At 42.0% G+C, this 71395-nt stretch overlaps 4 protein-coding genes and 1 long non-coding RNA gene across 12 annotated transcripts; all 5 read right to left on the reverse strand.

The window, feature by feature from the left end:
- Positions 1-998: 998 nt before the first annotated feature.
- On the reverse strand, positions 999-9527 carry LOC115177213 (protein OSCP1-like). Of its 2 annotated transcripts, XM_029737799.1 has the most exons (11): positions 9216-9527; positions 9021-9050; positions 7574-7728; positions 6716-6883; positions 6544-6624; positions 5902-6005; positions 5168-5296; positions 4847-4916; positions 4365-4504; positions 2033-2096; positions 999-1662 (listed from the first exon to the last, which is right to left on the reverse strand). In XM_029737799.1, exons 1-11 carry the CDS (start codon positions 9325-9327, stop codon positions 1537-1539), a joined length of 1179 nt encoding a protein of 392 aa, XP_029593659.1. In that variant the 5' UTR covers positions 9328-9527; the 3' UTR covers positions 999-1536. The 2 variants fall into 2 exon arrangements, with proteins under 2 accessions (XP_029593659.1, XP_029593660.1); XM_029737800.1 differs by lacking the exon at positions 9021-9050.
- A 97-nt stretch (positions 9528-9624) lies between these two features.
- Positions 9625-11297, reverse strand: LOC115177215 (PLAC8-like protein 1). Its single transcript, XM_029737802.1, has 4 exons — positions 11175-11297; positions 10479-10619; positions 10188-10324; positions 9625-9938 (listed from the first exon to the last, which is right to left on the reverse strand). Exons 2-4 carry the CDS (start codon positions 10588-10590, stop codon positions 9840-9842), a joined length of 348 nt encoding a protein of 115 aa, XP_029593662.1. The 5' UTR covers positions 10591-10619; positions 11175-11297; the 3' UTR covers positions 9625-9839.
- Positions 11298-11694: 397 nt separating this feature from the next.
- mrps15 (mitochondrial ribosomal protein S15) lies at positions 11695-16123 on the reverse strand. Its single transcript, XM_029737801.1, has 8 exons — positions 15822-16123; positions 14495-14560; positions 14339-14414; positions 14055-14103; positions 13775-13859; positions 13609-13667; positions 12715-12906; positions 11695-12221 (listed from the first exon to the last, which is right to left on the reverse strand). Exons 1-8 carry the CDS (start codon positions 15994-15996, stop codon positions 12111-12113), a joined length of 813 nt encoding a protein of 270 aa, XP_029593661.1. The 5' UTR covers positions 15997-16123; the 3' UTR covers positions 11695-12110.
- A 9711-nt stretch (positions 16124-25834) lies between these two features.
- csf3r (colony stimulating factor 3 receptor) lies at positions 25835-42547 on the reverse strand. Of its 7 annotated transcripts, XM_029737812.1 has the most exons (18): positions 42399-42547; positions 40788-41061; positions 38947-39081; positions 38566-38644; positions 37885-38271; positions 36900-37029; positions 30988-31154; positions 30568-30731; positions 30203-30353; positions 29810-29892; positions 29488-29695; positions 28766-28954; positions 28333-28434; positions 27808-27954; positions 27254-27394; positions 26967-27063; positions 26797-26878; positions 26132-26638 (listed from the first exon to the last, which is right to left on the reverse strand). In XM_029737812.1, the coding sequence occupies exons 4-18, from the start codon at positions 38630-38632 to the stop codon at positions 26132-26134; spliced, it is 2622 nt and encodes an 873-aa protein (XP_029593672.1). In that variant the 5' UTR covers positions 38633-38644; positions 38947-39081; positions 40788-41061; positions 42399-42547. The 7 variants fall into 7 exon arrangements, with proteins under 7 accessions (XP_029593671.1, XP_029593668.1, XP_029593672.1 ...); XM_029737811.1 differs by having other exon boundaries at positions 25835-26638; positions 27820-27954; positions 38566-39081; XM_029737808.1 differs by having other exon boundaries at positions 25835-26638; positions 38566-39081; positions 42399-42546.
- An 8898-nt stretch (positions 42548-51445) lies between these two features.
- Positions 51446-52113, reverse strand: LOC115177221 (uncharacterized). The gene is made up of 3 exons (XR_003872371.1): positions 51970-52113; positions 51837-51895; positions 51446-51739 (listed from the first exon to the last, which is right to left on the reverse strand). It is a non-coding gene; the product is annotated as an uncharacterized LOC115177221 (long non-coding RNA).
- Between the last annotated feature and the right edge of the window lie 19282 nt (positions 52114-71395).

A 71395-nucleotide genomic window follows, 5' to 3' on the forward strand; every position in this document is an offset into this window, starting at 1 on the left:
TACCCAGTCAGAGTAAATCAGATTAGGAAAGCCAGCAAAAATGTAAATACTGTATTACAGCAGATGTGTGAGAGAAAACATCATGCCGTGATAAAAAATGAAAGAGGAACTTACTTTTCCTTCCAGATAAATAGTAACAAGAAATATTGTTTAAAATGTGACATCCATGGAATGTCAACTTTAAATACATTGATTGAAGCGGGATCAGCAGAGCAGAAATCATTGATTGAAGTGGAACAAATGTCCCAACGACTCCATTTGACGTTTCAGTGTGACCAACTAGTACAGAACTGTTGTATCTGTAACTTTTAAAAACTCTTGAGATTACCACCATAATAGCACAAAATACAACCAACGGCCAGTTTATTAGGTACACCACCCTGTTCACAAAAACGGATCGCTCTTACAGACAGTGAGTCATTTGGCCTGCTATATAAAGCAGACAGACAGGCTTCAAGGCATTGAGTTACTGTTCGATTGAATGTTAGAATGGGCAAAATGAGTGACCTAAGTGACTTTGAGCGTGGTATGATCATCGGTGCCAAGTGCGCTGTATCCAGTATCTCAGAAACGGCCTCCCTCCTGGGCTTTTCATGCACGACAGTGTCTAGAGATTACCGAGAATGGTGCAACAAACTAAAAACACCAGTCCTGTAGGTGAAAAACAGCTCGTTGATGAGAGGGGGTCGAAGGAGAATGGCAAGAATTGTGCAAGGTAACATGCGGGCGGCAAACAGACAATTAACAGAGCAGTACAACAATGATGTGCCGAACGGCATCTCTGTGCACAACGCATATCTCGTCAATCCTTGTCACGGATGGGCTATTGCAGCAGACGATAACACCGGGTTCCACTCCTATCAGCTAAAAACAAAAAGAAGCGGCTCCAATGGGCACGCGATCACCAACACTGGACAATTGAGGAGTGGAAAAACATTATCTGGTCCGACGAATCCCGGATCCTATTGCGTCATGCTGATGGCAGTCAGGATTTGACATAAGCAGCATGAGTCCATGGCCCCATCCTGCCTGGTGTCAACCGTACAGGGTGGTGGCGGTGGTGTAATGGTGTTGGGAATATTTTCCTGGCACTGGTTAGGTCCCTTGATACCAGTTGATCAACGTTTGAATGCCACAGCGCAACTAAACATAGTTGCTGACCAGGTGCATCTCTTCATGGCTACTGGGGGGTCCAACCCAGCACAAGATGAGTGTACCTAATAAACTGGCCCCTGAGTGTATATTCAAGCTTATGAAGATTCCCCACTCTTTCTTTTGCAAAATGCACAGTCGATCCTTGCTGAACAAATTAATTGACCTGCTCACGTCACATCAGCGTCGAAAAGCTCGACAGACAAACAAAGATGAGGTTGGTGTTGTGTGTGCTTTTGTTAGACAGCTGCCATGTTTGCAGAGTGAGACAGACGGCACAGCAGAGCAGAGCAGACAAGACACTGTCCTACAGTAGAACACACCGTTGCTAACCAACTCAGCCTTGAGCCCAGCCCTCGGATTCTGGTCACCATGGTAACACTGTCACAGCCCATCCATCATGGCCAGAAGGTCATCCCCTTTACTGTTGGCACTCGATGAGCACGGCTCACTAGCCTCCTCCGTGAAGTCCCCCATGATCTTAGCCAGCTCCGCATTGGCTTGCTGGTTCTGAAAAAGAAGTCAAGCCACCAATGGCAGATCTGAAAAGTCTCGATTGGGGAGGGGCTTACGTTTGATTACGGTACATCTTGTTAGACTGGCCCATCCTGATCGTAGTGCATCTCAGATAACCTAGACTGTCAATTACAGAAGCTATTCTGTAAATGCTAAGAGATGACTGCACAGGTGGAGTAAGTCTCCTGTGACAGGTTTTCATGGGGGACCTGGTTACGGTTACACCACAGCATGTACAGTAGGACAGTCTCAATCTATGAAATGCGTCCATATCATCCCTTCAAGTTACATAAAAGCATGTTATATGGTTGAATATTTATCTAGCCTCTGTGACAGTAATAATATAGGTTAGAATTAACTTTACCTTAGTCGCTTGGATTTTTATGACGTCATATGAAAACTCGTCTGGTCTCGATATCAAGGCCTCCCTGAGAGGAAGACAAATCCACATTATTGTTAAAGGCCCAGTGCAGTGAAAAACTATATTATTCTGTGTTTTACACACTATGTGACCAAACATACGTGGACACCTGCTCATCTAACAACTCATTCCAAAATCATGGGCATTAATATAGAGTTTGTCCCCCGTTTGCTGCTATAACAGTCTTGTGGGAAGGCTTTCCACTAGATGTTGGAACATTGCAGCAGGGCACTGAAGTCGGGCACCGATGTTGGGCGATTAGTCCTGGCTCGCAGCCGGCGTTCCAATTCATCACAAAGGTGTTCGATGGGGTTGACATCAGGACTCTGTGCAGACCAGTGAAGTTCTTCCACACCAATCTCGACAAACAATTTCTGAATGAACCTCGCTTTGTGCAAGGGGGCATTGTCATGCTGAAACAGGAAAGGGCTTCCCTAAACTGTTGCCACAAAGTTGGAAGCACAGAAGCATCTAGAAAGTCATTGTATGCTGTAGCGTTAAGATTTCCCTTCACTGGTACTAAGGGGTCAAGCCCAAATGAAAAACAGCCCCAGACTATTATTCCTCCTCCACCAAACTTTACAGTTGGCACTATGCATTGGGGCAGCTAGCGTTTTACTCCTAGCCAAATCCAAATTCGTCCGTCAGACTGCCAGATTGTGAAGCGTGACTCATCACGGCAAGGAACGCGTTTCCACTACTCCAGAGTCCATTGGCGGCGATCTTAACACCACTCCAGCTGACGCTTGGCATTGTGCATGGTGATCTTAGGCTTGTGTGCAGCTGCTCGGCCAAGGAACCCCATTTCATGAAGCTCCCGAAGAATAGTTCTTGTGCTGACGTTGCTTCCAGAAGCAGTTTCGATCTCGGTAATGAGAGTTGTGACCGAAGACATATGATTTTTACGCGCTACACGCTTCTGAACTTGGCGGTCCCATTCTGTGAGGTTCTGTGGCTGATTACTTCGTGGCTGAATCGTTGTTGCTCCTAGACGTTTCCACTTCACAGTGTCAGCACTTGCAGTTGACCGGGGCAGCTCTAGCAGGGCAGAAATTAGACTAACTGACTTGTTGGAAATGTGGCATCCTATGACGGTGCCACATTAAAAGTCACTGAGCTCTTCAGTAAGGCCAGTCTACTGCCAATGTTTGTCTATGGAGATTGCATGGATGTGTGCTCAATTTTGTACACCTGTCAGCAACGGGGGTGGCCGAAATAGCCGAATCCACTAATTTTAAGGGCGTCCACATACATTAGTATATATTTCCACACAATGAGGTTGGAATAATACTGTGAAAATTACGATAATGCCCTTTTAGTGTAAGAGCCATTTTAAAAGACTGCCTGAAATATCAGCCTGTTTTGGTGGGATGGAGTTTTGGCTTGCCTGGTGACATCAAGCAGTAAATTAGTTAATAGACCACTAAGAAAGCCAATTCAAAACCTCTCTGTCAATAATAGCCAGTTTTCCGTTTCCCCTCCCCACTCAGACCACTCCCAGACAGTCCTAGCAAAATTCTTGGTTGAGAATTTGCTCTGCTTAGAAGCTACTTTTGTTTCTTTCTGACCATTTTTATTGGAAACAATCACATTAAGATACTTAATAGTAAGCCAGAAACTATTTGATAATGAGATGAAAACGGCTACACTGGACCTTTAACGCTGATACTGATTCTTAACACTGACAGTGATTTTTAACACTAGTTTAACTTAACATAATTCAAAAATCAGGTTCAGTTCGTTTCATCATGTTGTGAGGAGTACCAATTTTGTGATATCCAATTGGTAGGTACAGTCTTGTCCCATCACTGCAACTCCTTTATGGACTCGGGAGAGGCGAAGGTTGAGAGCCATGCGTCCTCCGAAAACACGACCCGCCAAGCCGCAATGCTTCTTGACACACTACTCGCTTAACCTGGAAGCCAGCCGCACCAATGTGTCGGAGGAAACACTGTACACCTAGCGACCGTGTCATCGTGCGTGTACAAGGCCCACCACAGGAGTCGCTAGAGCGCGATGGGACAAGAACAACCCGGACTGTCAAAGCCTCTCTTAACCCGGACGACGCTGGGACAATGGGTCTCCCGGTCGTAGCCAGCTGCGACATAACCCGGTATCGAACCCGGATTTGTAGTGATGCCGCTAGCACTGCGATGCAGTGCCTGAGACCACTGCGTCACTTGGGAGGCCCGGTACTGTTGTAATTCCATATTTAATTTATCTACAATGACACAAAGATACGACAAAACAATGCTCATAACATAAGAGGACTTACTCTTCTTCCTCATCTGTGGCAAAGAGGTTGACTCGGAAGCCACTGTCTGCATTTCCTGGTTTCTGGACTTCCATACCCCCCATTAACCTGGCCAACATGTTCAGCTCCTCTTTTGCCAGGGGGTTTGGAGCTGTGTTGACCTGTATACACAGTGAAGGTGTGCATAATCATTAACACAACGCATGAATTGCATGATTTAGCTGTTTAGGGCATTTTCCATTAAATTTAAGGCTGGTTCCCATTACATTTAAGGCTTAATTACAGATGAAGCTTAGTCTGACTTGGACAGATTGTCCTTACTATAGCCTAATCAATGATGAAATAAGACAGATATCAATACTATTTCCACCCTCTGTCAAAAATATTATATTGTAGGACATACTGTAAAATGACATTTATGAGCAAAAATGCAAGGCCTTGCAGGATACATGCCTGTAAGAAAAAAAAATACAGCGTAGTGGTTAAGCATAATTTAAACTCACCGACTTTTTCTGTGCAGAGTTTTTGGACGTCCCTGACATGTGTGTTTCTACCGGACGGCTTACACTGTACCTGTGGGTAAACAGAAGCCAAGCACTTGACAAGCTGAAATACAATGTAACATCACGGGGGGGGGGCAAATAAACCTGTCACTGTGTAAATTACTTAACAATTTGCAGTGACTTTTAGCTACCATATTGATTTAGGCCTACAGTATATGACCATTGACCACAGTAGAGGAAATAGTAGAGAATTTAGTAGTTTCAGTGGGGGTAAGTCCAGGAAGGCCAATGGTTGTCAATACAGTGTGGAGCAGCACATACATGTTGGTGCCCAGCTTGATGACCCTCTCTCCAAACATCTCAAAGGAACCCTCGCGGAGAACACCGGTGTAGTTCCCACCGTTGCGAAACTGCAGTCTCTTCACCTCTTCGCCATTGCAGCTGAACATTCTGATGGTAACAAAAAATACACACACACAAAATATTCAGCAAAAACACTTTTAACATCATATCAGGCAACCAATCATTTCCTAAAGATAATTTGCAACTTCTCCTGTTTCCCAGAAGACACTTCTAACAATGCAAAGACGTTTAGCTAAACGGTTGCAATGTACTTGTAACAGAGTGGTCACTAGTCTGATATCATCTGTCTACACTTTCACATTGAACAATCTCAAGTTCGCCACGTGAGCTTAAGTTCCTAAGACACAATAAATTAGTTTTAAGCACGGCTGCACTCAATCCCTTGGCAAATACAGCTGTGCTAAAAGTAAGCTTTTCTAAATTTAGACAGCTGCTCGTTCAACAACCTCAGTAATGCAATTAGCTGCAGATATGTTGGTCTAAATTAAGCCGACAGCATCAGTGAAAGGAAAGCAAATAGATGTCATCAAAGAGCACAAAACAGCAAAAAAATATATATAAAAAAAGAATGGCTACAGCCATATTCAATGCATGTAATAAAATTTAGATTTTGCTCTATTGCAACAAACTTGGCTTGGTTGGATTCGTGAGATTCCATGTTATTTGGGCATGGACAATTATAGCGGTGGTACCTGATAAGTCCTGGGATGTGTGTTCCGTGGGGCACAGGACCCGAGATCGGGAGGACAAAACGTCCGTTGGAATTCTGCACTTTGTCTTTGAGGAAGATGGACACCTGCAAATACAGATGAGCAAAACGTTGTGATAATTGTGTAACCCTTTGTATAATCTCTCGTGGACAGACGACTAAAACATAAATGATACTGTAGATCTGTCCTGATACAACGGGATGCGTGAGATAACGAGCAGCATTAGTTCCGGTGCTTTGGACAAATCAAGATTTTACCGGTGTTAGCATCTGACCAATTACGCAAGACTTTAGTTCTGGGTTAACCGAGATTACACTGTGTATAATTCATTATGATGGGGTTATAATGCATTGTAAAGGGATAGTTCACCCAAATTACAAAATTAAATACTGGCTTCCTTACTTTGTAAGCAGTCTACAGACAAGTTATGACAGCAATTCATGCTTTGGTTTAGCTTCCCTGGCACGGTTTTCAAATGCTAATGTTTTAGCATTTGACAAAGTCATGGTACTGTTAACATTTTTAATCACTGAAACCCATCAAAAGATGCCACACTCCCCCTTCCCAACACACTCATCATCTGTTGAAAAAGTTAGACAAACTTCTGCGAGTTCATGAACTCACCCTTATGTGCATGTCTTGAAAAAAGATGAGGAGCGTTTGCCGGATGAGCTGAAATTCACCACTAGACAAGGGTGTGTACATCTATAAATAAAAGCACAAAACATGCAATGAATAAGAGATCATACTGAACACTTAGCTGAGGTTTGGGCAATTGAAGGTAAGTTTATTGTACCTCTATGAGCTGTTTGTATGTCTCGTCAACCTGGCTGAGAACGCTTGGGGTGTCCTTCACAAAATCCTTGATGGCATCCATATGGTTGAAGGACACAAGGAGGATATCTTTGGCCCGCGGGCAGAGGAGCACCTGGTACTTGAAGGCCATGGTCATCAAGTCATACAGCTGTGGGCATTAACAACAGTCATATGGATGATGATGGGTTATTGTTACGCTCAAAAAGAGCTGCTGCCAGTTCATAACGTACACCAGATGGAGCCGTCAGCATATTTAAACGAACTAGGATCATGCTCTGCAGGTGGATTTATACAACATTTAGACTTATAATCAGGATTAATACTTCAAAATGCTGAAGATATTCTGTTTGATAGCCTATATAAAACCACTTTTTAAACACAACAGATAGAACTCTTCAATAAATGATGAAAGCTTTGAAAATATAGGTCTACATGGGGTTTTAAGTGACTTGGGCAATTTCCCCAAGTACCTAGAATTAAGAGTATTAAGGGGTCACTGTGTAAAGAGGATGTGATTCTGAGAATGTGATGATAAAAGTGGTAATGTTGTCATGACAGCTTCTCAGCTGACTCCAAAATGAGGTGAATGATAGTTAGATAGAAGTTGTTAGATAAATCCCTTTCTCAGAAAGGGGATAACAACTCGATGGCCTTTCACTTCCAATAAAGGGTATTTTAATCAGGGATGAAACGGAAGAAAACAGACTGAAACACAGAGGGATTACACATCCTTGTCCAATAAGGAACACCTATTTTTGTTTTCTGTTGCAAAACCTTTTGAAATGTTTTGGTACAGCGTGTCCTGAACATGAACCAGGTGACAAGATTCCATCCATACCTTGTCCATGCTGGCCTGGTTGAGTCTCATGATGGAGGCATGGGCCAGTCGGTCAAACACAGTCCTGAGGGCCTTCTTGGAGTACAGCTCCTGTGGCTTGAACAGCTCCTCCAAAAACTTTTTATTGAACATGGTGGTGATGATGTCATTCATAACTGGCAGAGTGAGGGCACAGGACACAAGGTTGAGGTCAGCTCACAAGTAGGGGACTGGAATAATGATGGTCTGTAAAGTTAAACTCATCAAGATGACATCATCAACATAAACATTGGGAGGTCTTTCCAACTTAAAAGATATGTGATTTGTTTGTTTCACAAACAACTACATCTGCTAAAACTGTCATTATTGGCTCTTTCTAATGTAGGCATGCAAATTGGAAAGAGCCCATGATATAACGCAGACTTGATAGAACTGGGCCCATATTCAACAAGTGTCTCAGTAAGAGTACTGATCTAGGATCAGGTCCCCTTGTCCACTAATTATAATATAAAAGGCAAAACTGATCCTAGATCAGCACTCCTACTCAGAAGTATTATGAATTCGAGCCCTGGATTTAACTGTTGATGTTTGTAGATGTGAAGTCGCCCCCTTGTTTATGATTATTACAACTGGGGTGTATTCATTACGGAAACCGTTAAAGATCCAAACAGAAACAAACTGAGCAATCAGAACGAAATGGGGAGGGACCTACCTGAATTTGTCCAATAGAAACTGGTTGGGTGTAATTTGTGTAACGTTCCAACAGGAATCTGTTCCAAAAACTTCGTAAAGTACAAGGATGCCAACAAAATAGCATGATCAGTTCAACTAGCTAACTAGTTGCCGAAAAACGTAATTTAATAGCCCACTTCCTACCCGGTATCCTATTCTGCCGCTATACAACTTTGTATGCATTGTTTGTTGGCAACCGTGTTATTTACGAAGTTTTTGTAACAGATTCCTGTTGGAACGTTACACAAATTATACCCACTCATAGAAACTCTCGTTTGCGTTTTCAGTTAGGAGTAAACGGTTTCTGTTGCATAATGTTTTGCAACAGACGAAATGTTTTGCAACAGAATCGGCGTAATGATTACACCCCTGGCAAAGTCTACCTTTAAAAATCAAGAAGTTCCGTTCTCAAAGGAGTCTACCTTTAAGCAAGCAGATATGCATTCTATAGGCAAGGCTTAACGTCCACCTATTCCCAATTGCCCTAAGAAAGCAACAGCCTTTTAAACCATCAGCAGCACTATCAGCTTGCAAAGTTATTTGAAACCGGATGTCTCTTCTTAATGAAGCCCATGACTGAAATCTCTACAATCTTGGAGGCAGAGTGAATGAATATCTCTGGGCAAAGATTTCATCCAGAGTATTGCATTTGTAGAACACTCTGTTGGTTTCCTTGAAGGCCTCAAAGCAGAGCACGTAGGCCTAGTGATGCATTGCATGAAAAATATCAAAATACCTCTCCTTCTGTCATCCTCTATCCAATCAGCTACAAGTACAATGAAGAATTTGCAGGTTAAAACACAGGCAAATGAAGGTTCTCCAATTTATGGCAACCAGTTTGTGGACATGACAAGGTCAGTGATTCACCTGTAGCTAGTGGAATTCTAGCCTAATACAACCAGACAGTTATGCTAGCTAACTATAATGTTACCTTTCTTGGCTTTGTCAGCGGGAATATTCTGAGCTCTTAGGCGTTGATCCAAGATGTACAGCATTTCTCCACCGAGATTAATAAAAAGCAGGGGTAGCGTCCTCGAGGACATATTTGTCGTATTGTGCTGGATAACTAACGTTAGCTAGCGAAACGTCCCTTCTGCCTTGTTTAAGCGTATGTAAGCTTCCACTTGGTTGCCAGGTCACAAAGAAAAAGGACCAATCAGGTAGCACGTAAGCTAACGTGCAAATATGTTTTATGTTTTGTGCAAATCAAAAATTGAGACGTTTTGTGAAGGCTCAACCGTTTATGTTCATTTATACCTGTGTTATGAACGTCCCTGAGACACTGGGACAGCAGCCTGTAAAAAGCCTGTAAATCATCCTGAAAAAGGACCCAAATGCCATTGAAAAGAAGAAAAAACATAACTTTATTGTATATCTTATGTTCATTCATGGTGCTATGAATTCTTTAAGCAGTACTGTTTGAGGGTAGGGGTCAAATTTAAACAATACAAAAGTAAAAATGTACATAGTATAACAATGACAATTTGTATCAACAATATGTGACATGAGGTTAATTTATCCTCCAGTTGAAAATGTCTTCAAATGACTGTACAAGTCAAACGTCCCCGTTTCTGATGCGAATTTCACGGGCCATCCTGCACGTCTCAAATAATCCACAGCAACAGGTCATCAATGCATCATTGCATATTGTCCCCTGTAAGAAAATATGATATTCAAATATGATGAGAATGAATCCACCAAATATTTGACAGATCACGAGGCTAATTTATTTGTCAGTATGTGAACTGATGAAACCGTCCCCTTCTGTCTTTCATAATAAAAGGGTGAGACTGGCTGGGACAGGAATGAGTTTCAATTCTCCTTAGTGTGCTTTAAAATGACATACTCAATGCATGAATGCATCACTATCCCTAATTTCTTTAGGCTCCTATAGGTAACATACCTGAATCCCATAGGTCAATCTCATGTGGGTCCTCATGGCTGTCATGCCTCCTGGAACACAGGCCAGGCACGCGTTCTCACCGTACTTGTTAGCTGTGAAGCAACTTAATGCTAGTGGGCAGATGAAGCCCAAGGCACCTGTATGACAACATTTTACCTTATTGTAAAATCCCGAAAATAGGAAACACTTTTTACTTGAAACACTTGACAACCATTAAACCCTATGGTATGGTACGAGGTAGGACTACTTAGTGATGATACTTAAGGTCTTATTATTTGTCTCAATACTCACAGACTAGGATGTCACTGCAGCAGGAGCACAGCCCAGTGCTCCACTCGCCCGTCTGCACATTTGTCCCATAAGAGCCTGCTCCTGGCTGGTGGGTGATAACTGGGTTTGACATGTCAATCAAATGGGGTCAGCTTCAGTCACCTAAAAACGAACCACATCCAACAGTTAGCACAGTGATTGAAGTTTGATAATTTCCCCATTACAGTAATAAAACAAAACTAGCAGCATGTTATTCCTTCGGGATAATTGCACATAGGAAAGTTCAAATAAAAGTTCCATACACTGGTACTCAAGTAATTTATTTGGTACTCAAGTTTATACACAGGTCCATTCATACCCTGAACCACCATCTTACATCATATACTACAACCCTCTCATGTATTGCAATAGGTTTTAATATAATTCCATATGTAAAATGGGATATTGTTGTATTGCCATTTCATTAAACAAAGACTAATAATAACTGTTGGATAACTGTCATGTATCATCAAAAGGACAAGACATGGTGTTCAATCTCTGAGAAACCACTTCAAATACTTTGTATACTCTAGTATAGAAATATGCCAAATGTCATACATGTACATCCCTTTCAACTGTTCCTCAGAAACATTTTAGGTAGTTGTTTATTGATAAGTAGTTACTCTATTGTAGCTTTTTCTACATATGTGAGAACAGAGGAAAAAGCATGTCACTTACCTATCTTGTCTGCAGCTCTGAGCCTCTCCTGATCTGAGTCGATACACTTTAACAGGAAGTTACTAAAGCTGTGAACAAGCGCTGGTTACACACTCCTATGTTTCTCAAGACAACTCTCAACCGCAGTGAAAACACCAAATTCACAGTAAGACAGTTAAGCTGTTTAATGACAACATTCCGCAGTATTATAGGTTTCAAGGTCAATTCACAGGTGACAGATCATGAGTATAACCTTGGTTTAACATAGGTCGGTCGATAAACACCAGATATCTGATGTTCTTTCAGTTCTCGTAAACACGATTGCAAGCTATGTTCAGGAAAGTCATCATATGATTAATCTTACACTTCAGTTTCAACCACAGTTCAACCATAGGATGTAATGTTCTTTTTTCTCATATCTTTCATTAGCATTTTAATCAGCATCAAGTAGAAGTGTTTTATCTCTTTCAATTGGGGTAGTTACATATCACCATACACAAGTGACTATATGTGATAAAAGTGAAAAAAGAGAGCAAACAAATAGATTATACAATACATTTTATTAAATGATTAATTGTGGGTTTATTTGACACTCTCAGGTCACATAAGACGGAGCTCAAAGACATTGCCCACACCAAAACCACATATCTGCATCACTGCATTTATTTGGCCAAATGTGGTTTGATGATGCATCTACTTGCAGAAGGGACAAGAAGAATGAAGACTTGGTGTACTACAAACAATAAGTTATTTATGTTTCTTATTACAGTATAACAATACATGGGAAAATTCATTTTACATGGCCTGGTGGCATGGGTTGGTGGAGATTTCTCCTTAGGACAAATGGAATGGTCGAAAAGGAGCAAACTCCGCTCACTGGGCCATGCAAAACGAATTTGTCCATTGAGAGCAAGACTGAATGCATAGAGTAAGACAGACATTGGATACTGTAGCAGTTTATTGGGTTCCTGTAGCTGCTGTCCTGGCTGGTTCTGCCAGCGTGGGGGGAGGGGTCTGCTTAATTTTCTTCCTTTGCTCCAGTTTCTGTTTCTGCACCTCTTTGAAGACCTAAGAAAGGACACAGTCATATAAACCTACAGCAAAAAGCCCAACAATGACAACAACAACCAAATTATAAATGTCTTCATTTGGGGCGGCAAATTGCCTAGTGGTTAGAGCATTGGACTAGTAACCAAAAGGTTGCAAGATCGAATCCCCGAGCTGACAAGGTAAAAATCTGTAATTCTGCCTCTGAACAAGGCAGCTAACCCACTGTTCCTAGGCCATCATTGAAAATAAGAATTTGTTCTTAACTGAGTTGCCTAGTTAAATAAAGGTAAAATAAAAAAATCTTTGCTTTGACTTTTAGATTAAGTCATGCATTAGACTAATGGTAAAAGCCATGGTTCAACAGCCTGCATACAGCAGAAATATTAACAAGAAAATTGCTAGTCTGGTCCCAGATCTGTTTGTGCTGTCTTGCCAACCATACAGTACAAACCACTCTGGGACCAAGCTAGAAAATTGCACTAAGTAAAGTGGATTTAGTTTTGTTGTGTACCTTTATGCACAGGGCCTTCTTGGCCAGCCAGCGTCGGGTGGCATGTCTGTAGTACTCCGGGGGGAAAGTGTAGGTGATGCCCAGCTGCTGGCAGACATGTTCAAAGGCGTCGTAGCGCGTTACCCTGAGGTGCTTGAGCAGCTTCTTCCTGCGGTCAATGGCCATGAGCATCCATCGCTTGTTCGCTTTGTCCTGATACAAAGATGGGGGGTCAAAACACAGAGTAAGAGGTCAAATGGAGAAAAAAATAATCTTAAAGAGATAACAATATTTAAGGCTTGATTCAATCCATAGCGCTGAAGAGCAGCACTGTAGGGCGATTGAAATGTAAAGGTAATATCTCATTGATCTGACCAATGCAGCATTCACCGTGAATGAAGTCACCTCAAGAATATTGCCTTTAAATTTATATTGTGCTGTAACGCAGCTCTTCATGGCTACAGGTTGAATCGAACCCCTAGTCTGGGAACATGTCTTTTACATAATAGAGAAGTTTTTTTTCTAATTAAAAATAGCATAGTGATTTTGAGACCGTCAAAACCAAACTGTCTAAAAGTGAGATACAGTATAGTGAGACTGCCAAACCTTGGCTTTAACATTTTAGCTGTGCTAAAGGATAGTTATATTTTGCAATACGTCTGCAAAAATGTTGGATACAATGTTACGTGTATACATTGTGACAGTGTAAATTCCCAGCATGCAGCAGCACCACTACTACTCTGTCAAATGTCATGGTGGGTGTATGCACTACACAGGAAATCCTGTTGACAAACCTCACACCAGACAGGGAGGGGATAGGAAATTAAACATGTGGAAATAATATGCATTCACGTCACTGTTACTATAGGGACTAAAAATTACACAGTCTTGCATTTACCCTTCGCCCATACACACCTTTGTATGTTTGTGCAGGTGCTCCTGGTAGTTTCGGATTTTGGAGGTCAAAATGGCCACTAAAAGGTCAAGAAAGGGGTTAAGAAATGAACAAACAATTGCTGAAATAAGGTGTTTCCTCAGAGGAAAATCACGTTTGTTCACTAGGTCCAAAACGGGAACCTACCCTTGACTTCTGTAGAGCTGCGGTCAGCTTCATCCCTCTGGACTTTTGCAATCAGCTGCTCCGTTTTCAATTTCAACTTCTCGCTCTAGTGACACACAACATGGTGTTTTGATTATGCAATATCCAGCATAGGTATAGAAAAACGGTCGTATCATAATATAAACTATAGCAACTAACAGAGGTATACACAAACTGTAGTTACTCTATTGTAGTTATTCTTATGAGCGCAAAGAGAAAGACTAGATGAATAGAATGTAGTAACAAGGTGAAAAGAACATACATGGCTTGCTAGTTCCAGTGTCAGAAGTCTTTTGACCAGGTCATCAGCTCTGTAAACACATAATAACAGATCAGCATTAGGAAGAGATGTACTGTATAGTAGAGGTATAGTACAAAGGCAGAGTAGGCCTATATATTGTACAAATAAAGACAAAATAACTATTTAAAACAACATCATCTCAATGCTGTAGTTGTTTGGACATGGGAGAGTTGAACATACATGAGCCATGTCTGCATGACATGAAATACATTTCATTTAAGTTTGGACAAATTAAATGTACATACGTTTGAGCGAGTGGAACAGCGGCATATTCCATTTTCAGCATTGTCGGAGGAAGATCACTCAACTGACTATTCATCACTGATGGAAAAAAACTTAGACAGTAAATATCAAACATCCAAGTGGTCTTAGATCAAATAGTTGACCTTGGTCCTCCATACCTGGCTTCTTCTTTCTTATGACACGGGCGTAGTTTCTCACAGACTGAATGGTGAAACTCCCAATACCTGGTAAGAATTAAACAAATTATCAAACAATACATAATTACTCTTAGTCCATTGCTTTATGAACCATAGGATGGTGCCAGATTTATGCCTGCAACTACACTGAGTGCACAAACCATTTTGTGCACTCCACCACCCCAAGAACATCCAGACAACTTGGCACAACTGTGGGAAGCATTGGACTCAACAATGGCCAGCATTCCTGTGGAACGCTTTTCGACACGGTCTATGCACTGACGAATTGAGGCTATTCTGAGGGACAAGGGGTGGGGGGGTGCAACTCAATATTAGGAAGGTGTTCTTAATGTTTTGTACACTCAGTGTATGTGCCTGCATGTTCAGCAGCAACATGGTTTGCAGTAAGAGTTGGGATATCTTACTGTAGTAGTACTTGTTTTGATGTAAGCCTACATTTTGTGAACTTTAGTGCTGAGATAATAGAAACGAGTTGAGTGTCATGTTCTGCATACATGATCAAGAGTGGTGGAGTGAGAAAAGCAGCTGCAGACACATTGCAGGGGGCCTGTGGGGAAAATAACTCTGGTTCCCACATCCTTTTCATAAAAAAACACTTCTGGCAGACTGACTGATTAAATTATGAGAAATGTATTAGTCATATGTCTGGGTTAAAACGGCATTACCTTCGCACCAGTCTGGTTAAAAATGATTCCTTTCATTTCAGCTGTTTAGATAGGTAGCTACTAGCTAGTTATCGCTACATTAGTATACTATAAGGATCTATTTTTATACTGAAACCTTATAGCTAGCCTAGTTAGTACACACAGGATGATAAGGACAATGGAGTAGTGAATTGATGTCCCTATACAAATAGAAAGCCTGTGTCACTGTGTACACACAGAGAATAACTCGTGTACCTGTCTATCATGTTTGCTGTTGTTGTGATTAGCTATCTGTGCATTAGATATCCTAGCTAATTGCTGCAGTGCCCTCTCCTGGCCTACCCAAGGGAGAATTGTACTCACTACATGACTAATGGAAAAACATATTTTTACGAGGTGTTATGATGACGACAATAAGTGGGGTTTCACACAAAATCTACCTATTCCGTATTTTTCAGTGATGGTTCATTGATTCTTGCTCGGCGTGTGCAGCTAGCTAGTTGACATGGATGCGAGCAAGTGCAGAAAATCGACAAGACGTTTCATTGTTGCATAGACTTATACAGCCTCCTTAGCTAACTAACATATCGCAAGCACACATGTCTACTCTGTGAAATTAGGAGTATAAATATATATTTATTTACCTGTCAATGCAGTCTCATTGTTGCTGTGTGAAGGCCCTGTGATGACAGAGGTGAATGCCCCATGTTTCAATTGGAGAGACGCACAGGTTCCTTTCAGCCTGGATAAAACACCACATTCTCGCAGAACGACAGATGTCGATTTAAGAGCACTTCTTAAAGCCATGCTTGATAACATGGCTGATTCAGAGATGATTTGATATATGTCAGGTATTAATGGTCAAAATGTAACGAGTAAATAGCATTCGTCCCCTACATGAGGATCGCCATTTTGATTAGACATAACTAATCAGAGGGAGAAGTCGATTCAGGAAATGAGAAGGATGCTTGAATAATCGTACCGGTATGTTCAAAAAAGACTCTAGCGTTATTATCCTTGGTATTTACAGTATTTATTTTATTAACGTGAACGAGTTACATTTTTACAAAATCCTTTTTTTATGAAAGAGTGAAAAATAGTGAACTTTATAGGGCCAATACCAATACATTAAAGGTATTGCACACTCATCCTATTTCCCAAGTAACAATAGCCTTTGAATGACCAAAACTTCAACCATAATATTTTCATGCTATTAAAATGCTCAGAATTTAAGAAATTGTACCTTTTCTCTCATCTCAAACTATCAAGAAGCCGGAAAAAAATAGGTTGAGTGGGCAGGGAGCAGAGCCGGGTTGCCATGTCTGCAGTTTTCAGGCAATTTACGGGCTACTTTGAAAACTATGCTGCTGGTGAAAATGTATTGGTCGCGGGTTGTAGGTTTTTGGGCTAATACTAAATTGCACCGTGGCCACCATGGTATCGCTTTACGTTTGTGTTTTATTAATTTCACACTGCTACTGCTGACTAGCATTTAGTTTGCAACAGCACAGGTTTGTATGACCCCAGAGTGTAATGTGGATGTTAGCAAACAACAGCTAAACTAACACAGTCACACCAAACTCTGAAATGACAGCTAACTAGCTCCCGTTTCATTTGTTTTAGCTGTTTTGCATTGACATTTATATCTATATTAATGATGCCGTTGTATGATTTCGCCTGGTCATAAAAATGGCTAGCTGACGTCCAACATGTTAACTCTATGGCAGGAGGGAGATAAAATTCGCATTTTGCAACAATGTTGCCGAGGTCGGAGTGGCAAACAACAAGGTTCATACAAACAGAACCCCCAAGGTTCTTTGCCTTCACTGGTATATTGCACCTTTTTACTAAAGGGTTATTTAATCTCGTCCAAATAAGCAAAAGGTTCAATTTGAACCCCAAATAAAAAACATTTCTAAGAGTGTAGGATTGGGGGGGGGGCGGTCAGGATACAACGAATGAGGCGAACAACAATTATGATTGAAAAGTATGTAGCTAGTGCTAGTTAATTGGTTAGATGTTCTCACATCACTTGTCATGTCTGCCCTGCTGTAGCGCTCTCTCAACACCAATGAATGTGCTCAAAACACACACCCCTTCGGCTCCCTCCCTCTCACTCAGCAACAGCCTGCCTGCTAGTTAGAAGCAATAGAAAATAATGTGTTGAAAAGCGTAAACTCTTAGGGTGCATTCGTAAATTCACTCTGGCTATCTACTCCGATTTCAGAGCACACTCATCTGAGTTTGCTGGAGTGAAGAATAACTGATTAATTTACAAACGCGCACCACACGTTGAATATGACCGTTATCAGTAAACTCCGTGAAAAAAACACCATTCATTTGTTGCCAGCAGCACAGTTAGTCACCAAATCAAATTTATTTGTCACATACACATGGTTAGCAGGTGTTAATGCAAGTGTAGCGAAATGCTTGTGCTTCTAGTTCCGACCATGCTGTAATATCTAACAAGTAATCTACCAATTCCACAACAACTACCTTGTACACACAAGTGTAAAGGAATGAATATGAATATGTACATACAAATATATAAATGAGTGATGGCCGAACGGCATAGGCAAGATGTAATAGATGGTATGGAGTACAGTATATACTGTCGGGTCGCGTCAATTCGAATCTGGTATTAGAACAAATTATTTAGCAAAGAGTATCTCATGTTTTCTTTGTACTTTAATTAATGCAAACACTTGAATGGTAAATATGATGTTTGTATATACGGTCTCACTGTAACACCACGCAGGGCAGACAGAGAAGAGAACGTCACATCCTTTGTTCTCCCTTATATACTCTGACAGAGAGTATATAAGCTCATCCTCCCTCCTGTCATCCTCCCTCCTGGTTTAAACTTACTCATCCTATCGCTGGCGTGCAGGCTGGTCCCAACCTCGTGACGCACTTCCTGTCTTCAGCAGTTGACTTATCCATAGTTTATATACTAAATATTGTAGCATAGCTTCTCCGTTATATTATATAGGTTATGCAAACAAATAGCCAGTTCAACCCTAACAATCCCCCTTTTCACACTCCCTGGGGTGTGAACATAGTCCAATAAGAAATTTCAGAGAAATTTAGGATTCCCCTTTTGACACCCCCTAAGGTGTCACTCAGCACAATTTGTATATCTCCATTTTAATGATTAGATAATTAGTTAAAAACCCTCACATCCTTCCAGCTACACCTCACTTGTACTAGGTTGACTACCAGTCACCCAGGAACTTCAAACCTTCACATAAGGAAAGACAAATAGTATACAGGATAAATTCAGAACATATTATTTAAAAAACGTATAAAAAGAAGACCCTGCGGCAGTGGCTACACCTAACGTGTGGGACAGACTCTTTGTCTCAGAACTTAAAACCTTCTCATCCACCTGCCACTACATTCAATACATATGAGAACATTTTGGATAAGCTTTATTCAACCACTTCCTCAACAGCAAACCAAGGATCGTCCTCAGACAGACCCATCTTTTGCCATGAGCTGGATTCAGTGTCCTCCGGGGTCACTTCCATCAAAGGCATCATTCCGGTTGCTCTGACAACATCTGTGAAAGACTTTCTTAATCAAGGGATTATACAAGCAGCACAACATATCAATAATAGGAACACAAGCACTAGGGTCAGAAATCCAGTAACCACCCTAGATGTATACTTGCCAAAAAAGATATTCATCCTATTCCCCTCGTCTACCCCCGCTACACCCTTCATTTCAGCAGATAGCTTGTCAAGTCCCAGTAGGGCTTAAAATCATATCATTTCCATTACAATCCACCCGTTTTGCTAGATATTTCACATACATTATAACACATCTATTTTTATTGGATTCAGAAATTTCACACAAAATCAAACTAATTCAGGAAACTCTAAAGATGGTCTCATCTAACATGGGCTCCTCATAATTGAATGAATCCTCCACCTGGCTCGGCGGTAGGTATTTGTCGTCCCATTGGTCTGAACTTTGACTCGGTCCGTATCTCACCATCTGCTCCGTTATCGATCTCTCTAGAGTTCTGGTGATTAAACCTCATACAGGTGAAAGCAGCCCATAATACAGTTCTTACAACACTTTTCCATTTCCCAAACATGAGCTGTGTTATCAGGAATGTACGTACAGCAATGAACCTAATCATTCTACCTACACCATCCTCTTTTGCCAATAACATATTGAGAGTCAGTCTATTTTACCAGGTCATGAGGGAGGTGGCGGATAATTGGTCAGAGAACCACTTTACTGCATCCCCGGTTTCATTCATGAATCTCTGTTGATTATAAAAGATGTCATTAATTCAATCCACATTTGTATTTATTGTCAACCACCAAAATAATGTAGTGTTAAAGCCTTCACATATTTGATTCATAGCTTTGTATTCTTCTGGAACTTCCCTGAGGATGCCAATAGCATCCATCTAGACAAAGCTACTCCCATCCTGGTCAAAACTCCTCCTGTGCCTACTTTAGCCTCCTATAACTGGCCTCTGATAACTAATTTGAACTGGTTGGACCAATAACCCCTGGGCGCAAGTTCCTAACCACACTTTGTGGTCATTTCTGTCGTATGCGTCCTTTGCTGGTAATAGCCCACCCTACATCAGTTATAGGTGCTGTGAGGTTAAGAATTTTCTATTCATCTTTCAAACCTAAGTCAGTCACATTAACAATTACTTTCCAGCTATTAAAATCATCCAAGTTCTCGGTGCCATTCTTGTATCTATAACACTGGTGCTCATCAGGAATTTAAGTGAACCTAGGTGGGTTGGCCGAGTACTTCAATCTGACCCACCCAGTCCCTGTACAGTTGTCTGCTTTCCCAGGAAGTTGTTTAATGTTTACCTTAAATCCTACATCTTGATCTTCTTTGACTCCATATTCTGTAAGTCACTCATCAGTGTATTATATAGTTTATCTTCTACTTCTTCTCAATGACAACGGTATCGTATGATTAGTACCAGAAGGTGGTGGATCTGAATGTATCAGAAAGATTAGACTATGATGCAGCTCAGAGTCTCTACTCTTCCCAAAAACCGCCAACCCTCTCCTGCCCTTAGTCGATCTGCTAGGTACCACCCCATACTCACACCTCTAGGAGCACAAACAGTGATGAACGGTCGGGATAGGAAATCTTCGTTAAGGAGGTAGCCCCCGGACCCTGTTGGTAATCGGTTCTTCTCCTAACTCTGTGTGTGATCAGCAGTGCTCATATGTGTACATACCTTCTTGCAGTGGATAACGTGGACCCAAGTGACTCTCTCAGCTTTTCTAATGGCAAAGGCAGTGGTTTAACAGAACCTGGTATGGGCCTTCCCAACAGGGCTGCTTCCCGTCTTTTCTCCTCAGGGACTGGATCCACACCCAGTCTCCTGGTTGTACTGAGTGAATCCTCTTCTCCTGTGATTCACCTGTTGGACACAAAATCTTGGACATACGGGTTTGGTTAACAAACAGTCTTCTCATGTGTTCTGTTATTATTTCTTCAACTTCTATGTCTACCTGTTCTGGTATCTCTATTCTCCCTAACTCTGGCATTCTATAGGCTCTACCTGATTAGCTAAAATGTCATCCACCATTTAAAGAGATAGATTCCAGTAACCCAACTCTAGGGATAATATCTTGACCTAATATTCTAGCTACCATAATCATGTCCACCAAGTAAGTTGGGAACGCTTCTACCCATTTGCTATACTTATCTGTTATTTTTAAACACCCCTTCTTCCCATTAATTCGGAATAGTTCAATAAGTCTATTTCCAAATGTTGGAATGGAAATTCTACAAAAAACGTTTTTGTTTGAGTAGTATCCTAACCTGTTCTATCGCCTGCTCTACCATACTCCCCCTATTTATACATGGCTCAAGCCATGTATCAATATTGCTGAATATCTAAACAATGTCTTTGATAAGATCAGTAAATTATCCTTATGTCAGCCCTTCTCTTGTAGGATTGCCCCCTTTCATTTTTCACATGTCCAACTCTCCCTGGGCATTCATCCTTAGCTACCCTTTAACAATTCTCTGTCAAGGCCTTCCCTGTAGCTCAGTTGGTAGAGCATGGTGTTTGCAACACCAGGGTTGTGGGTTCGATTCCCACGGGGGGCCAGCACAGAAAAAAAATGTATGAAATGAAATGTATGCATTCACTACTGTAAGTCGCTCTGGATAAGAGCATCTGCTAAATGACTAAAATGTTAAAAAAATGTACATTTAAGATTTATCTGTGCTGCTTTGTGTGGTTTTAAATGCCTATGTGCTTGTCTGTGTAAATAGTCATATCTCTTCTTAGAGAATTTACCAAACATAAACTTAAAATCAAAACTAAAATACATGCCAATGGAGCCGATAGTCCCTCCATGTATTAATATCCTACCTAAACGAACCAAACTAAATTATCTTCCTATCTTCTATTCTCATGTCTTTTCTGTCTCTCCCAGTGTTATTTCTGTCCTCACCTGTTTATAATTGAACTATGCTGGTCTTCACTCACTAACCGTTATCTAATTCTTCTGTGTCACTTTTATCTTCTCTTCCTGGCTTATGCTCTCCTCCTGCTACTTCCAACCCATCAAGGTCTCAGCAGTGCAGGGGAGGACTTCTCCATCTGCCCTTCCTTCTATCTATCTGTCTGTCGCTCTTTCTCATAACTGTCAGTATCAAATATGGTTTGTTTCCAAATATTGACTAAATGTCTCACGGTCTCCCCTGTTGCACTTCTGAATTTTTTGAAAAATCAACCTGTCTGGTTTGTTTAATTTTAACTCGATTCCCTCAATGATCCTGGATCACCTACAAATGTCATATCTCTGTCCTGTTGACATAAGTCTACCATTATTGACCTTATTCACAACAAAATATAATAATACTGTTATGTCAATTCCACAGCCTTGTTGCGTTAAATCTCTTACACTGCTTACAACCACAGCTGACTTCCTAAGGGAAAATACTTATCTAGATAATGTAAAAAATACCCTGCTTATCAAAAATATATTCAATTAACCTGTTAGGGCTAGGGGGCAGTATTTACACGGCCGGATAAAAAACGTACCCGATTTAATCTGATTATTACTACTGCCCAGAAACTAGAATATGCATATAATTATTTGGATAGAAAACACCCTAAAGTTTCTAAAACTGTTTGAATGGTGTCTGAGTATAACAGAACTCATATGGCAGGCAAAAACCTGAGAAGATTCTGTACAGGAAGTGCCCTCTCTGACCATTCCTTGAGCTTCTTGACTCTGTTTATTGAAAACTTAGGATCTTTGCTGTAACATGACACTTCCTACGGCTCCCATAGGCTCTCAGAACCCGGGAAAAAGCTGAATGATGTAATTCCAGCCCCTGGCTGAAAAACATTAGCGCCTTTGGTAAGTGGTCTATCAGAGGACAATCAGACTGAGGCGCGTGCACGAGGCGACACCATGTTTTTATTTTCTCTCTCTTTGTACTAAAACACAGATTCCCGGTCGGAATATTATCGCTTTTTTACGAGAAAAATGGCATAAAAATTGATTTTAAACAGCGGTTGACATGCTTCGAAGTACGGTAATGGAATATTTAGAATTTTTTTGTCACGAAACGCGTCGGGCGCATCACCCTTATTTACCCTTCGGATAGTGTCTTGAACGCACGACCAAAACAGAGGATATTTGAACATAACTATGGATTATTTTGAACCAAACCAACATTTGTTATTGAAGTAGAAGTCCTGGGAGTGCATTCTGACGAAGAACAGCAAAGGTAATAACATTTTTCTGATAGTAAATCTGACTTTGGTGAGTGCTAATCTTGCGGGGTGTCTAAATAGCTAGCCCTGTGATGCCGGGCTATCTACTTAGAATATTGCAAAATGTGCTTTCACCGAAAAGCTATGTTGGCAGCAGCCACTCAATGTTAGTGATGGCTGTTTAACAGTCTGATGGCCTTGAGATAGAAGCTGTTTTTCAGTCTCTCGGTTCCAGCTTTGATGCACCTGTACTGACCTCGCCTTCTGGATGTTAAAGGGTTGAACAGGCAGTGGCTCGGGTGGTTGCTGTCCTTGATGATCTTTTTGGCCTTCCTGTGACATTGGGTGGTGTAGGTGTCCTGGAGGGCAGGTAGTTTGCACCCGATGATGCGTTGTGCAGAACTCACTACCCTCTGGAGAGCCTACCGGTTATGGGCGGAGCAGCTGCCGTACCAGGAGGTGATACAGCCCGACAGGATGCTCTCGATTGTGCATCTGTAAAAGTTTTTGAGTGTTTTTGGTGACAAGCCAAATTTCTTCAGCCTCCTGAGGTTGAAGAGGCGCTGCTGCGCCTTCTTCACCACGCTGTCTGTGTGGGTGGACCATTTTAGTTTGTCCGTGATGTGTACACGGAGGAACTTAAAACTCTCCACCCTCTCCACTACTGTCCCGTCAATGTAGATAGGGGGCTGCTCCCTCTGCTGTTTCCTGAAGTCCACGATCATCTCTTTTGTTTTGTTGACATTGAGTGCGAGGTAATTTTCCTGACACCACACTCCAAGGGCCCTCACCTCCTCCCTGTAGGCCGTCTCGTCGTTGTTGGTAATCAAGCCTACCACTGTAATGTCGTCTGCAAACTTGATGATTGAGTTGGATTCGTGCATGGCCACGCAGTCGTGGGTGAACAAGGAGTTAAGAAGAGGGCTGAGAACGCACCCTTGTGGGGACCCAGTGTTGAGGATCAGCGGGGTGGAGATGTTACCTACCCTCACCACCTGGGAGCGGCCCGTCAGGAAGTCCAGGACCCAGTTGTACAGGGTGGGGTCGAGACCCAGAGTCTCGAGCTTAATGACGAGTTTGGAGGGTACTATAGTGTTGAATGCTGAGCTGTAATCGATGAACAGCATTCTTACATAGGTATTCCTCTTGTCCAGATGGGTTAGGGCAGTGTGCAGTGTGATGGTGATTGCGTCGTCTGTGGACCTATTGGGTCGGTAAGCAAATTGTAGTGGGTCTAGGGTGTCAGGTAAGGTGGAGGTGATATGGTCCCTGACTAGTCTCTCAAAGCACTTCATGATGACGGAAGTGAGTGCTACGGGGTGGTAGTCATTTAGCTCAGTTACCTTAGCTTTAATGGGAACAGGAACAATGGTGGCCCTCTTGAAGCATGTGGGGACAGCAGACTGGGATAAGGATTGATTGAATATGTCTGTAAACACACCAGCCAGCTGGTCTGAGCACGCTCTGAGGACGCGGCCGGGGATGCCGTCTGGGCCTGCAGCCTTGCGAGGGTTAACACGTTTAAATGTTTTACTCACGTTGGCTGCAGTGAAGGAGAGTCCGCAGCTTTTGGTAGCGGGCCGTGTTAGTGGCACTGTATTCTCCTCAAAGCGAGCAAAAAAATTGTTTAGTCTGTCTGGGAGCAAGGCATCGTGATCCGCGACGGGGCTGATTTTTCTTTTGTAGTCCGTGATGGACTGTAGACCCTGCCACATACCTCTCGTGTCTGAGCCGTTGAATTGCGACTCCACTTTGTCTCTGTACTGCCGCTTAGCTTGTTTGATTGCCTTGCGGAGGGAATAGCTACACTGTTTATATTTGGTCATGTTTCCGGTCACTTTGCCCTGATTAAAAGCAGTGGTTCGCACGTTCAGTTTTGCGTGAATGCTGCCATCAATCCACGGTTTCTGGTTGGGGAATGTTTTAATAGACGCTGTTGGTACGACATCACCAATGCACTTGTTAATGAACTCGCACACCGAGTCAGCGTATTCGTCAATGTTGTTGTTCGCAGCAATGCGGAACATATCCCAGTCCACGTGATCGAAGCAATCTTGAAGCGTGGAATCAAATTAGTCGGACCAGCGTTGAACAGACCTGAGGGTGGGAGCTTCCCGTTTTAGCTTCTGTCTACAGGCTGGGAGCAACAAAATGGAGTCGTGGTCAGCTTTTCCAAAGGGAGGGCGGGGGAGGGCCTTATATGCGTCGCGGATGTTAGAATAACAGTGGTCTAGGGTTTTGATCGCCCTGGTAGCACAACCGATATGCTGACAGAATTTGTGGAGCCTTGTTTTCAGATTAGCCTTGTTAAAATCCCCAGCTACAATAAATGCAGCCTCAGGATATGTGGTTTCCAGTTTACATAGAGTCCAATGAAGTTCTTTCAGGGCCGTCGATGTGTCTGCTTTGGGGGGGGGGGGGGGGGGGATATACACGGCTGTGATTATGATCGAAGAGCATTCTCTTGGTAGATAATGCGGTCGGCATTTGATAGTGAGGAATTCTAAGTCAAGTGAACAAAATTACTTGAGTTCCTGTATGTTGTTATGATCACACAACGTCTCGTTAATCATAAGGCATACACCCCCACCCTTCTTCTTACCAGAGAGATGCTTGTTTCTGTCAGCGCGATGCGTGAAGAAACCAGGTGGCTGTACCGACTCAGATAGCGTGTCTCGAGTGAGCCATATTTCCGTGAAACAAAGAACGTTACAGTCTCGGATGTATCTCTGGAATGCTACCCTTGCTCGGATTTAGTCTACCTTGTTGTCAAGAGACTGGACATTGGCGAGTAGTATGCTCGGGAGCGGTGCGCGATGTGCCCGTCTATGGAGCCTGACCAGAAGACCGCTTGCCGCTAGTTGGGGATCCCTGCCTTAGAAGCTTAGACATAAGGGAATGTATATGAAAACAGCATACAATAACTGTACTGGACAATTTATTGGTGCCTCTGTATTAGCATTATAAATGACAATATTGATCAGACATTTATTTTATGATTTACATCAGACCAGAAGAGACAAAATATTGATCAACATGACCACACATGAACTTTATTAATGACTATTTTTCAGTGCACTTTTTTGTAGCACTAACATTCACAAACTGGGCAATCATGTTGGCCCTGTCTTGAAAACATCATTGGTGTTGAACACGTATCTGCCATTCTGTGACAAACATCTCACATATCTTGCATACATTTCAAAATCTCAATACCACTGATTAGGTTTCACTTTGAACATCATTCATTGCCAAAGCCCTAAGCAAGGGAAAGTCATCCCAAAGAATGCATAACTCTCCCCTTCCTGGGCCGTCATTCAGGCATTCTCTAAAGGAAACTTGCTCCCCAGATGTCCCATGGACGGGAACATTCTGGTACTCCTTTGGGCTAGAGGGCTCCTCGAGCTCCTCCTCCAGGAGTGGCTGTGTGGACTCTGAGCGCAGGTAGGCATGGGCTTGGCTTGGTGGCTGAATTGAGTATGGGCTATCAAAGACCACAGTGGCATACGGAACAGAGTGTTGGTGTGACCCTATGTAGCTAGGGCTGAGGGCATGGGGAGAGCCACAAATGGACTCGCCCAGGTCACTGGTGTCACTGCAGCGGCACCAGGGGTCATCTGTGATCTCGCCATCCCTCTTCTCGAGACCCTTCTTGGGCAGGTCCAGGAGGCTGAGATGGGAGAGATAGACCAGGCTGGATTCCTGCATGTCCTCAACAGGGGGTATATCCTTCAAAGAGAAAAATAAACATGTATCTCCTTGGTCAAACCACAGAAACATTAAATAGAAGAGAAGCATAAATGCCTAAGAGATTAGTAACCCTTATGTTTAGGGATTATACACACACACTGATTACATGGTTTGTCATGATAATCCTAATACTGCACCTGCATTGAATCCAATGTGGTCCACCTTTTGATGCTGCTGTTGGCAGGGTCGGGGATCTTGGGCCAAAAGCACATCTTCAACCTTCGGATAAGAACAGAAACTTGTATTGTTTTTAAATAGCACAAACACACAAGTATTTACTGACATGAAGTCAATGTTGAGTTCTCACCGTTCATGTGTTGAGAAGCAGACCAGAACTGAGATAATGATGAGCAATGACAGCCCAACACCAGAGGAAATAACTATCAAGATGATAGCCAAGTCGTCTGAAAATATATAGATTTAGATTTAGGACATATGTTTTAGACAATTTACTGATACAGTATCTGACCTCACATAGGGTGGAGCGCCATGAGTCTGGAAGCGAGACTAGTCCTCAAATAACACCGCACATTACTTTTATTTAAAAGCACTTCACTGATTGACTTTACTTTTTGACAAAATTCTAATACCAACCCATTGGTTCAGTTTTGAGTGTAACCTCTGATCCGTTCAGACTCCCGCCACCTGTGCTAACCATAATAAAGGCTTTGTATGAGGATGAACGGTCGAGCTCTCGTAGAACCACCCTCCTCTTTTCCAGCTCAGCAGTCACAACTGTAAAAGAGTGACACAGCAACTGCAGTATGAGTTTACATGTTAATTTATTTAACCAGGCAAGTCAGTTGGGAATAAATACTGGTAACACTTTATCTGGATAGTCCATCTGTAGATGCTCCACTAACTATCTACTAACCCTAGCTCTAAACCTAACCTTAACCATTACCATTATCCTAACCCTAAACTTAACCCTTACCCTAAGCCTTATTCTAAACCTAACCATAACCTTAGAAAGCAGTTGATCGTATGACCATCTGTAGAGCATCTAGACTATTCACATACAGTGTGACCTAAATACTTATTTACAATGACAGCCTGGCAAAATAAGGCTTTTGTATGAACTTTCAGTCATCTATAGTTGTATCATCAATGGTGAATCATCAACAGCATTACAATAAGCATCTTTCCACCTTTGGTGTTACCCTGCTCATCCCAGTAGAAGATCTGGTAGCTCTGCACGATCCCATTCCTCTGGCATAGTGGAATCTCCTCCCAAGTAAGCTCAATACGAGAATGCAACATCTCCCTCACCCTCAGACTTGGGGCGGCAGATGGGGCTGCCATAAACAACGGAGAACATTAAGGACTATATGGATTAAATGGCAGTAAAAGTAGTGGTGATTACCATATCAATTATATAATGTCATAAACTTAATAGTGCTTTGATTTGTTGGTATTGTCATGCTGACAAAGAGCTATAATGTAGGCGCTTGATGTAAATGGAGTAGAATAAGCTTGTAGTAATGGTGGTAGCAGTATGAGGAAGTGTAATTTGCTATATGTCTCCAATAGAGGGAGGCATTGTACCACCTTTCATCAGCTTGTTTGCAGCTAATTCGCACCTCATTGACTCAAAGGAAGCCTGCAACACCTCCCTTGATCTTGTAAAGATCTTACAAAGTCCAAGGTATAAGGGTTAGTGTTTACCGACTTACCCTTTTGTCTAGAGTACGCCTCAACGGTTTGAGGAAGGCCAATCCCGTCCTTATACCTTGGATACACAGAGATCCCATAGGGATTGTATGGCTCAATGCTCTCTGTAGACAAGGAGAAAGAGATAACAGTGAATCCAAGTTCATAAATTCATAGTATGTGGATAAATCCTGCAAAGAAAAAGTCTGCACAAATCAACTCAAACAACAAACTAGAGAACACACTCGCTCACAAGCTGATACCATAGATGCAATTCAATGAAAACGTTATTGTCGCTGCAGATAAATGAATTGTGCAGCCAGGAGAATTGTACATAAAAGGAATACATAGTCCTCCCACAAACTTCTAACACAGAACTAGAGACACATGACAGGTAAATGAAACCACAGAGTGTACATTATGAATGTATACCGTTATAACTGACATAAACCATACCTGATATTAGAGTGCTGGATTGATTCCTGTCAATGTGGTCAAACAAGATGAGGGAAGGGTCCATTTTCCACAATGGCCTCCACTCCACAACATAGCCTGTGACACTGGATGAATGTATGCTTGTCCACTTGACCAGTAGTGATCTCTCATCATGAGGAAGGACATTGACGTCAGAGACTGCTGCCAGAGCTGGAGACAGATAGAGATTTTTACCACACAATATGTCACAGGTAAGCTTAAACACACATAGATTGAGTCCCAAATGACATCATATTCCCTGTATAGTGCACATAGAACTCAAAAATAGTGCACTATATAGGGAATAGGGTGTTAGGGACGCTGACATAACACACATAACACCTTCTGCTTATGCATATATTGTGATTTCTTAATTGACCCCTGGCCTAGATCAGAGGATTGCATAGGTGGACGAAATATGGTGACATTTCCACCCAGCCAATCAGAGGAAGATATTACCATAATGCTAATATATATGCAATCCACTCAGATCTACAGGAGTGCCTAGGGTGTAGGGGATGATTTTGAATTCAGCAACAGGGATATTTCGTTTTCGCTCTATACTGAAAGTGCTCTATCTTGAAAAATGTACTGCTGACATACTATTTATTGGGATTTTATTAACAGTGGACTAATAAACAAAATGCTAAAAGATTGAGTAAAATACCCCTTTATACACAATCTAACTATTAATAAAACTTTACCTCTGTGTTGAAACACTTCCACCTCCGTGGGGCTGGATGTCCCTGCAGCGTTCCCGGCACTGAGGAACACTTTCCTTGCCCCTCTGGGAAGCTGGAAAACACAGTGGCTATCCAATGTGACGCACAACTGTCCCTTTTTCAGGGGTTGTCTCTGGCGCGAGACAACATAGGACAGGATCTTGCCATTGGCACGGAACTGCTTCGATGGCTACAAAAGGAAGAACGGAGATGAATGAGGAAGGGCAAGTTGTGTGGACCACTATCACAGGAAACAAAGTTTGTGATGTGTCAAATTTGAATGTGTTCTGTGTGTCGTTCTCACCTTCCAAAACAAGTGTACACTGAGAGACTTTTGCCTCTGCTCCCTAGAAACCTTCATCCAAGAGTCGAGTCGTCCGGTGGGAGCTGAAAAGAAGCAGAAGTGTCCATTTTGAAACTCGTCAAATGTTTGTGCCTCTCAGTTGTGAGGAGAAGCAAAGAATTATTGCAGACTAGACAGGTGTAGGCTATAAATTCACTTCCAAAGAGCCTAGTGTTAGTCAATACATACATTCTACCAGAGCTGTAAAAAGAGGGATAGAAAATGTAGGACATTTCATTAGCATAGAGTGAAAAGTAAACCCAATGAACGGAAGAATAAGAAATAGATTAAAAGATTTGTACCATGGGAGTGATAAATTACATTATATTAAAACAGAATTGATGCAGGACATACCCCTCTCAAGCGTGACGGCAGTATTGCTGTTACTCCATTCGCTCCATGGACTCTGGTGATACCTGACCCGTATCTGGATGTGGTACTCAGTCCCGTGAAGCAGACGACACACCTCCATGGGTCTCTGGCGCATTAAGCGGGGCACAGGGACCTAACACACATTCACGCACGTGCGTACGCACACACAAACATACATGCACACGCAAACACACACACAAACACACACACTCACATTAATGTCATTATTTTTATGGTTACCTAGTACCTCATTTATACCTCATTTATTTTTCATGTTGTTTAATCAAAATAATTTTTGTTCAAACGGTTGCAGTATGTGGACACTTAGGAAATGGACATTCTCTTACTGGTTCTTCACTCCACTGCTTGCTGTTTGCTGTTTTCAGTCGCACCTCCAAGGTCACAGTGGTCACCCACGCTTGCTGTTCAGAGAGACCCCAGCTGAGCCTTAGGCAGCCATACCTGTTTGGCTCTGCTTGAACCTTCATAACTTTTGGAGGGTCAAACTTGGCTGCAATATGAGAGTTATATTAGAACTCCTATGATGTGAGTAGCTTAATCTCAATACCATGCCACAAAGTACTTGTGCATAAGGTTCTGTGTTTTAGGTTTAAAGAATACAGTGAGCTTCAGAATAACTATCTTTTTACATTGTCTGTATTAGGACAGCTTCAGAGTCACAAGTGACACCAAGTCGGTGTGACTGAGGTTGTCCTAATATGGACACCATATTCTGTAAATCATGGCCCAAATCACTACTTCCTTACCTGATTCCATTGGCTCCAGAAGCAAAGATGTTGAGGTGGCTTGACCCAAGGCATTCACTGCCTTGACATGTATTTCTATCTCTGAGAAGAGAACAAAGCCGGTCCGTGGTATCTTGTAGTGATGTACCCCTGGCGGCAGCATGTACGTGTTGCTCTCTGGTAAGTCCCTGTTAAGATGAAGAAATAATACTTCTTAAAACTTCTTAAAACTTCTTGAGCAAATCACAGTTACGCATCTTCGCCTTTTAAGTTCTTTGGATAACCTCCACACCTATGCATAGTGATACTAGTAGGTTGCCACAGAAAGCATCGTGGAAGTAACATCTAAACTGGTGTCACGACTTCCGCCGAAGTCAGTCCCTCTCCTTGTTCGGGCGGCGGTCGACGTCACCGGCCTTCTAGCCACCGCCGATCCACTTTTCATTTTCCATTTGTTTTGTCTTAGTCTTACACACCTGGTTTCACTCACCCAATTACCTGTTTATTATTTAACCCTCTGTTCCCCATGTTTGTGAGTGATTGTTTATTGTATTTTCGGTCCGTTATGGTGTGCTCGTGATGTTACTTTGTACATTTGTCATTCTGAGTAAAAGTACATTGATTACTCATATTTGCTGTCCTGCGCCTGACTCTCTACACCAGCTACACACAGGACCCTTACAGAATCACTCACCCAAAGAATGGAGTCAGCAGGAGCAGACGCCCTCCCAGTTGCAGTGGAGGAGCGCGTTCAGCAGCACGCGACCATGTTGCAACGTCTGGGCATAGCCATGGATCGTTGGGAGAGAGGAGGAGATTTTCCAGCGCCTCCACCAATCCCACTACAACAGGTCCCACTGTCCACCCCTCTTCCACCTGGTCCCAGCGGGATTTGACCCGCGCTCCCGAGGGAGTATGATGGGACGGCTGCCGGATGCCAGGGGTTTCTACTACAGCTGGAGCTCTACCTGGCGACCGTCCACCCGGCTCCTTCGGGGCTTGAGAGTGTGTCTGCCCTCGTCTCCTGCCTCACAGGCAAAGCCTTGGAGTGGGAGAGACGTGGCGTTGGACCATTACGCAGAGTTCACCCGCCGCTTTTGGGCAGTGTTCGACCACCCGCCTGAGTGGAACGTCTGTTCCACCTGAGGCAGGGGACGAGGAGCGTGCAGGATTTCGCCTTGGACTTCCGGACCCTGGCCGCCAGCGCGGGATGGAACGATAGGGCCCTGATCGATCACTACAGGCGCAGTCTGCATGAGGACGTAAGTCGGGAGTTGGCCTGCCAAGACACCACCCTCACATTGGACCAGCTGGTGGACATGTCCATCCGGCTGGACAACCTGCTGACTGCCCGCTGACGTCCGGATCGGGACCTGTTAGTTCCATCCCCCAGCACCTCCGCTCCGACGCCCATGGAGTTGGGAGGTGCTGCACTTAGGGCGACCGGAGGAGGGGCCATTCCCTGCACCATCTGTGGCCGCAGAGGGCACACTGCTGGTCGATGCAAGGGGGGGTTCCTCAGGGAGTCAAGGCAGCAGGCAGGGCACTATCGTGTCACCCCAGGTGAGTCGGCACCAGGCTCACCCAGAGCCCACTGTTGCTCACATGTATGTGTTTATTTCATTTCCTTAGTTTTCCCCGCATTCCCAGCGTAAGGCGCTAGTAGATTCAGGCGCAGCTGGGAATTTTATTGACCGTTCATTTGCTCGTAGTTTAGGGATTCCCCTTGTTCCTGTGGATATGCCCTTCCCTGTGCACGCCCTAGATAGTCGGCCATTAGGGTCAGGGTTGATTAGGGAGGCCACCGCTCCACTTGACATGGTTACGCAGGAGGGTCACAAGGAGAGAATCAGTCTCTTCCTTATTGATTCTCCTGCGTTTCCCATGGTGCTGGGCCTACCCTGGTTGGCCTGTCTTAACCCGACTATTTCGTGGCAACAGAGGGCTATCAAGGGGTGGTCACAGAGTGCTCAGGGAGGTGTGTGGGGGTTTCCATCATCAGTGCGACTATGGTGGAAAGTCCAGACCAGGTCTCCACCGTGCGCATCCCCTCAGAATATGCCGATTTGGCTCTCGCCTTCTGTAAGAAGAGGGCGACTAAATTACCACCCCATCGAAGTGGGGATTGTGCGATAAATCTCCTGGTAGACGCAGCATTTCCCAGGAGTCACGTGTATCCTCTGTCACAGGAGGAGACGGCGGCTATGGAAACATATGTCTCCGAGTCCCTGGTGCAGGGCTACATTCGGCCCTCCACTTCACCTGCCTCCTCGAGTTTCTTTTTTGTGAAGAAGAAGGATGGGGTCTGCGCCCGTGTATTGACTATCGAGGGATCAGTCAGATAACAGTGAGGTATAGCTACCCGCTGCCTCTCATCGCCAGTGCGATCGAGTCAATGCACGGAGCGCGCTTCTCTAGAAAATTGGATCTCAGGAGTGCTTACAACCTGGTGCGTATCCGGGAGGGGGACGAGTGGAAGATGGCAATTAGTACCACCTCAGGGTACTATGAGTACCTCGTCATGCCGTACTGGTTGATGAATTCTCCATCAGTCTTCCAGGCCTTTGTTGACGAGATTTTCCGGGACCTGCACGGGCAGGGTGTAGTGGTGTATATCGATGACATTCTGATATACTCCGCTACACGGGCCGAGCATGTGTCCCTGGTGCGCAGGGTGCTTGGTCGACTGTTGGAGCATGACCTGTATGTCAAGGCTGAGAAATGTCTGTTCTTCCAACAGTCCGTCTCCTTCCTAGGGTACCGCATTTCCACTTCAGGGGTGGAGATGGAGTGACCGCATTTCAGCCGTGCGTAATTGGCCGACTCCCACCACGGTAAAGGAAATGAAACGGTTTCTAGGGTTTGACAACTACTACTGGAGGTTTATCCGGGGTTTTGGTCAGGTAGCAGCTCCCATTACCTCACTGCTGAAGGGGGGACCGTGGCGGCTGCAGTGGTCGGCTGAGGTGGACAGGGCTTTTGGTCACCTGAGGGCTCCGTTTACCTCGGCTCCCATGCTGGCTCATCCGGATCCCTCTTTTGCGTTCATAGTGGAGGTGAACGCGTCCGAGGCTGGGATAGGAGCCGTGCTCTCTCAGCGCTCTGGCACACCACCAAAGCTCCGCGCCCCTGTGCTTTCTTTTCAAAGAAGCTCAGCCTGGTGGAGCAAAACTATGATGTGGGGGACCGGGAGCTGTTGGCTGTTGTCAAGGCTCTGAAGGTGTGGAGACATTGGCTTGAGGGGGCTAAACACCCTTTTCTCATCTGGACTGACCACCGCAATCTGGAGTATATCCGGGCGGCGAGGAGACTGAACCCTCAACAGGCAGAGTAAACCAGGATGTGGGTAGGTATCTGTGGTCATATTGCCAGGACCGGCCGGGGGAGTGGGCGGCATTCATCCTCTGGGCAGAGATGGCCCAAAACTCCACTAACCTCTCTCCTTTCCAGTGCGTACTGGTTTATCAACCGGTTCTGGCACCATGGCATCAGAGCCAGATCGAAGCTCCTGCGGTGAACAAATGGTTTAACTTCTCTGGGCAAGGTGGGACGTGACCATCCCACACTATTCAACAGCCAGTGAAATAGCATGGCGCGAAATACAAAACAGCAAAAATATCATAATTTCAATTTCTCAAACATACGACTATTTTACACCATTTTAAAGATACACTTCTCCTTAATGTAACCACATTGTCCGATTTCAAAAAGGCTTTACAGCGAAAGCAAAACATTAGATTATGTTAGGAGAGTACATAGACAAAAATAACCACACAGCCATTTTCCTAGCATGGAGAGGTGTCACAAAAACCCAAAACACAGCTAAATGAAGCACTAACCTTTGACGATCTTCATCAGATGACACTCCTAGGACATTATGTTACACAATACATGTATGTTTTGTTCGATAAAGTTCATATTTATATCCAAAAACAGCATTTTACATTGGCACGTGATGTTCAGAAAATGCATTCCCACCAAAACCGCCGGTGAATGAGCACATCAATTTACAAAAATACTCATCATAAACATTGACAAAATACACAACAATTATTTTAAGAATTATAGATACAATAATCCTTGATGCAGCCGCTGTGTTAGATTTTAAAATAGCTTTTCGGCGAAAGCACATTTTTCAATATTCTGAGTACATGGCTCACCATCAAAGCAAGCTATACAGACACCCGCCAAGTTCTGGGGTCACCTAAACTCAGAATTAGTATTATAAATATTCTCTTACCTTTGCTGATCTTCGTCAGAATGCACTCGCAGGACTGCTACTTCCACAAGAAATGTTGTTTTTGTTCAAAATAATCCATATTTATGTCCAAATACCTCCGTTTTGTTCGTGCGTTCAGGTCACTATCCAAAAAGCATAATGCGCGAGCATAATTCGAGACACAAAGTCAAAATGTTCCATTACCGTTAGTAGGAGCATGTCAAACGTTGTAAAAATGCAATAATATTCCAACCGGACAATAGCGTATTCATTCCAGAAGAAAAAGAAGGAGGGGCACGCTATCGGGCTGTCGCATCACCAAGTCCTTTGTCCATAGGCAGTCCACTCATTGACTGAGCTCCTATTCTCTGCCCGGTTACAGGAGAATGATGTAAAAATGTTCTGAAGGCTTTTGACAGCCAATGGAAGCCTTAGGAAGTGCAACATGACCCCACAGAGACTGTAGTTTCGATAGGGATTCAAAAGAAGAACTACTTTTCTCCGATCTCCCACTTCCTGGTTGGATTTTTCTCAGGTTTTTGCCTGCAATATGAGTTCTGTTATACTCACAGACATCATTCAAACCGTTAGAAACTTCAGAGTGTTTTCTATCCAAATCTACTAATAATATGCATATTCTAGTTTCTGGGTCAGAGTAGTAACCAGTTTAATTTGGGTACGTTTTTCATCCGGCCGTGAAAATACTGCCCCCTACACTTTAAGAAGTTAAGCGCTTGGAGGAGACCTGGGACGCCGCCTATGTGCACCTGCAACGGGCCGTGAGGCGGAAGAAGGCGAGCACCGACCGTCACCATGGTGAGGCCCCGGTGTTCGCACCGGGGGATCGGGTCTGGCTCTGGACCCGGAACCTGTCCCTCCGCCTGCCCTGCCGGAAGCTGGGTCTGCAGTTTGTGGGGCCATTCAAAGTCCTGAGGAGACTGAACGAGGTATGCTATAGGTTACAGCTTCCCCCAGATTACCGTATTAATCCCTTGTTCCATACCTCGTGGAGTAGGAGGGGTACGGCAGGGACAAGAGATGCTCGGTGCCGGTGGAGGACATCTTGGACCCTTCGTTGCTGCGGGATTTCCACCGTCTCCACCCGGACCGCCCTGCGCCTCGTCCTCTGGGTCGTCCCCGAGGTCGGTGTCGGCGCGCTGCCGGAGCCGCGCGTCAAGGGGGGGTACTGTCACGACTTCCGCTGAAGTTTGTCCCTCTCCTTGATCGGGCGGCGTTCGGCGTCACCGGCCTTCTAGCCACCGCCGATCCACTTTTCATTTTCCATTTGTCTTGTCTTAGTCTTACACACCTGGTTTCACTCACCCAATTGCCTGTTTATTATTTAACCCTCTGTTCCCCATGTTTGTTTGTGAGTGATTGTTTATTGTATTTTCGGGTCCGTTATGGTGTGCTCGTGATGTTACTGTGTACATTTGTCATTCTGAGTAAAAGTACGTTGATTACTTTCTGTCCTGTGCCTGACTCTCTGCACCAGCTACACACAGGACCCTTACAACTGGTTCTCTTTGGATAACCACCACACATATGCAGGCGTTTATATTACAATGGCCCTGAGGGGCAAAGTAGCTAGATTGTCCAAGAAAGCATTTAAAAAATAGCATCGTAATTACAATAAACATTTAACATGTAAATGTAAATGTAAATCTAAAAATACAACAGATGCACTTGTTCTCTGCCAATAGCCACGTGTTACCTGATCTCAGTGTAGAGAGTGTACTGTGTGGGCAGGTGGGTGTCCTGTCCTGGGTCCCATTGGCATGAGAGGGTTTCCGGTTTGGTCAGGTTAGTCAGGCAGCTAAGGTTCTGTGGTGCTGGGGGTGGAACTATGAAAATAACAATTATTGGGGTGAGCAAAACAATGTAAAAGTTAGTTAGTGCTCAGCCCTCAGAGCCTGTGGGGTTCCTGCCTTTCTAGGGAGTTTTTCCTAGCCACCGTGCTTCTACATCTTTCTTGCATGCTGTTTGGGGTTTCAGACTGGGTTTCTGTATGATGACTTTGTAACATCTGCTGATGTAAAAAGAGCTTTAGAATTACATTTGAGTTGATTTTGATTTGATTTTGGAACAGAAAATGATCAAATCTTCAGAACTGCATTACTGAACTGTTCATTATCAGTTCAGGTTTGTATTCTTTATCTGAGGTGAAACGTATGTTTAAAACATGTAAATGTAGACTCAGCGATATGAAGTAGACGCAGAAAGTAAACAGCATAGTGGGTCAGTTTTCTCAATAACAAAGAGAGTTGAAGCACGATGCTCAATTTCACTGCTGTTTTGGTCGTGTGGCGAACCCGTGCACGTGCACAGATACTGTGTGTGACTGTGTGAGAGCGAAGTCCACCTTTAAAAACATTTGAATTAATTCTTATTTTATGCTCAGATTTCTCAGAACTGCTCCTTGAAATGAAAGTACAGCATGTTCAATACTAGATGTTGGACATGAGGGAAACCAGGGAGGTGTGGCACTACATGACAAACCTGCATTTTTCATTCCAACATAAAAAAAAATAAAGAAATACCATTCTTTACCATGGTCCCATCTGTAATCTTTTTATGTGGGGTAAGGGATATCCCTTACTATGAATGATAATGGAGCTATGGTAGACTATACATACAGCACACCACTGAACAGGCACAAACAAAACAAAGAAAGAAAGAAAGAAAGAAAGATCTCTCACATCCAGCTCTTATCTCCACTGCTCCTACGATCTGACACGGGAAGGTGTGGAGGACACAGCACGTGAGATATCCCTTGGTGTCCGTGAAGCTAGGTATAAACACTGTTGAGTTCCAGCCACTCTGATTGGCCACAGAATATAAAACGGTGGAGATCCAGCCACTTTCATTGGTGGCCGCTGCGGAGGTTCTACCACTCTCATTGGCTGCTGCAGGACTGCTGGGAATAAGGCGTTGGTTGAGGTGCCAGACAATGTGGTTGAGGTGCCAGACTGCCCCCTTTATGAGTGGGCAGTCATCTCTGATGATGCAAGAGGCAGTCACCGGTGACCCCAAGGCCACCACAGGGGTGGAAGTGTGTACCCGCACAGATGGAGACGTGTGAACCTCTGTCAGGAATGGAAAGAGAGCCAAGAGCAGATCAATGCATCAGCAACATTGAGGGAGAAGGTAGAAAAGGGTCTCTTTAAGCCACCAAATAAAAGACTTACAGCTCCATATTTCTTGCCTACTGTATATTTGCGTGTCTCAGTGAAACTCAAATTACACTGATCACCTCAAGATTTGCATTTCAAAATAACATTTTTAAGACAATGGGATGTGAAGTGTCTATTCTATTGTCTGTGCTACTGCTGGCAAGGTGTTGCCATTTAGAGGTTATTTATTACAAAGACAGCACTCACCATCTTTCGTTCCGTTCACAAATGCCAGCAGCAGCGTGGCAAACATTGTTATCCAGGCTGATGCCATGGTGATACAAACCTGTGAGAGGGGAAGATGTGAAATGAGTGATTTTGAAGAAGAATGGGTGGAAGTACATTGCATTTAATGGAATCAAAACAACATTTGAAATTCCGGAGCTCGTATTGATGGACAACAGTGTATAAATTGTAATGGAAATGATAATGACTATATTTTTTCTAACCTGTCATGAACACACTGTTTGACACTACAAGCTGACATGAATGAAGATGCATCATCCACAACTGACACACGGAAATTACGAGGGAAAAAAAAGAATAGACAGCTGTCTATGACAAACAAAGAAACACTGGGATACTCACAATTCCTCAGTCATAGGAAATTTGTTAATGACTTAAAGACTGATTCTAAAGTCTAAAGATCAGAGTGCACCAATCACCAATGGTAAGATGGCCATCAGCCGATTCACTCAGGTCATGCTTGTGTCTCTATATGTTCTGTGAGGAAAAAGAGAGGTCGGTTATTTCCTCTCTGTCATGTGGGACTGTCCCCTTCAGGTACACTGTAGCAAAACATTATGCAATGCAAAATGAAATTTGAGCGCTTCTTATTGGACAAGATCAGCTTGTCTCTCTTCTTTTTCTTCCGTTTGGTACCTAATGAATATGACTCTTGTTTTTACAACCTCTGTGTTATCTCCATGCTGAGAAGGCACATACTGGTGACAGGCAACTGAAAACCACATCCTTGTGAAACCTCTTGTGAAATGTAACTAGGCCCTCAGGGCTAAGATGGAGGATGGAATGCCCAATGAGAGTGTGTGTTCGGAATTAGATTATAGCTTGTTTGAGGGTGTTGACATGTACATCCTTGATTTCTCTCTCTCGTTCTCTCTCTTGCTCTCTCTCTGGTTGCAAACCTCTCAAACATGCCTGTCTCTTTGCCAGTGGACCAAGGCCTTTCAGTTTCTTATTTTAAATGTTTTTATTTTTTGTTACTTTTACGCCCCTTTCTCCTCAATTTTGTGGTATCCAATTGGTAGTTACAGTCTTGTACTATCGCTGCAACTCCCGTACGGACTCGGGAGAGGCGAAGGTCGAGAGCCGTGCGTCCTCTGAAACACAACCCAACCAAGCCACATTGCTTCTTGACACAATGCCCACTTAACCCAGAAGCCAGCCGCACCAATGTGTCGGATGAAATACCGTGCACCTTGCAACCGTGTCAGCGTGAACTGCGCCCGGCCCGCCACAGGAGTCGCTAGTGAGTGATGTGACAAAGACATCCCTGCCGGCCCAACCCTCCCTTAACCCGGACGACGCTGGGCCAATTGTGCACCGCCCCATGGGTCTCCCGGTCGCGGCCGGCTGCGACAAAGCCTGGACTTGAACCCAGAATCTCTAGTGGCACAGCTAGCACTGTGATGCAGTGCCTTAGACCACTGCACCACTCAAAATGCCATGCTCTGCAGTTTCTGAACAGTTGCCAAATAATGTATCACTTAATATTTAAAATCACTGAAATAGGAAAATAACTGAGAAAATGACATCCTTGTGAAACGTCTTGTCACCCTCTGGCAATGGTCCAATCACAGCCCTGCCCCCATTACTGTTATTTGGCTAGAATACATATGCCAAGTAGGTGAAATGTAACTAGGCCCTCATGGCTAAGATGGAGGATGCCATGACCAATGAGAGTGTATGTTGGGAATTAGATTATTGCTCGTTTGAGGGCGGTGACATGTACATCCTTGAGATCTCTCTCCCTGCCTGTCTCTCTGCCAGTCTACCAAGGCTCTGCAGGTTCTGAAACGTTGACAAATTATTTATCATCACTTAATATTAAAAATCACTGAAATAGGGAAATAACTGCTATAGACCAGTGGAAATTGAAATGTGTTTCTGAATTTGGTTACCCTTTGGTTACCATTCAGCGGTCTGAAAATCAAGTAATAAATTGGCTGTAGATAATCTGAAAAACATTTATATGAATAGAAGGACAGTAAAACAGTTATGCCATGTGTTTGCTGAGTAGTTAGATGAAATTCACTATAATTGTGTTTATTTTCCACTTTGATGACACATTTTCTGTACTGCTAACATTAACTTCCAGTCATTTTTGCTCGCATTGCTGGTCCCATTGTATTGACTTTTTCTGCAATTATGCAAAGAGTTATGGGATATTAGAATCCTCTTGTCCTAACCTGTATAGTAGGGGACGGAAAAGACGTCTGCTTTCCAAATGGCACCCTATTCCCAACATTTGGGACGCAACCTATGTAGTGGATGCATGATGCGAGGCCATTGAAGTCTTCTTCTATTTACTGCTTATCAGCTGTCTGCATAAAGGCCTCCACTTCGCTCTTCTTCCTATGCAGAGATTCGCCTTATTATTATTGCAGGGAGCTAATTGCCTATGGCTCCTAAATGTCCCTTGCTGCCTTGAGAGAGAGAAAGAGAAAGTGACAGAGAGATAGACTGACAGACAGAACGTGACAGGAGAGAGAGCGAGAGAGAGACAGAGAGAGACGGACAGAAAAAAAGTTATTACATTTGGAGTGATTTATTTTGTCACCGGCTAGCATGTCGCTCTCTAGCGTCATTATTTAGTATGCTTGTGAATGCAAATGAGAATGCCAATTTCCTGTTTTCGATTAAAGGAAAGCAGGGTTATGATATATTTCCTTCTATAGGCTAACTTATCAGTGTAATACAAATATGTCAGGATGGTCAATAAACAAGCCTAATTTATGTAAAATGTTTGAGTACCTTTAGATGCCATGTCTACAGGCATTCCATGGAATGGTTGGATTTTATAATGTAATTTACAAGTACGGAGTGGACTTTTTTGCCCTAAAGGGTTGTTCCCCAAACTACCTATAACGGCACATTATTCTCACAAAAGTATGTTATTGTTTCAGAGAGATTTTGACACCCTTTGTTGTGTAATGGATGTGTTGCAAAGATAAAATATTTCAACATGTTCTATACCTTGTTCCTCTGTCTCCCCTTCAACTTGTTGTTCTCTTAAGCCATTGTGGTAAATGTTACAACAGTCCCTCTTTCTCGATTAGGCAATATCCTCTAACAGGCTGACAATGTTAAAGCTAGGACTATTTCTCCTTTTGTTCCTCTTTCTCCGCAAAGCTTCAATTGTACTTTTAGTTAATTTGGTGAACATATCATAGATATGTACAAATCACTATTTGACAATCTGCCCTTTAATTTTCAATTAGAGGTATCTTCTTTGCTGGAAGGTGACCTGAGACACTAGACCTCTCAATGACTAATAATTTGTCATAAAAACAAAAGGGCAGAAAGAGGAAAACAATCTCTTTCACATCCTCTTTTGCATATATTGACAGCACATAAACATCTTATACCTATCCAAGAATGAGAGATATACTTAGTTTTTCCCATTAATATTCCAAAAGTGTATAAGTAGTATGAGTGCAGATAGTGATCAGCTAGTAGTGATGCCAAAAGTGTTGTATATTTGTCACAATAAAACTGAAAAGGTCATGATGTCAGGTTGGATTCAAAACATTTCAAGTTAGATACATGTACTGATGATATGTCACTACATCCTATTAAATTACCAATAAGTAAATCATTTGACATATCCACACAGTTGAACAGGGAGATTAAATTTCCTAGTCTGAGCTTCTCTCTCTCTCTCACTCACTCACTCAACAATAACAGATATTGTGTTTTATTCCCCCCCTCTCCTCTGTTAGATTCAAGTGAATCAGAAGGTTTGGTAGGTAGCGTGATTCAGAGATAAAGAAAATCAATTAGAGAGCAACACCACTCACCACACAGCCTCAGCACCCTGAAAGACTTTCATCAGAATCTGGCGTAGACAGGATCAGATGGAACAGAGTGGAGAAATGGAACTCAGGTTTCAGGGCCACTTGAGTTTAACAGCCAGCCACATCCTTATTTTGAATTCATCATATACAGGAAAGATAACATGACGTGGGGTGGTGGGGCACATAACAGGAGAGATAGGGAAGTCAAGTTAAACGCTTTGAGATAGATTAATGAGTCAAATCTCACATAATGGAGTCAGATGCTCGATGTTATGTGCATTTTTCCACAAGAGATTAATAAATTAGTCAAACTATTTGAAATAAAGTTGATTATATTTTAATTTTGAGTATTTCGAATTTTCACAGGTGTCAATTGTCACAGCCTTCTTCAAAGAAAGGCACGCTAATCCAACTCTTGTGGAGGACAAATTTGACATTTGAGAGCTGGAAAGTAAATTAAAGACTGTCAAATTGATATAATTAATTATTATGTTGTCTTATAAGGGCACAAGGCGAGACCCAGATGCAGACACAGGAGGCAGATAGTAAGAGTCTTTGAAGTTTATTCAATCCAAAAAGAGGTAAACAAAAGAATGGTCGTGTACAGGCAAAAGCTCAAAAACAGTTCAGGGTGCAGGAGGTACCGAAGGGCAGACAGGCTCGAGGTCAGGGCAAGCAGAATGGTCAGGCAGGCGGGAATGGAGTCCAGAAAATAGGCAAAAATAAGCAAAAAGAGAATAGAAACGGGGTACGGGAAAACACACTGGTTGACTTGAAAACATACAAGACAAACTGGCACAGAGAGACAGGAAACACAGGGATAAACACACCAGGGAAAATAACACCTGACAATCACAAGGACAGGTGAAACAGATCAGTGTGTGACATCTACAGATATCCATGCATTACTTGAGAATGGTTTTGTTTTGAGCTCTTTCATAGAACATTCTGTAAAATGTAGGCATATAAAAGCACCTCTTAAAGCTTTCTCTGAAGGCAACCATTTTGGGTTCCGTGCAGTCTTTTTGAAGAAATGATTGAGGTGTGATCGAGTGTTCTGAGAAGATATGTTGTTCATGCTCCAAGCATCATATTGAGCCCGTCTTCCTAAGCCAAAGGTGATTGTTTTCCGTTGTGTATTCAAATTGCAATACTACTGTATGTGCTTAATTAAAAGAAGTGGCGACAGAACAGAATCGTCCCTGGCATTTCTAACACACCAGCCCATTTTCTTCCCCCTTGAGGCCCCCATTATTAGCCAAATAATGATCATTTAGAAAAAAATAACAGGTTAGACAGGCCTAACAATGGACCAGCTTAAAAGCAGTGGCTGACTGTTTTCACTCCCTTTTTTTGTCAGATAGGTTGTTCATCCCTGTTTTTGGTTAGCTTTTGTGAACTCGGTCATTAACAAGTCAAGTACCGGTGAAAGCACAGTTGCAGTGGTTGTTAGATCTATCCAGTGGAAATAACTGCCGTTTCCTGTTATCTACTTCTTACAAGCAAACCCTTATAAATGGCAGCCAAAAACCTGTTCTGAGCTCTTTCATAGAAAAGCTCTAACAATGGAAATACATGTCCACACCCACACACACACATACCGGGGCAGGCGCGAGAAGGTGAGATCAGATGGGAGCATTCTAGTCAATTTTATTTCAAAAAAAATATTTAACCAATGATCTTTTGTAGAAAACATATCAATACACTCCTAACAACATAAACATTACGAAAAACGTATATTCAAACAAATAAGCCTCACCTATAAAAATAGCAATTCACTTTTATCTTTATCAAATTTGACACTCTCTCATTGCCCCCCATATAATAACTCCTCACTTGGTCTTCTTAACGCTACAGTTAAAGCCTCCTCCTGCATGCCTCCGGAGTCAATCCTCTCTGGTATGGCCTGGTAAAAGGCCATATTTGCTCCCAAAGAGAAACATCTGAAGACAAATAGGAATGAGGTATTAGAACTATTGACTGGCCATTAAAGCTCTTCCTCTTCGTCACATTAAGACAATATTTTTCATAAAGAAACACGGCATCAGATTCCAGTAATATTGTACAGAACACCAATATCTCAACCCTGATAGAAACCTAAACATTTTGAAATCCGTTCATATGCAAAGTTTTACTGCAAACAAAAAACACACATTTTCATAAATAACTATTTAGCAAATACATTCAAATGGAACTTATAGTGCATGAGACTGTTGCATATCTACAGTTCCCTTATCTAGGAACAACATAAGAGTTCAATATGACCTCCTGTTCTTGAGTTTCCTCCATTTTAAGCTATATACACCACTGTCTTCTCCAATGTGTTGTGGCCCCCCTCTGTCTGTCTAACCTTTTGTTGCTTTGCTAATAGAAACAGCTCTTAAATGTGATTGTAAACTGTGCCTTGACCCTCAAGGGCGCTCGGAGCCAGTCGCCGTGTCACGTTTATTAGCTTATTAAGTTGTAAAATGATTTTGTGTCGGAGGCCTCGGTTTCAAACATAGAGGCTCACCCACTCAACGTTTCATCTAACTACCATATCCCCGCTCTCCCACTCTCCTGCGTCCTCACAAACCATAATGAAACCTAACTGTTAATCAGAGGGCACCAGAGAGAGAATTAAAGGAATGCATAACCAAGTCATTGGGTGAAAATCAACAGAGAAAAGAGAAGTAGACACTAATTAAAAATGCATTAACTGATTATTGTGCAGTTGACATATTTTGCTTAATCATTTTCTTTAATCAGCGTTAATGAACGGCGTGCTCTCAATCTACTGGGTGTACATGTTACATCTCAGTAAAATTAGCTCGGGGCCCCGAGTGAACCCGGACTGATGATGAACCATCCTCGCTTGATTGGGAATCCTGTGTATGTACTCTATTTTACTGCTCACTGACTGTCTCTGCCCTTTAGCTTCTTACGCAAGTTAACAGAGACTCACCCAAAATGAGACATTGCGGGGTAAATATTCGGCACCATATCTTTTCCAGGACCCTTTTCTGGTGAAATACACGGAGTGTACAAAACATCCCTGTGGAATGCTTTCGACACCTTGCAGAGTCCATGCCCTGATGAACTGAGGCTGTTGAGGGCAGAAGAGGGTACAACTCAATATGAGGACAGTGTTCCTAATGTTTTGTACACTCAGTGTATATTGGTAATAGATACATGTCAAAGCTCTTATTGCAGTGGGTAATGAACTCATAATGTATTCAAGATAAACCCCTACACATTTGAAGCTCCCCTCATGGATTTACCTTTACATTTTTACTATACAACATCTACAATATGTGATTCACTTGTTTGACATCAACACACAGTTTGTCCCCCCGACCCCTGCTGCTTGGCTGGTATAGTGTTTCTGAACTGGCAATAGTTAGAGGAAATAGGACTGTGGCTGCATGCACTTCATAGCTGTCTCTGAGAAGCTTGGGGATAGAAATGGGGAGGGTGAGAGAGAGGGAGGGAGGGTCAGACAGGCTCAGACTCACGCTCCTGCTCCTTACATGCACCCAATCCACTCCTATCTAGTACCTGTCAAACGCTGGCCGCAAAATGGAATTGACTATTGATTTCCCTCTTACCACAGGTCAGTGGCACTGGCAGCCTAGTGGGCTCACAGAGAGAGGCTGCTGTGGGAGGGAGGACAAGAGGAGGAGAGAGGGGACAAGGGAGGTAGGGAGTGAGGGATGGATGGATGGGGGGATAGAGGGGATAACCACAGTCTTATTAACCACACTGTGCCTCCTGGGATTGTGTGTTAAGATAATTACGTTTGAAGAGGTGTTTGAGGGTTTGTCGACATGATCCAGGAAAGATAAGGCGCATTCAAAGAGTCAAATATGTCAGAGAATGTTGCCCAAAACCAGAGCAACAATGACTGATTACAACGCAAAACTGACTTCAAATGTTCAGACAGGTTAAAGATGGATTTTTAAGCCTTGAGACAATTGAGACATGGATTGTACATGTGTGTCATTCAGAGGGTGAATGGGCAAGACACAAAATGTAAGTGCCTTTGAACGGGGTATGGTAGTAGGTGCCAGGCGCACCGGTTTGTGTCAAAAACTGCAATGCTGCTGGGTTTTTCACTTTCAACAGTTTCCCGTGAGTATCAAGAATGGTCCACCACCTAAACGACATCCAGCCAAACTTGACACAACTGTGGTAAGCATTGGAGTCAACATGGGCCATTATCCCTGTGGAATGCTTTCGACACCTTGTAGAGTCCATGCCCCAACAAATTGAGGCTGTTTTGAGGACAAATCTCAATATTAGGAAGGTGTTCCTAGTGTTTGGTATACTCAGTGTATATGGCCCATATAAATTCCACCAGCGTCCAAATGGCACCCGATTTTCTATATAATGCAATACTTTTGACCAGGGCCCATGAGGCTCTGGTCAAAAGTATTGCACTATATAAGGAATAGGATGCCATTTGGGACGCAGCCTCCTTCTCAGGCAATGTCCACTCGTGTGCCTGCCCAGAGTAGAAAATACAACATCCTTTACATAATAAGCTCTGTCTATAATGTTGTCCTTTCCTTTCCCTAGTTATGGGAATGAGAGGTGCTCCACTGGAGGGCTTGGAGAGCCTGTCACCTCTCTGGAAATACATACACACAAACACACACTAGAGCGAGTGTGCACGCACGCACGCACGCACACACACACACACACACACACACACACACATACATACATACATACATACATACACACAGAGGGCATGAGTCACATGGTGGGTGAGAATGAGTCACAGTATTAGTCAAAGAGTGTTTGTCGTGTTTGTGAAACAAGTGTGCTTAATTAGACTCCCTCAGGTTAGGCAGAGGTTGGCTCCAACAGCCCCAATGTAGTCTCTCCTTGTGATGTACGAGGGAACCGGGTCATTAATTCATTGACCGAGAGGAAACAGATGCATACCGGTGGTGTCGTATAGTAAATACTGTATGGTGCTAATATCGCTGTGAGATTGATTAGACAATTAGTAGTTGACGATTCATTTTCTTTGCTGTGTCTTATGTGTTGTTCCAGGGATACTCTGTCTCTGTGACAGTGTAGCTGTTGTCACACTTCAATTAGAGAGTGTGAAGTCTATGCCCCCACATGCATGATAGGCTGAGACCACATGAGAGGCACAGGTACAAAAGTTTGATGAGATGATATTGTGAGTGACAATTAAGAGGTTTATAAAAAAATGTGTCATCAAAATACTGTAGGTATAATTAAGAATGCAGTCTTCCATGAGAGCTTTAACATGGGGTAGCTGGCCAGCGTATACAAAATATTTGGCTTCTGGGTGCAGAGCATGTAACTCTGAGCCAGGTGAACCTTCACCAGGTGTATTCCACTGAGTTATCCCACCTAGTGGATGATAGGTCCCTCCCCCCTTCACGCCTGCCCACACACCACATATTTGACACAAGATGTATTACCACACTCTCCTGTCCACCCCTCCTTTAAAAACCCACTTAATTGCTTCACTTTGCTCTGTCACTTACTTTTCTATCTGCTTTCTGGACGAGCATTCATAGCTGGCTCTCTTTGCACATCTGAGATTGATTTATGGCGCGTTCTGTGTAACCTTATCCGTCTCTCCCTCTTTGCACTCCTCAAACTGCCTTTCAGGGAGAGATGAAAGCTGGGAGTGACATGTGCGGTCCTTTCACTGAAGGCAAAAGGAATGGAAGCCTTGCTTTAATTAATCACACCAATGGCACATTCAATTGGGTTTCTCATGCCTGCTCTCCATTCAAAAAGGCAGAAAGATATGTGCATACTGTATATTGTCCTAAATGTCACTACATTGTCCAGGATCTACTGAACATATGGCCAGTGGGAAGTGGACTTAAATCAACAGAAAACCAAATTTGAGGTCTGAAAAAAAGTGGCAAAGTTTGATTTTGGAATGTCATGTCCCTTTAACATGTTGTAAACTGCCTATACAGTGAATTCAAACATCTTGAAATACCGTAAGATATTTCCAAAGAACTCTACAAAGCAAATTAATGTATGCCTTAGTTCAAATGTTAAAAGTCAGAAAACCCACCTTGAGCCTTTGAAAGATCAAGTCTACTTGGTGAAATTAACATCATAATCCTGTTAGTATAACAAGAGACTGAGATTATGGTATTTGCCAGGGGGTAAAATGTTTGATTCACAGCACTGGTTGGACAGCAGTGCAATCCAATATGACACCAGCTTGCTTGCACCAATAGATGGCACTCTGGTAGCAGCAAGCCTTCTGAGATCAGTAAGCTTGGACACGTTTGACAGTAGATCATGTGAGTCCTACAGCAAATAAACTTGAGGTTAATGAAGTGTAGGCAGAGAGGAAGAGGCTAAGAGAGAGGATGTACTCTGCTCAAATTCTGCCCACATTAAGCAGATCGTGAATTATTAAGCAAGTGAGGAGTTTTTGTATGGGGTCCAATGAGAGTGTTGAATTTAGTCAAGATAATAATGTATTGCTATTTTGATGTGACACTTATTCGATTTAATATACGTTTTGCACTGCTTGGCTTGTTACGAGTGTACAGGTATAAGTGTGATGCACATGATATCCTGGCAACTTTGGGGACAATAAGTAGACCAGAGCCAGCTGTTCCTTCTCTCATGTTAGCATCGCAGATATAGAGTACCACAGTATGAGTCATAATACCCATAAAACCTAGCGGTCAAATAGGGAAATGGTTCAAATCGTTTCTCCACCATTCATTTTTCCCATAGGGGATTTTAGAAACACTTAAAATAAGGCTGTGTTTCGTGTAGGCTTACCCTGGCGTGATGTTTTGATAACCGTGTAAATCTCTCTAGGTCTAGGGCAAGGTGACTTTTATCAATGTATTCACCTGTATTTATCCCCCAAAAAGGAAATCCTAATTAGCTGAAAATATGGCTCAGAAAGAACTACAAATGCAATGATGATCTGGACGAGACTGCAAAAATCGAGGCAAAGGTAAGAATCTCTGAATTAACTATCTAATCAGTGGTGGGCAAAGTACCCAGTTACCATACTTGAGTAAAGATACCTTAATAGAACATGACTCAGGTAAAATTTAAAGTCACCCAGTAAAATACTACTTGAGTAAAAGTCTAAAAGTATTTGGTTTTAAATATACTTAAGTATCACAAGTCAATTTAATTGCCAAAATATACTTAAGTATCAAAAGTAAAAGTATAAATGATTTCTAACTCCTTATGCAATCCAGACACCACAGTTCTCTAGATTTGTTTACATTTACAGATAGCCAGGGGCACACTTCAACACTCAGACATAATTTACAAATGAAGCAAACAAAGTGTTTAGTGAGTCTGCCAGATCAAAGGAGGAAGTGTGTGAATTGGACCATTTTCCTGACCTGCTAAGCATTCAAAATGTAATGAGCACTTTTGGGTGTCAGGGAAAATGCATGGAGTAAAAAGTACATGATTTTCTTTAGGAATGTAGTGAAATAAGTTGTCAAAAATATAAAGTACAGATACCCCCAAAACAGGACTTAAGTAGTACTTTTCCTTACTTATTTTACAACCACTGTATCTAATATTAGCTAAATGTAACAATGAATAAATTGACTACATATCTTTAAATGGACAATTCTATGAACTGTCTTGTGCAAGTTTTAAATTGACACAATAGCTGTTAGCAAAGATGTCAGCTAGAGATGACGTGTATGAGCTAGCAGGGATTTGCATGTCTACTTTGATAAAAATGGTATTATCGAACCAGAGTAAATAGAGTCGAATATATTGATAAGTCACCTTGTCCGAGAGAGATTTACATGTTATCATAATGTCACACCAGGGTAAGCCTACACAAAACACAACCCTTAAGTGATTCTAAAATGGGAAAAATGAATGGTGGAAAAACAATTGGAACCATTCCCTGTTTGACCGCTAGGTTTTATGGGTATTATGACACCTCCACTGTGAGGCTCTAATATGGAGAAACCGTAAGCTCACATAGGAAAGCATGCTCACGCAAGAGAAGGAACACCCACTTACCGGAATATATATATATATATATATAAAATATATATATAAAATATATATATATATATATATATTTTAACAGCTTAGGTGAACCATCTTCATTTATCCACAATCTTTGGTGTAGGTGTCACATTTATTTAGAGACAACCTCTGGTTGAGTTTCTATCAAATTGGTTTACAGGGACATAATCACTTAAGAGGTAATCAAAAGTTGGTCAAAAACAAACTGAACAATTTAACAAAATGACATCTTATTCTGTTCAAAGTATCTTTTTAAACTACACTTCTGGTGCATTGCTTACTGCGGGATAACTGGTCTTAAACCAAAATTCTATAAATGTAGCATATTGTTATTCTTTACTTGGTCTATCAGTGGAATTTTGTCTAGTAATTATATATATATATATATAAAAAAAAAAACCCTCAAAAACAGACATTTTATTTGAAGGATAAACACTGGGCAGTGGGGGAAGAGCCATAACCAAATAGTGATGTCATGGATAAGTAAATGTACTGGAATTCAAACACAGCTTACATGTTTTGCCCTTAAAAGTGCACAAGGTTACCGATTTGCTCACCACTGGTATGTTTGGCTCCTCAGACAAAGGTGGTTTGCAAAGGAAAGTTTGTCCGTTACAATCTTAACCAACAGGATCCTGTTTTTTTGTGACACTTCATTTTCAGCTCTTTGATGACAGAATGGACAACCCCAGGACCTGGGAACATACTATTCTTAGCTCAGGGGCTGATGAGTCCACTCTAGGATGGTGGAGCGGATAAGTCTCTACTGTGGCCAGGACCATAGAATACTTTTCCCCATAGGGTACAGCACCTCTGCTCTGGGGTCGCGAAACCACACTCTGGGCTGTTCTACATCCGCTGGGGACAGGCTGAACTACAACAGGATTATAGTAACCTCGAATGTCCGCTTTCTCCGAGTACTCAAACTGACCAGGGGCTACCATTACATTTGATTGAGGCGCAGAATTCTCAACCTGCTCAAAGTTGGGCTTGTGGCTGCTAACAAGTTCTCCCTTGGGAGTGTAGACAAAATGCCTGACAGAGGAGTCAGCCAAACTGGGATCAGAACCGTGATAGTTTAATGTAGACGGTTTGGGTTGAAAGCCTCTGGCGAAGACTTGTCCATAGGCCCAGTCAGTTGGATATCCATCCCCTTGGATTTTACTGTTGCGCAGAAGGATAGGCTCAAACTCAGCCTCTTTGGGCCCATCATTATTTTCATAGTAGGTTTTTAATGGGATCAAAACTCCTATGGCGTGTTGGTCGAAGATTGTAAGGGACAAACTGGGTCCTAAGGAGATCCAAACCCAGGGCAGCTGCTCAGGCTAGTGAAAAGACAGCATCAAAACAGAAATGCTAGTGTAAGTATCTTACGCCAAAATATGACATTAAGCAACTACATTGAGGACATGCACAGAGTACCTCTTGCCATGTTGGCACACCAGGAACCTCCAGCAAAGACAGTGCCAATCAAAAGGACACTGCAAAAGATAAAGAAATTCAATACAAATGCATGATCTAGTAAGAAACATTTTTAAAGAGCCACACATTTTACCTTAGATATACGGGCAGAGGTCGATGCATTGTTTCAGTGGTATCGACCAAAACAACCTGATGACCAAATGATTCAAGCACCTTACAACCTTTTGACATGCAGCCACTACCCTGCCCTTCTTGATGAACTAATTATGAACAGCTGGTTGTCATGGAGACCGAACCCAAACATTTCATTTACTCAACCATTAGGCAAATTGCTTCATTACACCAGCTGATTAGATAGAAATGTCTGCTCAGCAGCAGTATTGTGGTGGTTTAACCCATCGATATTAAACAGTGTTCTATATATATGTGGTTTAACCGTCCATTTTTGTTGCATGCAAGTTTTTTTATTTTTTTATTTTTATTTATTTATTTATTTCACCTTTATTTAACCCGGTAGGCAAGTTGAGAACAAGTTCTCATTTACAACTGCGACCTGGCCAAGATAAAGCAAAGCAGTTCAACACATAACAACACAGAGTTACACCTGGAGTAAAACAAACATACAGTCAATAAGACAGTAGAAAATAAGTCTATATACAATGTGAGCAAATGAGGTGAGATAAGGGAGGTAAAGGCAATAAATAGGCCATGGTGGCGAAGTAAATACAATTTAGCAATTAAAACACTGGAATGGTAGAAGTAAGTAAGCTGTAAAGCATGAATTGAATTGAACAGGTCTTTTGAATGTGGAATGTTACAATCTTTACATAGTCAGGAAAAAAATGATAAAACGAATCTGATAAAAATGATCATTATTACAGACTATGGCTGTGTTTACACAGGCAGCCTAATTCTGATATTTTTCCACTAATTGGTCTTTTGACCAATCACATCAGCTCTTTTCAGATAAAAGCTTTTTCAGAGCTGATCTGATTGGTCAAAAGACCAATTAGTGCAACAAAATATAAGAATTGGGCTGCCTGTCTAAATGCAGCCAAAGCATCTCAGCTGAACTAAGATCAGTTTAGCTTTTAATTTCAGAATGAATAATGTGAATACGGGCCATGACTTTCATACTCAAATTGGTAAGAATGAGGTAAAAAGCTGAGTAATCATAGGTGCGCACAATTTTCATAATTCCCAAATATACACCATTTCTCCATTTTTGTTACCATGGCAATGTGATGTGATCCACAAGCTTCCTATGACAGTGCTTTCCTATACCTTGTGTAGATGCAGTAATTGCATTTTGCAATTAAATGGACAGAAAATCATGATAATCTGCAATTTGGAAATATTAGACTTAAAGACCCATAATCGCCTCAGATGAAATGAACGACAGATGACCCCCCCCCCCTTGCAAGATATATTTGGTAACAGCATGTCAGTAAAAAATATTGTTTCAAATAAAGGTCACATTAAAGCCTTGTTTTGGTGTTACTTCAGCGACTTCGGAAGACTGTATAAATGTAATATGAAAAAAAAAACATGATTAATTTTATTTCATTAAAGGGAAGAAAATACTTTGCTTTGACTCGTGCAGTGTGAGGATATCTGACGATAAAGCTAAGTAGACCAGCAGAGGCATTTAATAATTCACCCAAATTATTTCTGTCAGGACTGACAAGCTAAACAGCGGCTTGATTTAATTCTGTAATTGCACGTTCACCTTTACCCTAGACCCATACTTTGGTAATTAATAGGGCTTACCGTTATTTGAAATGTGGCACCGCAGGTAATGGAATTCAAATTGAAGATGATATGAAACCAAGGATGTGAACGCTTGCTGAGCCAAGGAGCTCACATTTCTCCTGGCCGGGGTGTCACTGGGGAAGAGATGTAGCCAAATCTAATGGAGCAACTTTTGGAGGGACCAAGGACGGCCTACAGTATTGTTCCTTTATAATCAGAAAGCATATTTACATTGCCATAGGTTAGATTGACTGTACCTACATTACTCTGTGTTAATAGGAATATGTTCTTAAAGGGATAGTTCAGAGTCAGATGAACTTGTGGATACCATTTTTATGTCTCTGCGTGCAGATTTCTTACTAGCGTTTGCACAATTGCAAACTAGCGTTAGCACAATGACTGGAAGTCTATAGTAACTGCTAGCATGCAAGTAGATACCATAGACGTCCAGTCATTGCGCTAACACTAGTTAGCATTGGCTTGCGAAACTACCTCTAATTTCCTTCATACTGGATACATTGACATAAAAATGGTATTCATGTATTCATCTGACTCTATGGAAGAAGATAGATAAAGGGCTTCATTGCCAAAATCCCGAAGTATCCCTTTAATTGACTTGCCTGGTTCTTAAATGAACTTGCCTGGTTAAATAAAGGAAAAATAAATGTGTGTTCAAAAGTATAGCCCAAACCAACTTCAAACTTAAGTATCCTTGTGAAGGAGGGAAAAAAAGAAAGTAAATTGTTTCACCTTCAGACTGCTTTCCCTTCTTTCCCTCAAACTTGTGATTGGTGGACAGTGTTAACACAATTCATATCCCAAGTTTAGGTATAGCGAGGGGGCTTATTTCACCGACATTCCTGCATGAGCTTGGCTAAGCCCTTTGGGGATACAGTGTCAGCCGTGGAGGGTTGAAGCTGGTCCCCACACTCTGGCCCCCCTGGCCTCTGTCTCGCCTCTGGGGACCAATTTGTGGCTAGCCGGGCTATTCGACGCCACCTCCACAGGATTGGCCCTGGAAGACACTTAGACCCATACTTCTCTGGTTAACCACCAGTCGACAACCAACCACATCTATTATGCAAATAAAAAATAAAGGACTGTAACTGGACTGTATAGGGCACCAAGTAAAACCCTAAACTCTCGATTAGAAACATAATTATAACTCTCTATCAGAGGTTTGTTTTCGGCTAATTTTCCTAAACCCATGTTAATGTGTATGAAAATCAATTAGGCCTTATAATACGCTGTCCTCTGAGGATTGAAACACATCAAAGCCCATAAGCACACAATCCAATTATGAGTGTTTACTGTGTGTATTGAATTGCCCTCTTAAGCCCCAATCCCTGAATCAGTAAACAAGATTTGCCCAGGTGTGTGTTTTGCAGTGGTTTTGTGTGTGTGTGTATGTAATTTTTTTGCCTTGCTCACTCCATCGCTGCCCACTGAGGTAGAAGGCCTGAGGAAGTATTGGAGTTTTAACATTGTCTAGCCTAGTCCCCCCCCCCCCCCCCCCTCCTGCCCTTGGCAACTCCACGTAACCACTGGCCTTCTGGCTGATGACTCATTATTACCCTCTTGTTTCAGGGTATAGCCTGAATCTTGAACTTGTATTCACATCTTCCCCCCATCCCCCTACTCCTCCTCCCCCCTCCTCTTCCTCTTCATCCCACTACCTGAGCTGCCTGCCGGTGTGGTCACCATCTTTATTTCAGAGGCAGGATAGCCTGTCTCGAACTCGTCTTCACATTTTTCCCTCCTTCTCCTCCCACTACCTTTGCTGCCTGCTGGTGTGGTCATCAGACACCAGGCTCTTGGAGGCTCTAGGGCTGAAGCTATCCCACAGCATGAATTTCAATCAGCAGAGGGAGGGAGGAAGAAGAGAGGGAGGGGAAGATGAATAGAGATAGAATGAAATAGGAATAGATGGTGTTGGAGAGAGGAATGGTGGTAAAGTAAGAGAGAGCGAGAGAGAGTGTGTGGGTGGGTGAGTTTGAGAGAGAAGAACCTATTTTGTCTTTGCATTACCACATTACCAAGTCATCCAATTCATCCTGTGCTCAAACAACATTCATTAAAGTGAAAAGCAAGATATCGGGCCGGCAGAGTCTCGCACAACAATTAATTTGGAAATCTTATTTTCTACCCTTCTCGTCTCTAAACCGACTGAACAATGACTGTTGGGACACAATCTGTCGTCATCCCTGTACTCTCCAAATGAGTTGAGGCGAAGCGCGGTGTTGAGACACGGCAAAGAGACAACACACAGTGATAATTAACAGTGACAATGTGATGGCTCTTTTATATTCTGTCCCAATTAGGGAAGAAAACTTGTTGTCAAATATCACCAATGATATTCCAAAACAAATACCCCCCTCATGGCTGGCTGTTATGTGATGTGAGCCAGGGTGCAGCAGGGATGCAGTCACCTGTCAGGCCTAATTTAGATGCTGTGAATTCCACATTTGCACTGTGCTACCTTCCCCCATCCTCCTCCACACGCCCTCAGCGTAACTTTGCATTCAGGGACTAATTAGTCCATGCAGAGGGCATGAGACTCAAGCAAGAGGCAGATAAACAAATAAACATTAATCAATAACGGTGTGTTATGTTCTTTGCCGTATTACTGCCATCTAAGAAAATGTTATCCGAATAATTCTCTAGATGCATGGCTACAGCATGGTACTGAATATTGTAGTTGGAGAATGGCTGGCTGAGAGACGTGGTGAATGCTGTGAGGTTATGTAACTACTCAAATGAACTCATCATCTGTCAAAATGATGTACAATCTATTAGCTTAACCAGTCCAGGTTGGATAATTTGGGTATATTTTTGTTCTGTGTAACATTTATTTGATTTGATTTATTTAACCCTAATTTTACCAGGTAAGTTGACTGAGAACACATTCTCATTTACAACAACGACCTAGTTACAGGGGAGAGGAGGGGGGTTGAATTAGCCAATTGTACACTGGGGATGATTAGGTGGCCATGATGGTACAGTATGAAGGCAAGAATGGGAATTTAGCCAGGACACATGAATTCTTTCAAAATGTTAAAGGCCATGTTTCCCACATATGCTGACCATTTATTGGCTGCTTTTCCTTCACTCTGTGGTCCATCTCATCCCAAACCATCTCAATTGGGTTGAGGTCAGGTGATGGTGGAGGCCAGGTCATCTGATGCAGCACTTCATCACTCACCATCTTAGTCAAATAGCCCTTACACAACCTGGAGGTGTGTTTGGTCATTGACCTGTTGAAAAACAAATGATAGTCTGACTAAGCGCAAACCAGATGGGATGGCACATCGCTGCAGAATGCTGTAGTAGCCATGCTGGTTAAGTGTGCCTTGAATTCTAAATAAATCACAAACAGTGTCACCAGCAAGCATCCCCAACACCATCACACCTCCTCCTCCATGCTTCACGGTGGGAACCACACATGCAGAGATCATTCACCTACTCTGCGTCTCACAAAGACACGATGGTTGGAACCAAAAATCTCAAATTTGGACTCATCAGACCAAAGGACAGATTTCCACCAGTCTAATGTCCATTGCTTGTGTTTCTTAGCCCAAGCAAGTGTCTTCTTCTTATTCGTGTCCTTTAGTAGTGGTTTCTTCACAACAATTTGACCATGAAGGCCTGATTCACGCAGTCTCTGAACAGTTGATGTTGAGATGTGTCTGTTACTTGAACTCTGGGAAGCCTTTATTTGGGCTGCAATTTCTGAGGCTGGTAACTCTAATGAGCTTATCCTCTGCGGCAGAGGCAACTCTGGGTCTTTCTTCCCTGTGGCGGTCCTCATGAGAGCCAGTTTCATCATAGTGCTTGATGGTTTTTGCGACTGCACTTAAAGAAAATTTTGAAAGTTCTTGAAATCTTCCGGATTGACTGACCTTCATGATTTAAAGTAATGATGGACTGTTGTTTCGCTTTGCTTATTTGAGCTGTTCTTGACATAATATGGACTTGGTCTTTTACCAAATAGGGCTATCTTCTGTATACCACCCCTACCTTGTCACAGCTGACTGGCTCAAACGCATTCCACAAATTAACTTTTAAGGTGCACCTGTTAATTGAAATGCATTCCAGGTGGCTACCTCGTGAAGCTGGTTGAGAGAATTCCAAAAGTGTGCAAAGATGTCATCAAGGCAAAGGGTGGCTACTTTGAAGAATCTCAAATATAAAATATATTTTGATTTGTTTTACACTTTTTTGGTTAGTATATCATTCCATGTGTGTTATGTCATAGTTTTGATGTCTTCACTATTATTCTACAATGTAGAAAATAGCAAAAATAAATAAAATCCTTGAATGAGTAGGTGTGTCTGAACTTTTGACTGGTTCTGTAGATTGAAAACTGTTGGAACGCTGAGCCGTTTGACTGCACCAGATTGCTGTGTGCGAGTGTGTTTCTTTTGACAATGTCAATGAAGCACCGTACTGCAGCCATATAGTTTTGAACCTAGAAGACAGAGACCGGAGTAGGCAAGAAGGAGTAGACTGAGATTGGTGTGAAGCATGTCGAGTTGGTCAGAAAAGCATGGTAATTTACAGAGTGAGTGTCTTCACAACTACCTAGTTGGTTAGCTAGCTAGCTATTGCATACAGATGTAACTTGGAGGTGAAGCATATTTTCTAATATAATTAATAGAGTTGTCATTTAGCTAGCATGCTAGATAGTTACGTTTTACACTTAGCTAGCTTGCTAGATGGCTAGATAATGAACTAAACTGCAATTATCATAAACCATTATTATCTAGCTAGCTACGGTAGCTAAATATCTGTCAGATGTAAAGAAAGCATGATCTTGGCATGTGTCAGAAACAATGCAGGATGGCTATCTAGCTCATGTTAGTTAGATCATATAATCTAGCTAGCTAGATATCTTTTGCCTACATATGTAACTTGGAGGTGAAGCATCCTTTCCCCCCCTTTTTTCTCCCTAATTTCTATCTTGTCTCATCGCTGCAACTCCCCAACGGGCTCGGGAGGCGAAGGTCGAGTCATGCGCCCTCCGAAACATGACCCGTCAAACCGCGTGAAGCATACTTTCTAATATAATTAATAGGGTTGTCATTTAGCTAGCTAGCTAACTTACCTAGGCTAATCACCATCTTTGAATCAGTTTGTCGGCAAAATTATCCCTCAACAATCATAGGCATCTAGCATAAATTCACATGGATGCCATGCAATTTGTCATAGCCATTATCACAAAATGGCATGCATATTTTTGTATAATCTCAGGTAGTCTAGTGGTTAGAGCATTGGGCCAGTAACCGAAAGATGGCTAGATCGAATCCCAGAGCTGACAAGGCAACCATCTGTAGTTCTGCCCCTGAACGAGGCAGGTAACCCACTGTCCCTAGGACGTCATTGAAAATAAGAATTTGTTCTTAACTGACTTGCCTAGTTTAAAAAAGGTAAACAAATAAAAATTCAATACTGTTGTCATTTACACACAAGAATCATGAACTAGGCTAACTGATACATGAATCCGAAATACAGGTAGGTTACCATTTTCTTTTGTTAATCTGCAGGTTTGTAATCTGATTTATTGGAGTCTGGTGGAGATAGATGCAACCATACTCTAAGGCAAGACATCCGTAAGACATTATTTTTGCATGATACCATTTCAAGAGCTAATACTCCACTCATTTAAAACCTCTTAGGGCTAGGGGGCAGTGTTCGGAAGTTCGGATAAATGACGTGCCCAAAGTAAACTGCCTGTTACTCAGGCCCAGAAGCTAGGATATGCATATAATTGATAGCATTGGATAGAAAACACTCTGAAGTTTCTAGAACTGTTAAAATAATGTCTGCGAGTATAACATAACTGATTTTGCAGGCGAAAATCCGAGAATCCATCCAGAATTTTTTTTGAGATCACTGTCCATTTCAACGCTTGTCTACGGGATATACAAATAAATAGCTCCCAGATTGCAGTTCCTATGGCTTCCACTAGATGTCAACAGTCTTTAGAAAGGGTTTCAGGCTTGTTTTTTGAAAAATGAATTAGTAGTTGTAGGTTTTCAAGGTGCCTCTCATTTTGACTGTAGTCTTGTGGCGCGCGTGGATGAGGTGCACACCTCGATATTTATCTCTCACCTCGTTATTGAACATACTACATTCCGTCTTAAATTTTATCGTTTATTTACATATTAGGGTACCTGAGAATTGATTAGAAATGTTGTTTGACTTGTTTGGACAAAGTTTATTGGTAACTTTTGGGATTCCTTTGTATGCATGTTGAACTAGTAGAACGGGTGGATTACTGAATCAAACGCTCTAACTGAACTGACTTTTTGGGGCTATAAAGAAGGACTTTATCGAACAAAACGACCATTTGTTGTGTAGCTGGGACCCTTGGGATTGCAAACAGAGGAAGATCTTCAAAGGTAAGTGATTTATTTTATCGATATTTCAGACTTTTGTGAGCCTCTGCTGGTTTGGAAAATGTTTTTAATGCTTTTGTATGTGGAGTGCTGTCCTCAGATAATCGCATGGTATGCTTTCGCCGTAAAGCCTTTTTGAAATCTGACAACGCGGTTGGATTAAGAAGAATTTAAACTTTTAAATTAGGTAGGACACTTGTATGTTCATGAATGTTTAATTTTACAATTTTGTAATTTGAATTTGGCGCACTCCAGCAGATGATGTCGAATGCCGTTAACGGGATCTGTGCGCTAAGAGGTCATTTAAGGAGTGGAGAAGGAAACATACCTGTCTACTCCTGAGGACTCTCTCTCTTTCAAGCAGACTTACTACCTCTATCTTTCTCTCTCCAGGTGCTAAAGAGACAGAACATTCCAAGGACCTTCAGAGCCTTTGACCAACTACCTGCGATCTCTCCAGAGAACAGAGAAGTAAGCTCCACTTTTAACAGTATACTTGATAGCACTATGTAAACCTCCTTCACTTTGGCTGTCCGCCTGTGTGATGCTAGCATATTATCCAGGGCCAATGGTTAGTTTTACTGTACTCACTCCACAACTCATGCTCTCTCCTTCCTGTAGAAGTCTTAATAAAAACTAACATGTGTCCATCCCTCTATCCCTAGGTGAGTCTGCTGGGCTATGGAACTCTAGAGAAGCACATGAAAAAACCTGCAACCCTGTTGTCAGCTATCCACGGACCGTTCACTAAGGAAGGATGGATCTATCAAGGCTTTAAATTGCCACATTTTAGGGATGACCAAATACAATAAAGTTTGTATAAACAGCTCTTTTTCATTTTTCAATTGTAAGATTACGAAACAATAACTTTTTCATAGAATATTTTTTACATTGATCTTTACATTTTTACCAACTTCAGTGGTAACTTAAACATCCAGACAAATACACTTAGAGCTTATGATTCAAAAGGTCTAAAAGAAATGCAAGTCTCATGTCCAAAGTGAATACATTAGTGTTCATGTATATCATACACATCACACAGGTGTGTCAACTAAAACACATATACCAGACAAAATTAAAGAATGGGACAAGTAGACAAAGTGAATATAAGTCAGTGATTGCTTCTGTAGCAGTTTGTATGAATTTAAGTGGTTACATGCAATACACGTTGACAGAATGGCGAGACAGAGAGAGAAAGACTGTTGCTGTACTCCCAGGTAAGGCCCTTGCTTCCGGTACCACTGCAGGCCTCAGTATTTAGTCATGTTGCTTGAAGAAGATGTCACCATCCAGGCCCATGTCACAGCATGCAGTGGCCTGACAAGGATATGACAATAAATGCATTATGTACCTTTCATCACCAAAGCCATGTTAGCATTCATTGCACATGATGGGGAACAATTCAACCCTTTTATTGGTGTCATATTGCCATCAACAAGTGGTGTTTATTCTATTTTTATTGGCAAATGTATTTTTGCAACATGCCATTTAAAAATCAACAGTAGTGAAATGACAAGGATTTAAATGAAGAAGGAGTCAATGGACAACATACAGTATTCATGTTGCAAGATCCTGTTTTGTCAGACATACAGTGCATTCGGAAAGTATTCAGACCCCTTGACTTTTTCCACATTTTGTTACGGTACAGCCTTATTCTAAAATGGATTAAATAAAACAATGTCCTCATCAATCTACATACAATTCCCCATAATGACAAAGCGAAAAGTTTTTCACACATTTTTGCACATTTATAATACCTTATTTACTTAAGTATGAAGACCCTGTGCTATGAGACTTGAAATTTAGCTCAGGTGCATCCTGTTTCCATTGATCATCCTTGAGATGTTTTTTTAAATATATATTTTTTATATATATTTTTTATAAGGGTGGATCAGCTTAACATTGCGGAAAGAATGTTGTTTCCATCAATGTAATCGTCCGCATCATTTCCAATCCCCCATATTTTCGGGGGGTAAATATATACATCCATATACATACAGGCATGCATACATACATATACACATATATACATACACATACCTATATAGACATACATACTTTTTTTAGAATATACCTTTATTATTCCCCGCAAACCCTACCACACTTCCCCCAATTGAAGTAAACTAATAAACAATGACACTTAGGCTTCTACCTTCAGTTTATATATCTTATACACATTTTACAGACACAATCTATTTTACAATAGTTATATTTTGTTTGTTTTTAGTCCTTCCACTATTTCTGATGTCCATCCAGTTTGATTTCTATTTGTAACTGTGCTATTTTACAAAAGTTCTGAACCTATATACATTTTACAGACCCTGTATTTTTTACATTGGTTATCTTGTTATTAGTCCCACCCTTCAGCTCCATTCAACCCCTCCCATCTATCTCTCAACATCATCCATTTTGGATTTATATTTGCCATATATTTTTCAACTGTGCAGTGATGCTTCACAAAAGTATTGAACTTTTCTATTCTCATAGCTTCTACAGATTGTAAATTAAAAATATATTTTTTTGCTAAAATAATTATTATATTATTGATTGATTGACTATGGCTTTTCAAATCACCCAGTATTGCTATTTGCAGCGTTAGTTCTTGGCAAATGTTGCAATTCTTCAGCCATTCCTGGACCTGTGACCAAAAACGAGCTACATATGGACAATACCAAAATAAATGATCTAATGACTCTGCCTCCTCACAGCAGAATCTGCAGAGCTGGAAAGATTGTATCATTTTTAACATTCTATTGGTTGCAAGAATTTTGTATAGTAAGTTCCTTACTTTTTTCCCCTTCTACTTGCCTCTAACATTTCTGTGGTAATGCTGCAATTAATTGGTTGTAATTTTGGGTACAGCAGACCTTTCCATATGTCTGTGTTAGCTATATGTGTGACATAACTCCACCAGTCCTATTTATGATATCATTCACAAAAATTATACATTTTTAAACATTTATTCGAAAAATACGTTTTTTTTTATTATCAATTAGTATATTTGAGTTTAACCACAATATTTGTTGTATTATTTGTTCTGTCTTGTCAGGTGGATTAAACTGAAATTGCAACCAACTTTCTAAGGCTTGTTTAAAAAATAACGATATTTTGGAGATTATTTCCTTTTCAAACAACCACAAGTGAGCAGGTGTAATCTGAATAAAGGGAAAAAGGCCCTTCTTGAACATAGGATGAGACATTCATATCAATTTACTAGAGAACCTGTTTGGATTTAAGTATAACTTTTGTATGACTGATGCCTTTAGTGAGAGGTCTTATGCTGTAATATTGATCATTTCTGCCCTCCGAATTCATATTCATTATATAAATAGGCCCTTTTAATTTTGTTTGGCTTGCCGTTCCAAATACAATTGAATATTTTTTGTTCATATAATTTAAAAAGCAGGTCACTAGGTGTAGGCAAAACCATAAGCAAATAGGTAAACTATGATATGACTAAAGAGTTAATCAGGGTGATTTTTCCACAAATAGACAGGTATTTTCCTTTCCATGGTAGCAAGATCTTATCTATTTTTGCTAACTTTCTATAAAAATGTATTGGAGTGAGATCATTTCTTTCTTTTGGGATTTGTATACCGAGTATCTGTCACGAGCGGAATGAACAGTTTAAGGAGTGAGTCAAGCGCAGGAGACGGAGGTCCGTGACAACAAACTTAATTTAATAAGTCCACGGGCAAGATTCATATACAGCTGGGAGCATAACAGTCAGAAAGAATGACTAAAAGAAGCTCCGCGCAAAAGGCAGACGGGGCACAGCCCGACAACCCTAATGCCTAGATAATATACGTAACACCACACGTAACAACGAACAATCCCGCACAAATCCTAGCTAAACACAGACAGACTAAATAACCCCCCCACTAATGACACACACAAAACAGGTGCAAACAAAAACAGACATAACTAATAGACACTGAAACACAGATCGGTGGCAGCTAGTAGGCCGGCGACGACGACGACCGAGCGCCGCTCGACCGAGGAGAGGCGCCCCCTTCTGTGGATGTTGTGACAGTATCTCCACATCTCCGTCAGACCATTTAATTGGTAAACTACATGGTAATGTAAAATTAGCATTTTTTTGTGATCCGATACCATGTATATCTCACTAGATCAGGGTATTTAAGTCTCCATATATTCACTAATTACAATATATCCATGACATTCATGATTTCCTTAAGTGCCTGAGATATGGCTTATTAACAAATACGGTCCAAATAATGATGATCCAAACTTCCTTGACAATATATATAAGAATGTGTCAACTCTACAAGCAACACTAGACTCTATTATTATGGTGGGAGATTTGAATACAGTCTTAAATACCTCTATAGACCGGAAAGGAAATCACACTACAAACTATCACCCTCAGGCACTTAAGGAAATCATGAATGTCATGGATATATTGGAATTAGTGGATATATGGAGACTTAAATACCCTGATCTAGTGAGATATACATGGCGGAGGCTTAATCAAGCTAATCATCTTGACTACTTTCTTATGTTATTCTCTCTGACACCAAAAGTTTAAAAAAAGTGTTGATATGGGACAAAATGCGGGCGGATCATCACACATTCTTATATATATTGTCAAGGAAGCTTGGATCATCATTATTTGGACCGTATTTGTTAATAAGTGTCACGGTTGTCGTTGGAAATGGAGGACCAAAACGCAGCAGGTATGTGTACGCTCATCTTGACATTTATTTACTCAAAATGAACATACAAAAATAACAAAACGAAAGTCTTGAAACGCTCACTCAGCAAAACAAGAAACAATCTCCCACAAATGCACAGACAAACACACCCAACTAATATAGGACTTCCAATCAAAGGCAACACCAAACAGCTGCCTTTGATTGGAAGTCCACCCCAATTAACCCAACATAGAAACACACTCACTAGACTACACATAGAAATACATAAACATAGACCACAACTCAAAACCCTGAAATAATAAATCAAACGCCCTCCTAACTAACACACCACCCTGAACCACATAAAACAAATACCCTCTGCCACGTCCTGACCAAACTACAATAACAATTAACCCTTATACTGGTCAGGACGTGACAATAAGCCATATCTGTTTATTGTCCAATAACATATTTAAAATAATCCATCTACCTTGACGATCTGTTTGGACAATTTGCACATTTGGATCAAAATTACTGTTAATTAAAACCATCACCCCTTTGAATTTCTTTGCCCATGGGAGAAATATATTTCACCCCCCAGTCCTTTTTCCACAAAACTTCATCTAAAATTGTTGAATGGGTTTCCTGTAAACAATAGATATTATATTCCTTCTCTTTTAGCCAGGTAAATACTGATCATCTTTCCTTATTATCTGCTAAGCCATTACAATTTATAACTGGCTATACATATTTCACCAATTACCATAATGGGACACAACTTTCAATTCTATTTATCAAAATATATGTTTGTAAACGTACCATTAAAAAGTAACATGATGATTGAGTGTCTATACTGTATAGCTGTGCCATGATATTTGCATTGCTACTAAGTAAACCTCCAATTGGTCCCCACTATTCCACCCTCTAAAAGCCCTCCTCATCCTGAGTTGGGTTGTCATCCCAATGCCCGGCAGACCACCCCCGACCCCCCGTATCCCATAGCCCTGAAAAGACTGGGATCCATCCTTCGAAAAGAGCACACAGTGCCATTTACAGAACAGAAGTAGATCAACCGCCAAATGCATTTCCATCGCCCTCACCTGGATTTGTATTATATATAGCCATCAAAATATATATATATTTTAAGAATCCTATTTCTTATTTTCCATAATTAGCTATTAATATTTGTAGTAATGTGGGCAATTTATGAAAAGGATTTTACCTCTGACCAGTCTCGCCGTTATCAAAATTACATTATTACAAGCAATTATTATATTAGCAAACAGTTGTTGTGAATCATCCTCTTGTCCCTAACATATTTTACTCCTTCACAGCAGTTGTGGATACACACATACACCCACACACGCATACACACTCAACCCTTTCCCCCCACACAACCAAAGGCTCACATTCTCAACTGTTCCACCATCCCAGAGCCCAACTCAAGAAAGGTCTTGATTTGCAAATGCATTTACAGTTGCAGCTGTATGAGAAGGCCTGCAAGAACGTGCAAAAAGTGGGCAGAAATGGGAGAGATTTTATTAACCATTGTCACATCCTAGATGATGGAGGTCAAATGTACACCTTTTCCCTGAAACATCCACAACATGGTCCCCCGTATTGACCATATTCCCAAGCATCTCCATGCAGTCAGACTTTTGATTTTGTGCCACCAGGGCCACAATAATATACTTCCTCTCTGAATGTCTGAGTGTGACCCCCTCCCCATGGGTTACTGCAGCTAGTGTTGCCAGCACTGCCACTGCCTGGGTGGGGGCACCCCACCGGAATCCCCACCGGCTAGGTACAAGGTCGTCAAGGTTCTCATTCGCAGCTTTGAGAATTTCCTTGTATAGTATGCTCTCCCTTTAGGGGGCTTTGGCTTTGCAGGACCAACCCTGCCAAGCAGGCTCAGAATCTTGAGTGGGCAGTGCTGCTCTAGAGCTCTGACTGCATTTTGGCTGCATACAGACCGCTTACAGCAGGCCCATAAAACAGTTAGGGACTTCTCCTTAGTATCTGGGTCATTCAGGTGGGTGTCTAGGGTAAAGGGTTGTGGACCGTTCCATCAATATAGGATCATAAATAAATAAATTAGATACAATTTATTTAAAAAATGTAGTTCCCCATGATAGGACAATAAATAAATTAAATGTATAATTTATTTTAAAACTGTTCCACCATGATAAGACAATAAATAAATAAATAAGAAGTGTAATTCATTATAAAAAGTATATCCATCATCTGAACAACATCCTTGAGATGTTTCTACAACTTGATTAGAGTCCACCTATGGTAAATTCAATTGACTGGACATGATTTGGAAAGACACACACCTGTATATACAAGGTCCCATAGTTGACATTGCATCTCAAAAACCACGCACAGACAGGATTGTGTCGAGGCACCGATCTGGGGAAGGGTACAAAAAAATCTCTGCAGCATTGAAGGTCCCCAAGAACACAGTGGCGTCCATCACTCTTAAATGGAAGAAGTTTGGAACCACCAAGACTCTTACTAGAGCTGGCCGCCCGGCAAAATGGAATAATTGGGGGAGAAGGGTTCTTGGTTGGGGAGGTGACCAAGAACCCGATGGTCATTCTGACAGAGCTCCAGATTTCTTCTGTGGAGATGTGAGAAGATTCCAGAAGGACAACCATCTCTGCAGCCCTCCACCAATCAGACTTTGATGGTAGAGTGGCCAGAGGGAAGCCACTCCTCAGTAAAATGCACATGACAGCCCACTTGGAGTTTACCAAAATGCACCTAAAGACTCTCAGACCATGAGAAACAAGATTCTCTGGTCTGATGAAACCAAGATTGAAGTCTTTGACCACAATGCCATGCGTCACGTCTGGAGGAAACCTGGCACCATACCTATGGTGAAGCATGGTGGTGGCAGCATCATGCTGTGGGGATGTTTTTCAGCGGCAGGGACTAGGAGACTAGTCAAGATCGAGGGAATGATGAACGGAGCAAAGTACAGAGAGCTCCTTGATGAAAACCTGTTCCAGAGTGCTCAGGACCTCATACTGTGGCAAAGGTTCACCTTCCAACAGGACAACGACCCTAAGCACACAGCCAAGACAACGCAGGAGTGACTTCGGGAGAAGTCTCTGAATTTACTTCAGTGGCCCAGCCATACTCAAGAATACTCGAGGCTGTAATCGCTGCCAAAGGCGCTTCTATGAAGTACTGAGTAAAGGGGCTCAATACATATGTAAATGTATTATTTCAGATTTACAATTTTAATACATTTGCAAACATTTATGGGGTATTGTGTGTAGATTGATGAGGAAAAAAACTATTTCATCAATTTTAGAATAAGGCTGTAACGTAAGGGTTTGAATACTTTCCGAATGCACTGTTGCACTGTCTTCCACTAAAACCCATTTGTTTTATATTTGTGTCCAGAGGGCAGGGACAGATGGTGTCTGCAGTTTGTTGTGTGTAGGAGGCATCTATGGGAGGGACCACCATGTATCCAGAGCAGCGGCAGCAGCCATACAGCTGTCGATCGGAGAAGATGACTGACTTGGGTATAGATGTACGAAGGTCACCTTAGGCTGGTTAGTGGGATGGGAATTGATCGGAGGACAGTTGTCAAGACCATCATGGTAACCTGTGACTCATCCAGTAGGGTGGAACTGATTTGGGCAAGGATTTGTGTTATGAGCCCTTGCCTGTATCATGGGGGTGATGGGAGAGTGATTCATATACAGATCCATCTGATTAACTGCAGGCATGTCAATGGAAGGGGACTGATCCAGGATCTGATCCAGATTCAGCTGGACGAGGCTATAGGAGCCTGGGAATCAGCTGAGGCCTGTGGGCTGACAGCCTGGTGGTGGTAATGTGGTCCTGATTCCAGAACATCTGGAGTGACCTGTGAGCCATGGCCATGTGGTGGTGGTGTTGGGGTGCCAATCCATAGGCTTCTCCTGTTGTGGAGCACCAGAGGCTGGTTGGCTGTGTTGTACCTTTCTTACCCCAAATGTGCTAATTCTAAGGAAAAAATATTTAGCCTGATTCCTCCTTTGTTCTAATGAGGGAAATAGCACCAAAAGCGACATGGGGCGTTTTACCACTTTTCTAAACAATGTATCAAAATGAATGGCTCACCACATAATTGGTATGAACTCAATATACACTGAGTATACCAAACATTAGGAACACTTTACTAATATTGAGTTTCTCCCCCTTTCTCCCTCATAACAGCCTCAATTTGTCAGGGCATGGATTACAAGGTGTTGAAAGCGTTGCAAAGGGATGCTGGCCCATGTTGACTCCAATGCTTTCCCAGTTGTGTCAAGTTGGCTGGAAGTCCTTTGGGTGGTGGACCATTCATGAAACACGTGGGAAACTGTTGAGCATGAAAAACCATGGAGCTTTGCAGTTCTTGACACAAACCGGTGTGCCTGGCACCTACTACCATACCCCGTTCAATGGCACTTCAATTTTGTGTCTTGCCCATTCACCCTTTGAATGGCACACATACACAATCCATGTCTCCATTGTCTCAAGGCTTAAATATCATTCTTTAACCTGTCTCCTCCCCTTCATCTACTCTGAATGAAGTGGATTTAACAAGTGAAATCAATAAAGGATCATAGAGTTCACCTACATTGTCATGGAAAGAGCAGGTGTTCCCAATGTTTTGTACATTTAGTGTACATTGTGATATTTTCCCTCTGCTTTTCCTATGTTATTAAATGTGTAATGTATTTCAATATAACATAAGATGTATGTATCTTATTCCAGATGTTTAGAATCAATGAGTCGCTTATTTCCTTTTAGGAAATGTGAACTGTTTTTCTATATAGTGTGTACACTCATGAGCAAATCTCAGGTTATATTCCAATATTGGCATGCCATATGCTAAACTCAGAGCAATGAAAGGGCAGTCTTCGTGATACTTCCTGGCTGAGTCCTCCCACACTATAATTAGTGCGACTTAGTGAGTACTCAGACTAGTTCAATTAGATCTTCGTGAGGTGTGGCCACGCCTTAGCAGTTCGATGATCTATCGCCTTGACAAACCTAACGCAACTCTGACCTGCACCATCCGACTCACAGAGAGTTAGCCATCTGCTGATAGGAACTTGCTGAACCTGCATTCTGCTCACTCACAACAAACCGCTGAGCTTTTATCTCTCCTATGGGGACCCAAACCTTCTACTGCACCCTAGTGCCTTAACAAACTTTATCTGAACGGAGTTGACAACAAATTGAGAGAGAACGACGAGATCCTCTGCGTGTGAGCTCCGACGAGGGAAAAAGCTTCTTCGGCTGTAATCTCCAATGCCAGGAACACTGACCTTTTCCCTGTTTCATCTCTGCTATAACGGAAACCCAACTGAACCAGACGACACTCAGCGAAAAATACACGTAAATACATTATTGCATTTCATTTCCCTTTGGGTGAGACTGTGTTTGTATAAAAGTGGTGGCAGTAACTGATTATTGTAAGCCCGAATTACATATGAAAAACCAATACTATCCCGGCACTGTCCACGGTGGGTGTTAACCTGATTAGGGAGCCTATTGTTTCATAGCTGTGAAACTTTACTGATGTAGTCTCTCCTTCACTTCTCCTGTTTTCATGAATAAGAATTTCCAATTCTCCAAAGTCCTTTTAAAGTCTTGTCATATCTGCCTGTGAGTAGGCTACATAAGCCTATTCAATGAATCTATAAAGTTCCCCACATCAATGGAACTGCATTTCATTTGTTTCTTGTGTCTATTAAGACAACTGTACCTACCTCATTTTCAATCTATGTTACTCTAGTAATACACATTTGAAGTAAATCCGTTGCGTTGAAGTCCTTAACAAGCGATTGGATTCTTGAAGTCTGAGAGCTCGACAACCATTCTGAATGAGAGTATAGTAAATTGACTGTTGATTAAGACTATTGTTGATATAGGGTTAAAGGGTAAAATGGTTAAATAACTTCTAATAGAGTTAATTCAAAGGGGGATCCTCTAAAACAAAACCCTTCGTGGTGCACCTCTAAATTAATTAGATCAATTAGATCAATTCATTATTCCAGTAAATTCAATAATAAATGATCTTCAGTATCCATAGCCAAAGTCACAACAGCTGGTAGGAGAGAAAGGGAGGGAGAGAGAGAGAGAGAGAGAGAGAATAGGCCTGGGCATAGCGGGGTTCAACCCAGAGGCTCTCTGCTTGGCACACCAGCTACAGTTCCAGTCAAAAGTTTGGACACACCGACTCATTCAAGGGTTTTTCTTTATTTTTACTATTTTCTACTTGTAGAATAATAGTGATGACATCAAATCTATGAAATAACACAGGGAATCATGTAGTGACCAAAAAGGAGTTCCCACAATATGCAGAGCACTTGGCTGCTTTTCCTTCACTCTGCGGTCCAACTCATCCCAAACCATCTCAATTGGGTTGAGGTCAGGTGATTGTGGAGACCAGGTCATCTGATGCAGCACTCCATTACTCTCCTTCTTGGTCAAATAGCCCTTACACAGCCTGGAGGTGTGTTGGGTCATTGTCCTGTTGAAAAACAAATGATAGTCCCACTAAGCGCACACCAGATGGGATGGCGTAATGCTGTAGAATGCTGTGGTAGCCATGCTGGTTAAATGTGCCTTTATTTCTAAATAAATCACAGACAGTGTCACCAGCAAAGCACCATCACACCTCCTCCTCCATGCTTCACGGTGGGAATCACACATGCGGAGATCATCCGTTCACCTACTCTGCGTCTCACAAATACATGGC

The sequence above is a fragment of the Salmo trutta genome, chromosome 37 (genome assembly GCF_901001165.1).
Source record: "Salmo trutta chromosome 37, fSalTru1.1, whole genome shotgun sequence".
Taxonomy (NCBI): domain Eukaryota; kingdom Metazoa; phylum Chordata; class Actinopteri; order Salmoniformes; family Salmonidae; genus Salmo; species Salmo trutta.

Bases quoted from the DNA above. Each gene is read 5' to 3' on its own strand.
- LOC115177213 (XM_029737799.1), bottom strand. From the start codon at position 9,327: ATGTCCTCGAGGACGCTACCCCTGCTTTTTATTAATCTCGGTGGAGAA. The intron at 6,006-6,543 runs GTGAGTTCATGA...CTGTATTTGCAG, and splicing joins TTCAAGACATGCACATAAGG to GTGTCCATCTTCCTCAAAGA. The intron at 5,297-5,901 runs GTACCACCGCTA...TGTTACCATCAG, and splicing joins CACATCCCAGGACTTATCAG to AATGTTCAGCTGCAATGGCG.
- LOC115177215 (XM_029737802.1), bottom strand. From the start codon at position 10,590: ATGTCAAACCCAGTTATCACCCACCAGCCAGGAGCAGGCTCTTATGGG. The intron at 10,325-10,478 runs GTGAGTATTGAG...GTTGTCATACAG, and splicing joins CTGCAGTGACATCCTAGTCT to GTGCCTTGGGCTTCATCTGC. The intron at 9,939-10,187 runs GTATGTTACCTA...ATTTTCTTACAG, and splicing joins GATTGACCTATGGGATTCAG to GGGACAATATGCAATGATGC.
- mrps15 (XM_029737801.1), bottom strand. From the start codon at position 15,996: ATGTTATCAAGCATGGCTTTAAGAAGTGCTCTTAAATCGACATCTGTC. The intron at 14,104-14,338 runs GTATGTACATTT...ATGTGTTTACAG, and splicing joins GCTGTTCCACTCGCTCAAAC to AGCTGATGACCTGGTCAAAA. The intron at 12,222-12,714 runs GTACACAACAAA...GTCCTTTCTTAG, and splicing joins AGAAGGCCCTGTGCATAAAG to GTCTTCAAAGAGGTGCAGAA.
- csf3r (XM_029737808.1), bottom strand. From the start codon at position 38,707: ATGCAATGTACTTCCACCCATTCTTCTTCAAAATCACTCATTTCACAT. The intron at 29,696-29,809 runs GTGAGAACGACA...TTCCTTTTGTAG, and splicing joins GTGTACACTTGTTTTGGAAG to CCATCGAAGCAGTTCCGTGC. The intron at 27,064-27,253 runs GTTGGTATTAGA...ATATATTTTCAG, and splicing joins ACTCAAAACTGAACCAATGG to ACGACTTGGCTATCATCTTG.